The 53,539-nt window shown below is 37.2% G+C and overlaps 4 protein-coding genes and 1 pseudogene across 8 annotated transcripts; 1 reads left to right on the plus strand and 4 right to left on the minus strand.

Annotated features, from left to right (window-relative positions):
- Positions 1 to 6,498: 6,498 nt before the first annotated feature.
- On the minus strand, positions 6,499 to 10,016 carry LOC103323970 (putative calcium-transporting ATPase 13, plasma membrane-type pseudogene; annotated as a pseudogene). The gene has a single exon (XR_016124218.1). The product of XR_016124218.1 is annotated as a putative calcium-transporting ATPase 13, plasma membrane-type pseudogene (transcript).
- Positions 10,017 to 25,226: 15,210 nt separating this feature from the next.
- Positions 25,227 to 28,614, plus strand: LOC103323969 (uncharacterized). Its single transcript, XM_008225998.2, has 5 exons — positions 25,227 to 25,374; positions 25,462 to 25,521; positions 25,608 to 25,805; positions 25,912 to 26,121; positions 26,343 to 28,614. Exons 2-5 carry the CDS (start codon positions 25,479 to 25,481, stop codon positions 28,247 to 28,249), a joined length of 2,358 nt encoding a protein of 785 aa, XP_008224220.2. The 5' UTR covers positions 25,227 to 25,374; positions 25,462 to 25,478; the 3' UTR covers positions 28,250 to 28,614.
- Positions 28,615 to 29,692: 1,078 nt separating this feature from the next.
- LOC103323968 (calmodulin-like protein 11) lies at positions 29,693 to 32,415 on the minus strand. 2 transcript variants are annotated; one of them, XM_089047307.1, is made up of 4 exons: positions 31,766 to 32,415; positions 31,398 to 31,555; positions 31,206 to 31,286; positions 29,693 to 30,111 (listed from the first exon to the last, which is right to left on the minus strand). In XM_089047307.1, the coding sequence occupies exons 1-4, from the start codon at positions 31,872 to 31,874 to the stop codon at positions 29,974 to 29,976; spliced, it is 486 nt and encodes a 161-aa protein (XP_088903433.1). In that variant the 5' UTR covers positions 31,875 to 32,415; the 3' UTR covers positions 29,693 to 29,973. The 2 variants fall into 2 exon arrangements, with proteins under 2 accessions (XP_088903433.1, XP_008224219.1); XM_008225997.3 differs by having other exon boundaries at positions 31,799 to 32,361.
- A 1,466-nt stretch (positions 32,416 to 33,881) lies between these two features.
- LOC103323966 (2-methyl-6-phytyl-1,4-hydroquinone methyltransferase, chloroplastic-like) lies at positions 33,882 to 37,253 on the minus strand. 3 transcript variants are annotated; one of them, XM_008225993.2, is made up of 4 exons: positions 37,113 to 37,253; positions 36,348 to 37,023; positions 35,565 to 35,871; positions 33,882 to 34,293 (listed from the first exon to the last, which is right to left on the minus strand). In XM_008225993.2, exons 2-4 carry the CDS (start codon positions 36,908 to 36,910, stop codon positions 34,138 to 34,140), a joined length of 1,026 nt encoding a protein of 341 aa, XP_008224215.2. In that variant the 5' UTR covers positions 36,911 to 37,023; positions 37,113 to 37,253; the 3' UTR covers positions 33,882 to 34,137. The 3 variants fall into 3 exon arrangements, with proteins under 3 accessions (XP_008224215.2, XP_008224216.2, XP_088902984.1); XM_008225994.3 differs by having other exon boundaries at positions 37,121 to 37,248; XM_089046858.1 differs by having other exon boundaries at positions 37,117 to 37,226.
- A 304-nt stretch (positions 37,254 to 37,557) lies between these two features.
- Positions 37,558 to 41,015, minus strand: LOC103323965 (protein LIKE EARLY STARVATION, chloroplastic). The gene is made up of 4 exons (XM_008225992.3): positions 40,319 to 41,015; positions 39,158 to 39,816; positions 38,478 to 38,668; positions 37,558 to 38,209 (listed from the first exon to the last, which is right to left on the minus strand). The coding sequence occupies exons 1-4, from the start codon at positions 40,815 to 40,817 to the stop codon at positions 37,834 to 37,836; spliced, it is 1,725 nt and encodes a 574-aa protein (XP_008224214.1). The 5' UTR covers positions 40,818 to 41,015; the 3' UTR covers positions 37,558 to 37,833.
- Positions 41,016 to 53,539: the final 12,524 nt, after the last annotated feature.

Raw genomic sequence — 53,539 nt, forward strand, 5'->3', positions numbered from 1 at the left:
CTCGCAGGACTGAGTTAGTGGTCGAGTCATTTTTGGTAATTGACACCTGTCGCATTAAAATCGTGCTTCTATTGATTTTTTTCTTCTTCGGATTGTTTAAGACCTCGAACGAACCTTGATCAAATGCTCTTAGCTTTACTCCTCATCTTCGAGCTCTACTCCTTTTCGCCACGTCGTCGCTGTCGTCATCGTTGTTTGGTTTAGACTTGAGATTTTTTATCTTTTGCTTCAATTTTGTGTTTTTCTTCGGATTTTAGTTGATTTTCGAAATGTATTTTAAGATTTGATGATCGATTTATATTTTATTATTATTTCAGTTATATATCTTATTTTTGTTTAATAATGTACTTCTATGACAGAGTATTAACAATATACTTCTATTACAAAGTATTAACAACGTACTTCTATGACATAATAGTATTAACAATTTGGGCTCAACTTGTTTTGAGTTGGTCTGGTTTGTTATTTCTTCATCTTTTCCTTGTTGGACATGTATTAGAAATAGCAACATGACAAACATTAATCAACATGAAGTGAACTAGAAGTGTTATTACCCTAGACTGAAACATTACAGGAGTAGACATACATTAGAAATATGATGTCATATGAAAGTAGCAGTGTTATTACCCTAGACTGGAACTTTACAGGGTTAGACATACATTAGAAATAGGATGTCATAGGAAACTAGCAGTGTTATTACCCTAGACTAGAACATTACAGGGGGTGGACATGCATTAGAAATAGGATTTCATAGAAAACTAAAAATGTTATTACCATAGATTGGATCATTACAACCATTAATCAACATGATAGTAAACTAACAATGTTATTACCCTAGACTGAAAAATTACAAAAGTATACATGCATTAGAAATAGGATGTAACGACCCGGTCCTAAATAAATTGGTAATTATTAATTTATTTAGATAAAAGACCATTTTGGCGCCTATAATATTTTATACAAATTTATAAATAAACCAAATCCTAGACATGTATTTATAAAAAAACCCTAACACTATTTAAACATAGAAACACACCCAAACTCAACCCAAAATCAACAATTGTATATTTTTTGGGTGTGCTTATAAATAGGTTTTGAGTGTGTGTAATGATGGATTTTGGGTGTGTTTATAAAGTGTTTTGGGTGTTGGGGTTTTTTTTAATAATTTCAGCCCCCATTTTGGGTGTTTTAGTGAAACCCCCAATATTTTATTAGGTTTAAAGTTAACTTTTTGACCGGGAAGGAATTTGGGAATTCCGATTGTACCGTTACGTAAAGCACGACGAGATGAGTCTGTAGACACGTAGTGGGCCCGAATCGGAGTTGTAACGAAAAAGATATGATCAAAATACCCTCAATGGTACAATCGTAAATATTGCGAAAAGGGTTTCATAAAATTTGATTTTATCTCTCTCTCCCTTTCTCTCTCTCCCCGCTGTCTCGCTCTCTCCTCCCTCACGATGGCGAACAGCCACGTTTTAGCCGGCCGTTCTCTCGTCCGACCACCAAAGTTAACGGGCCGGTACCAAAATGACAGGGCCACCATCCTCTTCCAACCCTTGCCAAGCCTCGCCACCTGTTGCCATGATTTCGCCGGAAATCGAAGAGACACGGCCGATTTTTCGCTCGAATTTCTCCGTCTTCGTTCTCCGTCATTCGGCTGCCGATTCTGGCAAGTGAGATATGCTTTCTCACTTATTTTTCATGATCTAGCTAATGATTGGGTATGATTGCATCAATTTTGAGCCTAGGTAGTTTATTTTTCGAATTGGATTTCGGTCGATTTTGGGATCATTATTCCAGCCACTTCCGATCAGTTTTTGGGGTAGATCCAAGAACAAAAGTGGTTCCAAATAGGGTGTTATACCTAGAGTAGGAGTCTTGAGCTGTGAACTTGAGTCTTTCCGGTGATGGGTTATCGCTTTGGACACCCAAGCGCTGCCGGCGCCTATGGCGGCGCGTGGGCACTATAGAAAAAGGGCATTATGTCCTGACGTAATCTCCTGGTCCTCATAAGCGCGTAGGTGTGCTCGGATGTCAATTTGGATACCGTTTGAGTATCGAATAGATTTCGCCTATTATGCGTTATCCGGGTTCAATAGGTTTGAACCTTTGGATCATCTTGAAGTTAAAATATGATAAGCTAGACATCCTTAGGATCATGTAGGATTCGACGGATCGTAAAACGAAGTCCCGGATACTCCGTAAATGCCAACCCTAGGGCTAGGTTTACAGTAATCGTCCAATAATGAGTGATCCAACCGTCCGATTCGGACCAAACTTGCAAGACGTGTATCCTAAACCTTGTGGAACCCATAGGAACTTTCGGTTAGTAAAACGGAGGTCGTGGGCCCTGTGGGCCAATTTGACAAAGTTTGGGTATTTTGACTCTTAGTTGACCGTGAGTCTTCCGAGGTAGTTTTACCTTCCTGGGAGGATTATAGTGACCCTAGTGATAGGTCTTGAGCGTTGTTGAGTTATGTTTTAAATTGGGGGATTATCGGATGCTATATTGTGGTTGAGGTTTATGCTATATTGGAAATTAATATATATATATATATATATATTATAAAGATTATAAAGATGTTTGATTACACTGTGTAAGTAACATCATGTGATTGCTAGGTCCTACGTGGCGTAGGATTTTTCGGCATGAGGACAGACCTCATACATGGCGTTGGATGTTCTGGCGTATGAGGAGATTTTGTAATATGAGATGATAGGACACACGTGGCGTAGGATTTTCCGGCGTGTTGACAGGCCCCATACGTGGCATGGGATGTTCCGGCGTATGAGGAGATTATGTGATTGTTAGGTCCCACGTGGTATAAGATTTTTCGGCGTTAGGACATACCCCATACGTGATGTTGGATGTTCCGGCGTATGGGGAGATTGTAATATGAGATGATAGGTCACACGTGGCGTAGGATTTTCCAACGTGTTGACAGACCCAATACGTGGCATTGGATGTTCCGGCGTATAGGGAGATTATGTGATTGTTAGCTCCTAGGTAGCTTTGGATTTTCCGGCTTGAGGAAAGACCCCATATGTGGCATTGGATTTTCAAGCGTATGAGGAGATTATGTAATATGAGATGATAGGTCACACGTGGCGTAGGATTTTCCGATGTGTTGACAGACCCCATGCGTGGCGTTGGATGTTCCGGCGTATGGAGAGATTATGTGATTACTAGAAAGATGTTTGAAAAAGATTGGGTTTGGGTGAGTTGTGATTTAAATTAAAAAGGGAATTGAATAAATTCTAGAATGTATTATTCTTGTATTATTGTAATGATTTGTATGTTATTGAGTTTTGGATCGTGTGGAAAGAAGCTTGATCCCTTAGTAAGGGTACGTACGCAGCCTAAGGTAGTGCCTAGGTGCAGCCACGGGTTAAACTAGAATACTCCCGTTTGGCTAAAGGAGGGTTGTGTGGATGTGTTCCGTTGAATAATGTATGTTGTCCAGACCTGTCTGAGGTCCATTTCGGAATAAATGTTGTTTTACGTTTGATCATGTGATCTAGTAGGCTGAGGCCCTGGAACTATTGGTGATAATTTATAGATGATAGTTTTATAGATGATAGTTGATGCATGTTAAATTTTGGGAAGCAAATTTATGTTATTTGCAGCGAGCATTCATAAGTAAGTTTGAGTTTATTATCTGCATTGTTTAGTGCATTATTGTGATCTAAGAACATTGCGAGTGGTTTTGTTTCCAATTGTGTGAGGGCCGGAGGCCGATCATGTGAATTGTCTGCATTGTTTAGTGCATTATTGTGATTTAAGAACATTGCGGGCGGTTTTATTTCCAATTGTGTGAGGGCTGGAGGCCCATCATGTGAATTGTATGAAATTATATTGTGCGTGCTGCCTGTTAGGATATTAAATTGTGTGTTATGCAGGTTGATATTTTTGGGAAATGTTCAATTTATAGGGGAGACTCTGCCGAAATTTCCATAGAAAGTCTCGTGCCCTTATTCCTTTTTGGGAAAAGAGGATATAGTTTCAGATGTGGGCCCGACATATGGGTGATGTCTGAATTTCCACAGAATTCGTCTCAGTTCCGAGGAATTCGGGGCCGGTCCTGTCATAGGATGTCATAGGAAACTAGAAGTGTTATTACCCTATATTGGAACATTACAGGGGTAGACATGCATTAGAAATAGGATGTCATAGGAAAATAGCAGTGTTATTACCCTATACTAGAACATTACAGTCATTTATCAACATGACAGCAAACTAGCAGTGTTATTACCCTAGACCGAAACATTATAACCATTAATCAACATGACAGTAAAGGTGTGGAATATTACAGTCATTAATCAATATGACACATTAATGAAGCTATGGTTTTCAAGACGTTTTGTTTGTAATGAATTGTTTGGGTTTTTTTTATAAAATTGGGTTGGGTTTGTTTTGGGTTCTATTTAAATTTTTTGTGTTGGACTTCTTTTTTAAGTTGATTAATGGCAAGCACGTAATTTATAGAAACTTGAACACCAATTTCTTATGTAGTAAATGAGTTTAGGGTGCATTTCTAAAGTGAATTCTATGTGGGGTTTTTTTAATATAATTTCAGCCCCCATTTTGGGTATATTAGTGAAGCTCCCTAAAAAATTGGGGCTCACATTTGTCACATCAGCATTTAACAGATTAACACGTCATAAAAAATTGAGGCTCACATTTGTCACATCAACATTTAACAAATTAACTAACGGTTTTGTGTAATGGAGGGGACAAATTGTAGGGTTTCCGAGAGTTTGAATATGTACTCGTAAATGTCTCTAAAATTGGGTGTGAACTTGAAAATGACCTCATAATTTAGGGGATTTTATGTAGTTTGTCCAAATAATTTTCAACTAGTTAAAAAGAATTTTCGGTGCTAGGATTTGGACCAAGAAACTTATTGGAATTTAGGTGGTGTGTGATGAGTGTTTGTGACGCTCTCATACCACTTGTTAGATTGTAAGTTGATTGTGAGTGGTGTTGCTATGATACTATTGTTGGTTTATGTGTGAAGGGGTTTAGAACAATAGGACAATAGTTGAACAAAGTGATTTTATTATAATTGAAGGAGAATCATACATAACTTGGTGTAGGCTAATTGGCCTCCTTCCTAACTTATATAGGCTTATTGGCCCTCCTTCTCTCTTAGCTTTGTGAGCTTATTGGCTCCTCAACATAGCTTTGTTTGGGTAGCTCTTGGCCCTCCTTCTCTCTTAGCTTTGGGAGTTGGCTTGTTTACTTCCCCACATGCTTGACTCAGTTTGGTCGGGTAGCTTGTAGCTCCCACATAGGTTGGAATTTATTAGTTCACTCCACATCTGGTTTGGGAGTTCTTTTTTTTTGACTCCACTTTGCTAGATTACATTGCATGTCTATTTATAGTTGAGTCTTGTCGCCATGCTTTAGTCCCACCGACTTGTTCTCTTTTCTCCAGCCACAAGTATGTGGCTTCATCTTGCATATTTATTTGTGTGTTGCCGACATTCCATCATCTAGTTTGTAGGTTCTTGAGTTTTCTAGAATTGTGTAGTTGCAACTACACAAATATGCATTACTTTTTCAACAAGAAACTCAAAGCCAAGTTTTTTATGAGCTACACCGGATGAACTTGTTAAGGTTTCCTACAAAAATATATTTGAACTCAAATTTGGTGCTAAAAGGAAAACAAAAAGAAAAGCAAAAGTCTAGCCTCCACTTATCTCCCTTTCAAACCCTAGCCGCCCTCTATCCTAGGGGGAGGGAAGGCAGTGGAGGGAAGCCCACTGCCTTTCCTTTCCTCTCCTTCTTTCTCCTTCCTTATCTTCTCTCATCCGCTTCCACACTCTTTTCTCTTCTTGCCTTCCTTTGAGGGTTTGGTTGTGCTCTCTGCTCTATTTTTTGTTGCCCCAGATCTCCTTAAATCCCTTTCACCATGTGATGTCCCTTTGTTTTGCAGCTTTATCTTGGTGTTATTTGGATTCTTTTTGCAGATTTGTGGGTTTTGTGCGGTTGCAGTTTTTCTCTAAACCTGGGCTTCAACAGTAGTGTTCCTGTTTTCATGGTGGCGATGACGGCAACTCTAATTTCTGTCATCTCGGTTGGTTTTGCCGCTTTTTTTGGGTTGCAATAATTATATCAAATCTCTTGTGAGTTGGGTGTTTTGTTTGTAGTTAAGTCTCTACTTGTATTTTTACTTGTGAGAGTTAAAAAGTTGTAGTTATATTGGTAGTTTTGGGCGCTGTTGTCCACGTCTGATTTGTTTAGGCTTGTGGCTTTCATGCGGAAATTTGTTTGACTTTATGCCACTATTAGTGGAGATATACTTGTGGTGTATTTCTCTGTATCTAGAATAACCATGCGTGGTTATTGTGCTTCCATATTTGTATCAACCCTTTTTGGGTAGTTTATACCCTTATGGCTGATGGTCTTGGTGCTTAAGTTATGAATACGATTATTGCTTACTCTCAAAAAAGAAAAGCAAAGTAGTAAAAATAATTTATTAAAGTCGAGCATTAAAATAGGGAAATCTGAAGATTAACTTACATTAACTATATGCTGAATCTACTTACATACAAAAACAATGTTGAAATACTTACATTATCAACTGTATGCTGTGCAACAAAGTTTTAATTACAATATTTTAGAATAATAAAAGAATCTAATAAATTATAAAATAAAAGGATGCAACCATGCCTGATGCATCAAACCTGGGGGGATTCCTTCAAGAAACTTCAAATGGAGTTCTTCTTATGTTTTTTCATCTTCAGATAGCTGAAAATGGGTTTCTCTGGTACAGGTATAGACTTGACAACCCAACCAATTGGCCAAGAAACAGCTGCAATTCCAATACATGCACCCCATTGCCCCCAGTTCAACCTCTCTGTATCTGCAAACTTCTTCAGAAATTCCACCATCACCACCTGAAGCAGAATTGTCACTGCAATGATCCCTAGAAACAATTTGTTGGTGTGAATTCCCTTGAACACATTCTTCTTCTCAAGCTTCCTTGCATTGAACTCATTGAACACCTGGCACAGCACAAAAGTGTTGAAGATCAAGGTGTCCTTTACCTTGTCATCCACACCAAAGATTGATTTGCCTCTGAATTGCAGGGTCAGGAGGATTGCAATCTGGTACAGTGCTTGAGGCAAGAGGTTCCTCCACATGATGTTGGTGATGAGAGGCTCAGTCCTTCCCACTGGTTTCTTCTCCATGAGTTCTTTTGTGGGCTTCTCAGTGGCAAGAGCCAGAGCACCTAGTGTGTCCATGATCAAATTCACCCACAACAATTGAACTGCTGTTAATGGGACTTCACCTGCTGAAACTGCTGCTACAAAGTTGATCACAAGAGCAGCAACATTGACAGTGAGCTGGAATTGGATGAACTTCTGGATGTTATTGTAAACACATCTTCCCCATTTCAAAACTGTGGCCACTGATGCAAAGTTGTCATCCATGATCACAATATCTGAGCTCTCTTTGGCGACTTCTGTGCCTTGAATTCCCATAGAAAGTCCTATATCAGCTTCTTTCAACGCTGGTGCATCATTCGTGCCGTCACCTGTCACTGCAACCACATGGCCTTTCTGTTTCAAGCATTGCACCATTAGAAGCTTGTCAAATGGAGACGACCTTGCCATTACACAGATTTGGTCCACCTTCAACATTCTCTCTTCCGGCGTGTAGTTGCGAAATTGCACACCTTCTACCACTGCCCCACTGAACGTGTCCTGATTAGGCTTGAGTATCCCACATTCTGTGGCTATGGCTTTTGCAGTGAAAACATTGTCACCTGTGATCATTTTGACATTTACCCCTGCATATTGACAGTCTCCAACTGCTTCCTTCACCCCGGGACGGCATGGATCTTTAAGACCAACAAGTCCTAATAGAGTCATTCCATCTTCTTTTAGCAAAGCTTTGTGGTCTCGTTCATCCACTTGCTCCTCTGCTGGAATTTCTTTATGTGCAAATGCAATGCATCTGAGGCTGCTAGCTGCCATACCTTGAATAATCTGCTCAAATCTCATTTTTGCATTGTCATCCATATTTATAACAAGTCCAGAGGCATTGTAGTAACTTGTGCACATTGCTAGTATCATCTCAGCAGCTCCTTTCCAATGTGCTTGAATTGTATTGTTGTCACCCTTCCTCTTCATCAAAACCCCGCTTCGTTTCTTCTGTGAATTGAAGGCCTCAACATAGAGAATGCTACAACTCTTCACCACTTTCCGCATATCCATCTTCGATCCATGTACCGCCCATGAAAGAATAGCCTTCTCAGTAGGACTGCCTGAGATTTCAATTTCTGAATCGGAACTAGGCCTGTATACACTACCAGTTGTATTCAGAGCAACCCCTTCTTGGATCAAATTAAGAACATATGGAGATATAGATGAAAAAGCTTCCTCTGCCACAGGTTCTTCACCCAACCAAAACTTAGTCACCTTCATTTCATTCATGGTGAGAGTGCCTGTTTTGTCAGTACAAATGACGGTAGCAGAGCCCATGGTCTCACAAGCAGAGAGCTTCCTCACCATTGCTTTATCAACCATCATTCTCTTCATGGAATAAGCAAGCGTCAGAGTCACAGCTAGAGGCAAGCCTTCGGGAATTGCCACCACAACAATTGTAACTGCAGCTGCTACAATCTCAACGACCGCGTTTAATATGTCATCAACTTTGGTCTTGCTGCCATTATACTCCTGATTTCCATTCTCATCCTGTGTATTTCCTGTGAAGTATCTAACTAACAAGACAATGAGCACTAGAAAAGCAACAACCAAACCAACTTTACCAATTGATGAAGTTAGCTTGTTGAGGCGAGCTTGTAAAGGCGTCTGTTCATTTGTGTCACTGCTGATTTGGCTCATCATTTCACCCCAAGTTGTGTTCATGCCCACAGAAGTTACAAGCATCCGAGCGTAGCCATCAGCCACTTTGGTGCCAGCGAACAAGAATGGATTTTGGGTTTGATTTATTTCCACATGGTCACTTTCCCCCGTCATGCTTGATTCATCTACTTGTAATGAATGGCCATCAAGAAACAACCCGTCAGCTGGAACTTGATCTCCAATCTTCAAGCAAATGACCTCGCCAACAACAATATCGAATATCGAAATCTGTTGGCGCCTGCCGCCTCTCACAGCTTCAATTTGGACATTGTCACTGACTTTTGATAACTTATCAAACTGCCTGTTCTGCCTGTAATTACTTACAGCCGACACAGAAATCACCAGAATGATTGCGATAAATATGCTTCCACCATCGATCCAGCCTTCTTTAAGGCCATGCACTTTGATCCCGAGACCAAGAGAGAGTGCAGCACAGCCTAAGAGGATGATAATTGTGAGGTCTTTAAAAGCTTCCCACACAAAATGGAAGAACCCTTTTGCTGGTGGCTTCATGTATGTGTTTGAGCCAAACGCTTCAACTCTTTTGGCAATGTCTTGAGCATCACCATAGCCATGGATTCCATGCTCTGCATCAGTTTTGAGAGCTGATGCTATTTCTTCAACCCCTCCCAGCTCCCGGAGCTGGTTGAGTCTTTTCTCCTTGACAAGGTCAGTGAGGGTGGTTTGATCAATTTCGAACTCGTTATCTGGCTCGACAGTAAGAGTGGCATAAGAGGGAGAGCGAGGTATTTTGGTGTTTGTGAATTTGGGTTTGGATAGAGAAGAAAGGTTGAAGGCTCTAGAGCAGTAGATGGTTGCAAAAGCAGAAAGCCATTTTCTTTGGTGTTTGCTAAGTGTGCTTTTTTTAACACGAAAAAGCAACCCAATTTCAATGCACCCCAGTTTCGCATGCAGGGTGGTCGACATGCTGCTGCTCAGCTCAATTGAAACCCGCAAAACTAAAGAATGTGATGAAAACTAAGGCAGAGAGATGGAAAGACTATTCTGACCAACTGACTCGCAGGGAGTTATGGACACAAGATTGACAATTCTCAAGGAGAACTGAAAAGTAGAGAAAATGTTTTGGGGAATTTTTAAATTGTTTATAGAATGCAATTGTAGTACGAGGATCACCACCTTGCATGAAGAGGCCTACTTATAATCTTATTTTGGAAGAGGAAGGGCGTGTTTCTCATTGGAAGTCGTAGAGAAGACCAAAAGAACTTACACGCGCTCGCAGCAGGCTCCGGGAAACCACCCAGAAAAAAAGAAGAAAACAGGACCGCATATGTCAGCTCTTATTTTTTATCCGTGTTGACAGCTAGATTTTTATTTTTGAAGCAGACATGAGTTTAATCAAGTTGACTATAACAGATATGTTCCCTACTTCCGCACCCATGTTCGGATTCCCCTTCCCGTAGCTTAGATTAGTTTAAAGTAGATTATCGCTTGAATGAACAATTTTTTTTAATAGTTTAATATATGTTATGTATTATTATTATTATTATTATTATTTTTAAAAAGGCTTGTCCAATATAGGTCCCTGACAATTTCTATTTCCTAGACATATACCCATCATTCTGTAAATCAATTTCAAACTTAAATGACCAGTAGGATATAAGAGGTCGTAGTATTCCTATGTTTTTACATCCTTGCCATTAGACTTCATATTTTATTTGTAATTTATTCCAAGCATTTCATTAATTGCCATAATTGTAATTAAAACTCCCTATTAATAGCATATCATTCACCCTATTTCTTTTGGTTGCCATTCCCTCTAACATATGGCCCCTTAAAATTACAAAAAAAAAAAAAAAAAGTGAATTACATATCCAATAATGTACATATGAAAAATATAAATATAAATATATACCTATAAAAATATAGGTATATTATTTACCAAAAAAAATAACAAAAATAGGTCAATTACTTTGTAATTGAAATTTCAGTACATTTTTCATAAATTAAAAATAGGTACACAATAATTTATAGAAAATAGGTACATTGTATAATTGAAATTTATGCACATTTTTTATAAATTAAAAACAAGTACATTATTTAGAAGAAAAAAATAAGTTCATTATACTAGGTAAATTGTTTTACTAGGTATACATTATTAGAGAAAAAAAATAGGTTCATTATACTAGGTAAATTGTTTTACTAGGAACATTATTAGAGAAAAAAAATAGGTACATTATTTTGAGAGAAAAAATAGTTACATTATTTTGAGAGAAAAAATAGGTGCAATATTGTGAGAGAAAAAATAGGCACATTATTACAGAAAAAAAATAGGTTCATTATACTAGGTAAATTGTTTTACTAGGTACATTATTAAAGAAAAAAAAATAGGAACATTATTTTGAGAGAAAAATAGGCTCATTTAATAAAAAAAATATTTTCATAAAACAAACAATGAAAAGATGATCAAATTATTTTTCATAAAACAAGTAATAAAGAAAAAAAAAGGCAAATATTTGGAGAAAAAATAGGTCCATTAAAGAAAATGTTTTAAAAACAAAACAATAAATAGATTATCAAATTATTTTTCAACATAATTAGAATGTACACTATTATTCATAAAACTATATATATAAAAATACTGGTTGTACAATTCATTAAAAGAAAACAACATTAATTCCTAAATTTAATATTGAATTTAAATTATTAATACTTTAAATAGATTACTAGTAGTAATTCATAGAAGGAAAACACAATTAATTCAAAAATAGATTACTAGTCGTAAAATAGATTACTAATACTTTCATGTGGAATTTAATATTTAATTTCAAATAAGTTTCTAAATTAGTTCCTACATCCATTGCAACTATTTGGAGATATTTCCAAATTCAAAGGGTCATTAGTTACACCCCTCATAACACATTAACTCATAAATATGGGTAGTTTTGGAATCCGAAAAATACAATAAATTAGATTTTAAGATATATTAGGTAATTTGCTTAGTTGGATCCTAATCAACGGGTATTATTTGAAAAAATTGGGTATTTTAAATAAAAAACTAAAGGAAAGAGTTGTGAGTGATTTTAGTGGCGGAGCCACATGGGGTCATCAGGGTCACACGACCTCTTGGAAGCCATGGAAATAGGCTTGGAGGTCCCTTGGAGTTGCTGGAGCGACCTCTTGGAGCTGCACACCAGGTGCTCGACGAAATCACTGAAAGAGAAGGCGCTGTGCTAAGCACAGTGCAGCTGTCTTTTTTATTTTTTTTAAACAACTCGGGCAAAATGACACTGTTTTGGGCCAGATAATTAAAGTACCCAGCGTATTCCCCCGAACCCCAACAAACATTGTGTATGCGAAGAGTCTACAAAGTTGGCAACCACAAAATGAAACAGCAGCATAACTGCTACTAGTTTCGAGAGCATGCCAATCGGTACGTTCCTCATAATGTTTTGATATGTTTTGTGTGCACTCTTAGCTAAAGAATCATCTATGGAAGTTAAAGCTGGAGAGCTATCTATTTATGAATAATGATCAAATCAAATCAAATGGTTGAGCGATAAACATATATGTGTTTGACTTCAAGTCAAGGAGCAATTCATTTTCATCAATAAAAAAGTGATGGGAAAAAAGTCAAGTAGCATGATCAAATGGGTATTGGACGTTTTCAGCTCGTTTTTGGGACTTCCTCAATTCTTCGATGTCTTGCTCTAACTTTTGAGTTCCTGTTATGTAGAAATTAAAGTTTATCTTTGTATTGAATGTGCAATTTAACAGTGATTGATTACATCTTGTTGATTGTTATATGTGGAAGTACTATCTTTTTAGTGTTATTTTTTTCTCAAGATTTTTTGACATTTTTACATACTGACCCTATGAGGTCACAATCCTGCATCCGTCACTGGGTGATTTAAAATAAATTTTATGGGCCTAAGCTCAATTTACTATAAAATAAAAAACACCAAAAAATTATTAATTTATCTATAAATTATATAAATATATATTTTTATAATATCTTTATAAAACCTAATAAACTAAGTAATCTTTCTCGATAAAGTCGGTTAACTGTGATGAAGTTATAGAATATTAAGGTCGGTATGAGAAACAAATTAAATACATAAAAGGTATCTTCAGGCTCAATGTATTATATATCTTTTAAATGAAACAGTACGTGTTGAAGATGATAACAACCGCTGCTGTGCTGGTGCGCTTGTCGGCGAAAATGAAAGCTTCCAATATTGAACGCGTATCAATCGGTGGGCTTGATATTCACAAACTAATCATTTTCTTAGCCGCATCAACTAAGAATAGTTGTCTATTTTCATTTGAACTCGTGGACGACGCACCGTCGCAATACTTATATTAAAAAAATAAAAAAGAATAATATTTTGGAAAATTCTTCTCTTATCTCAATATTTGAATATAGGTTCTGTTACAAAAAATTTTGGGGGCTTAATAATTTTCTTTTGGGAATTCTTCCTTTGTAATGAAGTTAACATTTTCTCTCTAGACCTCCCATAACTTCCTAAAATATCCTCACTTATGTAAACCCAGTCAAATAATATGGGTAAAATATTTTTCAGATGTATTTCATTTTCCGAAAGGAGGTATTTATAATACAATGTTACAAACCCTAGTAGGTTATAATAGGAAATAAGAAAAGTCATAATTACATAATATCTATACAAAAAGGAAATAAATAAAATCCTTATAGAATAAGAAAGAAATATTCTAATAAGACTTAGGATATCTCGCCAACACTCCCCCTCAAGTTGGAGCAAAGATGTCACTCATACCCAACTTGTCAAGCGAGAGTTGTGGAAGATACTTGTAGAAACAGCCTTCGTAAGGACATTTACTAACTGATACTCAGAACTGATGAATGAGAAGGAAACAATCTCCGCATCCAACTTTTCTTTAATGAAATTTCGATCAACCTCCACATGCTTTGTACGATCATATTATACATGGTTATGAGCAATTGCAATCGCAACCTTATTATCGCAATATAAATCCATAGGTTTCTTAGGCCTAAAGCCAAGATCTCTCAATAATCTCCTCAACCACAGTAACTCACATACACCATGGGCCTTTCCACGATACTCGGTCTCAACACTAGATCGAGGCACCACCTTTTGTTTCTTGCTTCTCCAAGTAACAAGATTACCACCAACAAACGTAAAATACCCAGACGTAGAACGTCTATCAGTAGTTGAACCTGCCCAATAAGCATCTGTGTATCCTTCCACATTTGTATGACCATACTTGGAAAACATTAACCCTTTGCCAAAAGTTACTTTGAGATATCTCAAAATACGCGTCACAGCTGCCATATGATCTTCACTACGTGAGTGCATAAACTGACTCACTACACTAACTGCATACACAATGTCAGGACGTGTATAAGCTAAATAAATTAATTTTCCTACAAGCCGTTAATAGCGCTCCTTATCAGTAGGAACTTGATCAGGATATAACCCCAACTTGTGATTCTATTCACTAGGAGTATCAATTGGTTTACAATCCAACATTCCAGTTTCTGCAAGTAAATCCAAAACATACTTCCTTTGAGATAAGAAAATACCATGCTTAGATCTGGCCACTTCAATTCCGAGAAAGTATTTCAAGTCACCTAATGATTTCATCTCAAATTCAGATGCCAGATATTTCTGGAGACTTTGTATTTCTACTTGATCATCTTTAGTTACAATCATATCATCAACATAAATTATTAAAGCTATCAATTTACCCTTGCGACACTTCAGAAACAAAATATGATCCGAATTACTTTGTACATACCCAGACTTCCTCATAGATGTAGCAAACCTCCCAAACCAAGCTCTTGGAGACTGCTTTAATCCATATAAGGATTTCCGTAGTTTGCACACCATACCCTCCTTAGAGGTTACAGGGATACCTAATGGAGGACCCACGTATATTTATTCCTAGAGGTCACTATGGAGGAATGCATTTCTGACATCAAATTATAATAGAGGCCAATCATAATTAGCAGCCAAGGACAAGAGTACGCGTACAGTATTGAGCTTTGCTATTGGAGCAAAGGTCTCCGTGTAATCCACTTCATAGGTCTGAGTATAACCTTTCGCTACCAACCTTGCTTTGTAACAGTTAATGGAACCATCAGCCTTATGCTTTAGAGTAAACACTCATCTGCACCCAACTGCCTTTTTTCCTTTTAGTAAAGGGACTAGCTCCTAAGTGGCATTCTTGTTTAAGACTTCCATCTCAACATGCATTGCATCTACCCATTTTGGATTTGATAGAGCATCCTGCAACTTAGTTAGCACACATACACTAAATAATTGACACAAATATGATGCATATGACTTAGACAGACGATGAGTTGACATATAATGGTTAATGAGATATTTAGATTTGGCATGTATATCAAGGGAATATTGCACTTTTGGTTTACAACAAGTAGTGCATGGGGTAATGGATAAGTAGACACATCATTATAGAGTATCTCATCATCATCACGAGTTGATTGGGACATTAGTAGGGCAGAGGAGGGGTCTTATATCGATCTCATCTTCACAGGAGTCACCAATATCACTATTACATTCTTCTAGCGAAGGGCAAATCTCATCAAGGAATTCAACCGGCGACCGGTCGTCACCTTCAGGCGACCGGTCAGTTTTGCATTGTTAGGCAACCGTCGTTTCCACACAATCGCACGCATTGTCTGTCGACCCGTCACCCTACACGACGGTCGGTTTTGCACATTACTTAGCGACCGATTGCATCCTCTAGGCGACCGGTCGTTGGCACTCCGTCAAAGATTCCTTTAGATGCATCTGTACATCCAAGATCTTTCATTTTGAAATTCTTCAATTCACTCCCCCTCTCCCGTGAATTGGAGAGGAGGAAGAGACATAATACAATACTTCTTCATGAAAGGTGACATCCAAAGTAACATGTACCTTCTGTGAAGCAATGTGGTAACACTTGTAACCTTTATGAGTGGTAGAATAGTCAATGAAGACACAACGGAGAGCACATGGGTCAAGTTTACTCCGTTGATGGGATTAGACATGAACATAAGCAACACACCCAAACACCTTATGAGGTAGTTTAGAGACCGAAACTGGAGGAGTATGGGCACATAATACATCAAGCGGAGTCTTGAAATCCATAACCTGACTAGGAGTACGGTTAATCAAACAGGCAGAGGCCAAAACACCATGTCCCCAAAGATGGTGGGGAACAAACATATCCAACATAAGGGAGCGAGCAACTTCAATTAACTGACGATTCTTACGTTCAAACACACCATTCTGTTGAGGAATAAATGGAGTGGTAGTTTGATGAATGATACTTTGATCACGGAAGAACTGGGTCAATATATGATTCACATATTCACCTCCGTTATCACTTCGAAATACTTTAACACTTGCATGAAACTGAGTAGACACCATAGCACAAAAAACAGGAAGAATAGAGGCAACATTATGTTGATGCTTCATCAAATATACCCATGTTAAGCGAGTGCAATCATCAATGAACGTGATAAACCAACAGAAATCATGAGAAGTCACACGGGCAAGGCCCCATACATCAAAATGTATCAACTCAAAAAGCAATGTAGCTTTATTATTACTCAAAGGAAAAACAGTACGGTGGCTCTTGGCCATTACACAAGTCTCACATTTAAAGCTAGACTCATCACACGAACTAAATAATGAAGGAAACAAATGCTTAAGATAACCAAATGATGGATGTCCTAAGCGACGATGCCACAGCCAAAGTTGTTGCTTGTCTTTGACACTACCACCCTGGACTTTATTAGCGACACACCCACGAACTGTTGTAGAATCGTAAGTAATACAACCCCCTATCTGTTTACCATGCCCAATCTTTGCATAAGTCTTGAGATACTAGAAAAAACAAATAATATAAAGTAGCAGAAGCTTTAAGTGTATCAAGTAAATTCCCAACAGACAACAAATTGCAACGAATATATGGAACCAAAAAGGCATGGGACAGAGGTAAAGAATGAGTGAGGTGGATGGTACCTTCACTGGTAACTGGGGAAGGTAAACCATTAGTGTAACAACCCGGTCCTTAATTAATATTTAATTATTAATTTATTCCAATAAAAGACCACTATATCTATAGAATATTTTATTAGTTTAAAAGTTGACTTTTTGATCAGGAAGGAATTTGGGAATTCCAGTTATACCATTGCGTAGAGCGCGACGAAACGAGTTCATAGACACGTAGTGGACTCAAATCGGAGTTGTAACGAAGGAGTTACGATCAAAAGAAGTTCAGTGGCATAACCGTAAATATCTCAAACTTCAGTTTTTATAAACCCAGATTTTTCTGCAGGGTGGGGACCACAGCCAGTCCTAGAATGATCTCCTAGTCCTCACGAGCGCGTAGGATTTCCCGGATCTTAATTTTGGATATCGCTTGAACCCAACTGATCTCGCCATCGTGCGATTTCCGGGTTCAATACGTTTGAACCGTTGGATCATAGTTAATTCCAAGTATGTTAATCTAGACTTTCCCAGGATCGTATAGTATTTGACGGATCTTAAAACGGAGTCCCTGATACTCCGAATGATCCGCTCTAGAGCGCTTTTATCAAACAGCCTGGTGTCGTGAACAGAGGAAAGAACTACGTGTGGCTTGATCCTCGAAAGGTACATAGGCAGCCTACGCTTATCGAGCGCAGCCACGAGTTAGGGCCTGGGTTTATGTTACTATTTTCGTGGCATTTTGGTCATTTACGACCCACTTACTAGGTGTCAGTTTTAAATGTGTTTCACCCGGATTCCAAAGTGAAAATTGGGTCAGGTCATTTCAATTAGCACTAGTAACATATAGGTCACGAGGGTTACGAGACAACTCATCAAACATATTGTCATCATAAGTCATATGATCAGAAGCACCAGTGTCAATTATCCAAGTATTAAAACTCATACCTGGCATGGTATCGGAAGCACACAGATTTGCAGACGGGGCCGAAGGACGGGTCTCATCTTGAGTCATAATACAAGCGGCCTTGGGATAGTGCATACGAGCTTTGTAATCAGCAAACCAATCGGGATAACCATGCTCCTTAAAGCACTTCTCAGAGTAGTGATTCCCATTACAATGACGACATTTAGGAGGACAATCAAGAGAGCTAAGGGTATAGCCAACAGGACGCGACCCAGCAGAAGGAGAAATTTTTTGGATGAGGGCGACCGGTCGCGTCGTCTTGGCGACCGGTCGCTGACGTGCTGGGTCGACTTTGAGGGCCATGGAACCTCATCCAAGCATAGCGGACTGACGGGTGTCTTCCTCCATGACCATGGAATAGGCTTCAAGAGGGGGCGGGACATGACTAAGAGCAAGGATACAGCTACGGACACCATCATATGGTGGATCAAGTCTTCTAAGAAAATCATAAACTCGATCGGCTTCAAGTTCTTTCAGACGACAAGCCCTATCATCGGCACAACTATATTCATGTGGATGCAGACAATCAATCTCCTGCCATATAGCATGGAGTTTTTCATAGAACACTTTGACATATTCATCATTATGACACGTAAGGATGGACTGCCGTTGGAGTTGAAACAGACGAGAACTATTCTGAGTCACAGTATAGGTCTTCTGGGCAGCCTCTCATATATCAAAAACAGTAGCACCATGTTCAAACAAGGCACGAACTGGCTTAGTCATGGAATTGAGAAGCCATGGATGCACCATACAATTATCTTCTTCCCATTCGGCATAGGCAGCGGAATCTTTAGATGGAGCAGGCTTTTTCCATTGATCCAACTTGCCATACGACGACTAGTAATTGTAATACGCGCACAACGAGACCAAGAGGCATAATTGGAGCCATCCAATTTGTCAGAAGTAATCGGGGTAGAGTAATCACGCGAGGGACATTCCTCCTTTGTTGTAGACGCACTAGCACCCACCACGACTTTGGAATCATCACCCATGATAGCAGTGGAAAAAACACAACACGAAGCGAGATACGACAAACACAAAGACAGTCACAGGCACAAGAACACTAAAAAATTAGGGCACACAGTAGAACATGAGTGGGCGCAACACACACATGTCACCAGAAAGTCGGCTCTGATACCAAGTCAAACAATATGGGTAGAATATTTTTAAGATGTATTTCATTCTCCGAAATGAGGTATTTATAATACAAGGTTACAAACCCTAATAGGGTTATACTAGGAAATAAGAAAAGTCCTAATTACATAATATCTATACAAAAAGGAAATAAATAAAATCCTAATAGAATAAGAAAGAAATATCCTAATAAGACTAGGATATCTCGCCAACAAACCCCACAACCGAACCAAATCCACGTGAGTTCAAATTACATCTCATTGTAGTGGGTTTATAATGCTGTAGAGGTTTTTTTGTTTCAAAAGGAGGTTGAGTTTTGTTTTCAGACCTAATTCACCGAAAAATAAACGGTAGAGAGACTAACTGTTAAAGGAAACACATACACGTCACTCTGAGCCAAAGAAATCATATGTCACTAAAAAGAAGTAAGTATGACGCCCTCAAAACTCCAATGGGAGTGGTTAAATGGATATTTTACGGCAATGATTCAAATTGTGGACTTGACTTGAGTTAAAGTCATGCACAAATTAATCGGTAAATTCTAATACATTTGAGCAGCAATGCAGTGGCATAAAATAAAACGCAAAGAAAAGAGCTCTTTAACTCGGACGGACGAAATAGAAAAATGTTAGGGAGATCACACTTAAAGACCATCTTGTGTATAACATTTCTAATAGATGTGGAACCAGTGGTAGTTCTAAGATTCAAAGCCAACTCGACAAAACTTACATACTAAACTTGACGTTATGAGTGAATTTCATTAATAAACATTAAAAGACACACCTCGTCAAGGAGGACGTAATGAGCCTTACCCTTAAATGCATATTTATCCATAAATAAAAGTTCAACAAATACAAAAACTAAAACTAAAACTAAAACCAAAAGTAAATAAAAGAACACTATTTTAAATCTAAAATTTAACCCTGCGAGGCTTAGAACTCTTAAATTCCTCAATTATCGATGCATTATCGATATTATTAGCAAACTCTCTTTCATCCCTAATTAAACCCTACAATACTCAATTTTAAATTAAAAATATAATTAAAGATATATAGAAAATAGATGGAGAAAGAAGATGTTGACGTTGAGTAGCTAAGAGAGAGAGAAACAAGTTGATGTTGCATAGCCAAAAGAGAAGGAAAGAGAAGATATGGAAATGGAACCACCTAGATAGGCAACTGTGTGTAGAGTTTGCTCTTTATTATATTTTTATTTTTATTTTGAGTTGGGCTTATAACATATGTGGGTATTTTTTATATTTTAATTTTGGTTGGGCAGGCACCCAACCTGCCTTATGCACAGAACCACCCATGTGTGGAACTCATTGTATTGGTGAACTCCATCTCTATTAGAGAGATGATACATAATGTGGTATAAATGTATTCTACCTAGCATGATCTGGCCAAATAACACAGTAATTACATGCCACTTGTCTTCAATCCGCGTGAGGGGCGACAAACATGCAACGCGTACCAAGCGCCAAATCCAAGAATTTCTCCATAATTAAGGTTTTGCGGATGGTTCAACTAAATTTTAACTCTACAAGAATCTTGGGGTCAACTTAAGTTTTAGTTCAATTTTTCGTACCAAATTCTTAACAACCTTCACCTGAAAGTGTGATAGAAAACACAAAGAATATATGGTGAGAAAGAATGGTATAAGTAAACTACTCTTATTATGCCATAAAGCAAGGTAATGAATTTCTTTGTCAACCAGACAATTATTTTGTTTTCTGACCTGGTGCTTTGCTTCAGCATTCAACAACCTTTGGTAGGAACTGGGCATTTGCATGGTTGCTTAAGAATAAATTAAGTCTAGAATTTTTAGATCAAGTTGTTTGACTCCAAATATGAAAGGCTCGACAAAGTAAACAATGGGAAGAATAACCTACGTCTAACGCAACAATGATGCCATGTGTGAATCTGAACCACAAAAGGGAGAAACCCCTAAGGCCCTGTTTGGTGGCCAAGACTGGACACGATAGGACTAGATTAAAATTCTAGGATTGGATTGGTTAGGACCAGTCAAGAATCCTGTCCATGATTTGACGCAACACCAGTCTGGACCGAACTAAAAAAAAAAGGAAAATTCGAAAATTTTCAAAAAAATCTTCAGAACTGAATTTCATCACACAAAAATTATCAGGGAAAGAGAGGAAGATTCTCATAAACCCAGTCTATCATAACATTGAATTTCACGCAAAAATCATCAGATTAATATGAAGATTTTCCCAGACAAGGAGGGAAAAAATAAAAAAATAGGAGAATAGAGAAGAAGCAAATCACGCACGAACGAGAGGTTGAGGAACCCGAACAGATAACGAGCCAGAGGTTGAGAAACCCGCTGTTATTATAGGCTAACGTCCAAGATCTATATCCAATCTCTGGTGTGGATCAATATCAAATATGTGCGTCTTGGTGACGACGTTGTGAAGAAGTTATTTGGTGGATCTATGTCAAATATGTGCGAATTTATTCGTCATCCTCCCTTGGTTTGATGGGGGCTGATTCGAGCGGCGGTGGTGATAGGACATTATGTTTTGTTTGTCTTTTTAGTTATGTTTTGTTTGTCTCCGTGAGATTGTTGAATTGTCTCTTTTGTTGGGAGAGTTTTTATTTCGTTATTCATGTTGGTGTGTCTTCAGTTTATCCAAGCGGCGTCTTCCGGCGTTTTTCGACTTTTCACATATACGTATAGGCGGCGGATACATGGCACTCTATTTTTGACACAAATTTTGATACAAGTTTTAAACTCTTGGATTAGCCCACTATCAATGAATGTGATTAAACAAATTAATTATTTTATTCTTTAAATAATCAATTATAGAAAATAAATTTTAATTCACTTTTGTATTTCCTCTCTCTTCATTTAATTAAGTTTTGATGGCTTATTGACACAAGACACTTCTTCTTCTCTTCTTCGTGCCTTCTCATTAACACCACCTCCCTTCTTCTTCTTCTTGCTTTTTCAGTAACCCTAAAATCACACATAAGCTTTTCACCCTATAACTTACCAGTAAGATATAGGTGTTGTTTAGGATTGCTTTTTTTTTTGTTGCCAAAACTCTGTTTCACTTTAAAGTTAAGCAATTCAAGGTGTTTGATAAAAATAAAATATCTCGATTTTTATAAAAGCAGATTTTGACAAAGAACTTTTAAAAGTAAGCTCTAGGTTGCTTTCAAAAGAAGTAGAGACAAGCCTTTAATGAATTTTTTAAATTCCCAAAATACCATCATTCATTTTTAAAATTAACAGCACCTCTACCTCCACCTCCACATCCAACTCTACCACCTCCACCTCCACCTCCACCTCCATAACCGCCATCCCCACTACCACCACCTCCACCTTCATCACCACCACTTCATCACCACCACATCCTCCTCTGCCACCACCACCACAACTACCACCTCCTCCTCCTCCATCTCCACCACCTCCACCTCCACCTCCACCTCCACAACCTCCATCACCACCACCTCCACCACCACCTCTTTCACTACCATCTTCACCTCCATCTCTTTCACATAATTAGAGCATAACATTTTCAACATCATATCTATTTGAGTTATTATTCACAATTATAACAGTTTTATATTAAAATTTACCAAACGATTTTGACACTGCTTTTTGTACTAACAACTCTTTAAAAGAATTATTTACCAAACATGGAAATGCTTTACTTTATAGTTAATTACTTTCAAAGCCCAGCAAAAGCAACTTTATTTTAAAAGTGACAGCAATCCCAAACTAGCTCATAGTCTTTTCACTCTATAACTTACCAATAGTGTTCTCCATTTAACAGGCTTTCCATTTTCCAAAAGCCCTCTGTAACCTTCTTTGATTCTTTTTTACTAGCCTCTCCGCACACGCTTTCGAGCCTGCGAGAGTTTTTTTTTTAATAATGAATTTTAATTTATTTTAGAATTAAAAAAGATAATGGGTAGTTGTGTTCCATCAAAATATGACATATTATCTGATTTTGTTTTAGTTTTTAATTTTTTTAATATAAAAAAATGTGAATTTACCATATTTTCATTTAATTAATAATTTCAATTCTTAGTATTTGGATTAACCAAGGGCATTTTCTGGTATTTTGAATGTTTCACCATTCTCTGCATTTTGATTTATATATATAGATATATATTGTTTTTTTTTAAAGAGAAAAACTGTCCCCTAATTTTAAAAGAAAGTGGGTGCTGAATTTTTTTCTCAAATCTTTTTCATTTTAAATTTTTTTGAATTAATTATATCATCCTTGTTTTTAAATTTTTTTTAATATGTTTCTCGTTGAATGAATTGTTTTTTGTAATTGAAATTTTCATTAACTAAAATCATAGTATTTGAAACTTTCACCTTAACGTCTTCTTCTTTTATATACATCGAAGATTCCTAGTGCATAGAGTTTTTCTAACATTAGAATATTTATTTATTTTAATTATACATTTTTTATTGTTTATAATAATTTTAGCCTTTATTTAAAGTACTTTTTGAACAAAAATTAGCAAAAATATACTTGAAAAATAACTCACATATTATTATTCTCAAATTGTCATACCAGACACGTTTTCACTGTTTTTATTTTCTGAAAATATAAATTCGTTTTCTCGTTTTCATTCTCAGAAAATATTCTCAAAACACATTTTCCGAAAATAGTACCAAATAGTCCATAAATATCTAACATTATTTTTTTGTTTTCTATATCAGAATCAGTCCTCATTTTTAAGTCTACCTAGCCTGAAGACCTAGTGAACTAAAGGGCTTATAAGTTTGAGGTAAGCCTTATGGGCGAGAAACACATGACCCATTTGCAAGAGATAACGCAAGGGCACACCATTTGGTCATGGCGGAAATTCTAAAATGGAAAAAAATTAATTAATTTTTTTTATACAAGCGATATTTAGAGAGAGGGTTTCTTACATACACACTACCAAGGTGTCATCAGAGTTCGAACTTGAGATCACTAGTCTGTAAGTTAAAGCCCTTTTCCACTCTGCTAGGCCTCATTGGCAACCAAAAAAAAACATATATATAGGTTGAGGAAAACTCCCCTTTTAACATAACTAAGAATATATCTTCCGTGAAGTAAACTTTGTAACAATGTTGTGGCGGATCAAAGACATCGATTCCCATGTCGCTAATCTATCCTACTAAACAATATTTATCACAAACAATGGGATTTGGCAGAAAAATAAATAGGGAAAAGGAAGGTGACACAGATGGCTGCAATATGGTATAATCATTCCAATGGCTAATATTTTGGTGAAAAGTGAGTAGGGTGGATTTCCACCAATTCTTCATTCCATTCCTCCAAATGAGAAAAATAGTGGAGGGTCCAATGTCTTCGATGTTGCTTGCTTTTTAGCATGTAGAAAGGTAAGAGAGTTCCCAAAAACAATGCAATAGCTATCATGAGTTGATGACCACATCCTAAAAAATATGTGCTCTTACCCACCTTGGACTTTGCATATGGAAAGAAAGCTTTAAGATCAAGAAATCTTGAAAGTACGGCCCCACATAAAAAAGCCTTATCAAAACCCATTAAATATTTCATTCATTCCTTCCTATGGTAGAAGAAAGAATATTTCCATCAGCACCCAATGCAAACCTAAATTTGGCCAATCAGCACTATACACGTGGCTCATGCCAGTCAGTCAGAAATAAGTGTCCTTCACTTGTAATCATTTTCCCTATCTGGATGTTCACATCCAATAATGGACACTATAATGGACGCTACTTGTAGTTGTAGCTGATAAATTTTTTTACAAAATTACATGTCCAAAACTTCACTTGGAAAGATACGGAGCTAGGATGAACATAAGACGAGCTGTAAACTTAAAACAAATTTAGATGCACATTGTTGATTGTAATATAGTAATAGTGTTGTGTTTCTAGAAAACACAACAATAAGCCGCATGATGTACCCCATCCCGGATTTGAGCAACACTACATGCCATTTAAACGCCTGTTGTTTGTCTGCGCGGCGCATGTAGAAAAATGGCTGCTTAAAAAGGCTAGAGTGACCTTATATATAGTCCTTTTAATATACAATTAGCATATGGAAATTAAAAAACTGGCACAACATAATCATATGGGCAGGTCACTAAAAGGCTGGTTTACAAGGCATATTGAATAGCCGACCATTAACTTTGTTTCGTTAGCAATGTCTGGATGCTTTCTAAGTTTAAAATTCATGGCTAAAGAATGTCAATGTCGGCTAAAAAGGAAAAGAGGATGAGACGCTAGATGTTGCACATCTTTTATAGTACTGATAGATCAGTTTAGCTGACAGATGACCCAAGTGAGGCTTTTGCTTCAAGAAAAATAACTGAAGCAGTGCCCATTTTAATCAAGTGCAACACCCTGGCAGCTTAAGAGAAAGAAAGCTCTTCTTAAATGTTTATAGCTGTTTACATCTGAATGCATCATCCCATGGTATCAGAATTTAGACTCAGATTTTGAATATACTGCTCGCTATCCGAAAGACTCAGATTTTGAATCTCTGCATTGCTTAAACTGCAGGATTTGGTTAGTTGATCATGGGAAATGAGATGGGGAACTACAACACACCAGGTTTGAGAGGTATGGAATTTTTTACCAGCTGTGTATTTTTCTTTTAGTATATGTGCAAATATCATAAAGCTGTTTGCATTTGCAATCTCCTGCAGATGAAGAGAACCCTGCAGTTGAAGTTGGCGAAAAATCTTTGGTAGGAAATGCTAATGGAAATGACATAAAAGAAGAAAATGAAATAGTACCTGCAGCTGAAGGAAAATATTTTCATGAAAAAGTTACTAACTTGGCTTCTGATGATCCAGAGAGAATAGAAGATCCTTGTGTTGATTACCAGACATCAAACAGAACTGGTTAGCCGTTTTCTTAATTGGGCAACTTATACCTGAATTGATGAAAGCACTTATATCTTGATTACTAGAAGTTATTGTCCCTTAACATTTGGCCTTCTGTCCATAGAGCAAGAAGTTACTGAAGTTCATCCTCTTTCTGAATCTTCAAAAGTTACACCAGAAACGAATGAAACGGGTGAAGGAGACAGTAAAATGGAACTGGCTACATCATTGAATGATTCAGGACATGATAACCCAATAGAGAAGAAAATGGAGGAGACTGATCTGCAAGGAACAATCAAACAACAATTTGAGAAGCGGGCTTCTTTCAAGAAAGGTATGCTACCTTCAAGCCGTTCCATGTTGCCATTACTAGTTGTATATAGTCTTAAATACTTCTATCATTATTGTCTTGGCTTAGTACATTAAGTTTTGAATTATTTCTTCACTTCTTCTTTAACTTTTGTTCTGTTTAGTATGAGTTATATATTACCGTTTACACAAATGAAAGAAAAATCCCACCATAATAAAACCTTTATATGCTATAAACTGCAACAGAGGAAGAGGGAGCAATATCTACATCACATGATCCAGAACCCACAGAATCTATACATTTAGAGTTGAATCAACATGAATTGGCTACAATTCATCCTGATGACCAATCTGTAGATGACAGTGGATCTTTACAAGGGAATGAAGACTGTCTAGGATCAAGTTTGATTTCCGCTTTTGAGGTGAAAGGTCATCTCTCAGACACTGAGGCATTGAAAAATATGGATGAAAATGTTGATTCTAACACAGATCCAGTTATGGAGAAGGAAAGGGATGACTTATTACTGGAGCAAAAGGCATCCCAAGAACAATTAGAGTCATCTGAAGAGAAGATTGAAACTGAAGATGGAGATAAGTTTGAAAATGGATTGACCACCATAACAACAATAGCATCCAATGGTCTGAGTGGCTTAGGAAATGAAAGTGTTGGGGAGCTTCCAACTGAGATGAATTTTTTTAAAAATGATTGCTCAGAATCAGAACCAGAAGTCATTCCATTGACTAACTCACCAAATTCTCATCTAGAAGTTCCTGAACCAGAAGACAAATGCATAATTCTTAAAGAGGAAATTAGACCAATCGAAAAAGAGTCAGACAATGGAGAACATAACCATGATGATAACCCAATCCAAACTTGTGGAGAGTCAGTGATAGAATCAGAATCCTTCAAGTCAAGTGAGCCTCAGTTTGAAGCTGCCAAGATCGGGTCTACACATGAGAACAGCAAAAAGATGAGTGTATTTAATCCTTTAAGCGACATGGATTGTCAAACTGAGGAGACAAGGGTTGTTGAGAATGGTCACCTAGTTGTCATGTGTGTTAACAACCAGAATGAGGCTTCTGAGGACCACTTCCTGGACTCAGATGCAAAAGTTGAGGTGGTTCCGGAACTTGGAACGGTTCCACCTGAGTTAACTATCCCACATTGCAACCACAAGGAAGAGGAATCAACAGAGAAGAGAGCTGTTCAACAAAATGGGGATAACACAGAGCCATTGTATGCAATTGAAGTAGGAGGAACAGAAACAACAGAACAGTTTCTGTCTCTACAACTTCCAGTTGATCAAGCAAAAGTTCTGCCCAGTAAAAGTGTATGTGGATATGGAACTGTTCAAAGCACCAATGACTCAATCCTAAATTTGAAGCAAGAGAGTCACAGTGAGTTCCTTGCTACTGAAGCTTCCACTGGTGATTGCACAAACTGGATAGCTGAAGCATTAGCCTCCATGAACAAGTTGGCACTTGATATTCCTGGTCAACATGTTACACAACATACTGAAGCAGTTCAAGCAGCGGCAGAAACTAAAATTTCAGCCAACCATTCAAGTGAACCATGTGCAAAATTTGAAGCATCTGAATCTGCAAGCTGTGGTTCTGAAACACAAGAATGTATGGGAAGGTACAGCACTGAATCAGATGCTGATAACTTGAATGTTCGTGGTCGGATACAAAAATCTCCAAGCTTCAGCCTTGATCTCAAAAATGAAGCAAGGACTGAAGAATCAGATTGTACCCCTTTGCTGTATCATGATAAGGCTGCGATGGAAGGCTCACCATGCCACGGTGATGATGTTAGTCTCGGAAACCTTATGAAGCACACCAGCTATGAGCCAGACCTGCCACAGTACCAAGCAATGCCAGTGGAAGAGAAAATCATTACACTGGAAAGAGGTGACTCAGACAAGTCAAAGACTCCATTCATAGGATTCTTGAAGGAAGAGGAAGAAGCCCGAATTGTTGTTACACCACATATACATGATAAGCATTCAGCTACTCAAAATTCAACCAAGAATCTGTTGGCCTCACATGCTAAAGAAGCTAATCCAACTACTTCATCAAAAGGTAAAGAGAAGCGCAGGCACCGGTCTTCTCTCTTTACCAACTGCATGTGTTGTGCAACTGTGATTAACTGAATGCCTCTTAATTCATCTGTTTTGAATATATTGTTTTGTTTGATTTCTTTATAATTGGAGTTTTCTGGGAAATGGAGTTTTGATGATGAGGAGAGAAAGACTGTTGTTTTGCTTGGTTATAGTATATTTGATTTTGAGAAGCCAAGAAAGAGTGAGTATGACTTTCTGCAACCATGGCAGCCACCCCATTGTTTGTGTTGTTTCCATTTGTTCCATCTGTTTCTCTCCTTTACTTCTTTGTCTTAAACTTACAATTTGTGACGTAAGTTACCCTTGATGTAATTCCATCTATTTATTTGATTGATACAATTATTTTGTAAGGTGTGTTGGGGGTGAATTGTATTAAATGCTACTTCTGATTGTAATATCTGTTTATTTATATCCATATAATACAATGATATTGAAGGTGCTATGGCTTAAATATGAAGTATTCATTTTTATCAACTTTTGAGATTAAGTGATCGTCTAACTAATGGAGAAGTATGTGGAAGGCGCTTTCATAAGTGATTATTGATCTATCCAGAATCACTCTCAAATGAGCCAAACTGTTAGACAAAGAGATGTTATGAGTCAAACTATCTTTTTAGCATTATTATCACTGTTTTACTGATACAAAGAGATGGTATGAGTCAAACTGTTATCTCAACCATCAAAACTCTCTACCATGAGGAACACGCTGCATGAACAAAACAATTATTCAGGAACTTTTACTCATGCTCATTTTAAATTCTGAAGTTTAATAGGGTTATGATTGGCCTAAGTAAATTCAGGCCTGGTCATTGAGGCAGACTAGGCCAGACAGATGTATGATGTCCATTACATACCAGCTAGCCCAACCTTATGCATCACAAGAGACCAGGCTAGCCCATTGGGCCCACCAGACCTAAATTGAATTCGCAATAAAAGGCCTTATCTGTATTCATTGTGGTGTGAAAACCAAAGGAGATCATGGAGGAGTAGAGGCTAAGAAAAAGAAATAGTCAAGGACATAATCTTCACACGCTGAAAATCAACGAAGATGATGACAGGAGGAGAGCTTGCATATTCCACGCGGTTTGAGAATGGTCTAAAGGTTGAACCTCTAAAGCCATAGATTGGAAACAAAGAAGAGGTCATTCCAGAGAAATTAATGTGAAAGGATAGAATTCATGTCCAGCCTTTGATCCTGGTCAAAGTCAGACTTCAGAACCAAAAGTTGGAGAAACTTCATATCAAGAAACCCTTTCTGAGTTGGAAGATAATCTAAACAATTACCCACAAATAGAAAATAAAAAGTGGAAAAAGAAAATAAAGCAGTAGTGGATATATTGGTAGCCTGCAGATGCAGTTTCAAACTTGACTTGATGTAAATGGTTTTTTTTTTTAGAACAAGCGTTGGTATAAATTGTAGCGAAAATGGTTTTTCATCCACATAACTGATGTAAATGGTTAAGGTAAGCAAAATACTCGTTGAACAAAAGATTTGATATATATCACATTGGGGAGTTTTACTTTTGAAATGAAACACACCATGATATTGACTAGATAGAAATGGAAAAAGGGAAAAAATTACAATGTGGAATTGAATGAATTGAACAAATCAAAGGGTACTAGTTAAGTCTACTACATTTGGTCGTTGGTTACCGACAACAACACAATTTTATTCCTTGTGGACTAATGAGGATGAATTTGAATGTGAATGAGAACCAGAATTCTTCTTCAATACATGGAGAAATCTGTCATCATCATCCAATGGTCATCATCATCTTAACAAATTCATCATAGTTAACTTGGCCATCACCATCCAAATCAGCCTCCTTGATCATCTGCTCGACCTCTTCGTCGGTCAATTTTTCGCCTAGATTGATCATTACATGCCTCAACTGAAACAAGATTAAGAACAAGAAGAAACATAGATTTGCATAGTGTTAGATTCTGTTGGCACTAAAAAGGTCAATATGGGAAACAAGATATGCATTTGTCAAATGAAGCATGGTTAATGTTCATTGCATGGGAAAGGTACAGGGAATCAAGATACGGATCCTCATAAAACTTGGGTTAAAAGATATGATTTAACTTAATTAAATATTGAAATTTATTTCACGAATACCCAAATAAAACATTTTTTAAACTAAGCATTAGTATCACTTAAGCTATATGATTCTCCTATTATTTTTCTAAGCATATCCTTAGACACTCCATGCTGTCATACCTGCAATCAATGCCTAGAAATTTAATGTCAGTGCAATGAAGCTATCCATCACTAATTCTGAGTTTGGTGAGCTATCATCTCTGTTCAGTATTCAACAGCTCAAGCTTGTTTAGCTGGTCAATTAATAAATATTGGATTTTTGTGGTCCAAATAAATACAGAACACTTTCTTTCAACGGTCAGTGTTCATATTATAAAGTCAATATATCCCTTAGAAGTAGGAGACAGAGTTTCCCCCTCAAAGATAAAACTTCCCTGGATATTGTTCAAAGAGTTAGCTTTGACACACTATTAGCATACAAACACAAGCTTTTTTCTTTTTTTCTTTTTTTAAAAATACAAACGATATTATGGAGGGAATTGAATATATGACCTCGGGTGTAGAGGTAAATGTTCTTTACCAATTGAGCTACAAGCCTCTTGCAACACAAGCTTTAAAATAACTTTTTGTCAATAATAACAGTTCCACCAATGCTATTTATATGTTTTTGGTGCTAATATGAACACTAAGAACAACTATACAATAATTTCACACACATGAAATGAAAAAAAAAAAAAAAAAGGTTCTGTGAACAAGCTTGTCACATAAATAGCTAAACAAGTGTGTTTATACTATTTTTAAGACACAACTGTCTTGGCAAGTGCATTCTATTTAATAAGTGCAAATTGAGATGATGATGATAAAAGTTAGCCTTTCATCTATTCAGTCTCTTTTTTTGTGTAGAGGAAATGTTGCTTGTGGATGTAAGGGTGGAAATTATTGTACCTCAGTAGCTGATATATATCCATTCTGATCCTTGTCAAACACTTTGAAGGCCTCTTTGAGCTCCTCCTCTGCATCAGTTTCCTGATCATTATGCATTCATACAAACACAATTAAGAACATGTATATGACATTAAGCCTTAATTCTTATATACATAAAAAAAAGCTATGCAGTGCCATGCATATAATATTTACCTTAATTTTGTTTGCCATTAAGCTCAAGAACTCTGCAAATTCTATGGTCCCATTTCCGTCAACGTCTACTTCACTTATCATGTCCTGAAGCTCCTCCTCCGTCGGATTCTGATCCAGAGAACGAATCACCGTCGCCAATTCATCAACGGTAATGCAACCTGCGCACATATTTAAACATATTAAACCATTTCATGAAAAAAGAAAAATGCATTTGAACAGAGAAAATTCAAGCATTTCACGAAAAAGAAAAATGCATTTGAACAGAGAAATAATATATAGAAACTGGTTCTAAATCTGAGAACCTACCTGAACTATAGCTAGCTATGCAAGAATATATATATATTATATGCATCACAAAGAATACTAACCAAGAATTGAGGACATGATAGTAGGAAACTCACCATCTCCATCCTTGTCAAATAGACAGAAGGCTTCTTTAAACTCAACAATCTGTTCTTCGCTCAGAACATCTGCCATGCTGTTTTAATTATAAAATTTCCCCTGAAACCTCCACAACACTCAAACACCTCTACCTTTCAAAAATACAAAGTCTATGAGAGAGAGAGAGAGAGAGAGAGAGAGAGAGAGAGAGAGAGTTGAGTATAGCTCAATCTTAGCTGGGTTTAAGTAGTACTTTCAATATGGTAATTGGCAAGTGTAGCACATTTTTGTTTTGTTTTTGTTTAACATTATATTAAAGTAAATTAAAAAAGAGTGGTCAAATCAAGGCTTGCATATGCATGACCGGAATTTGTTGTTACAGTCATGGCTTCAGTGAAGGGGGGGGCAAAAGAAAACAAATATTTTTCAAAATTTTATCTGCTTGCTTCACTGTAAATACTAAATGCATGAATAATATAATGAAACAAAGATTGGACAGCTGTAAGGGTTTGATGTTTAGGAGACAAAGGGCATTCAAAGAGTAAGACTCTAAAGGGTATGGGGAGGTGTGTAAATTGCTCCCACATATTCAACCCCAAAAAGCACGCTGCGTTGCTTGCACGAGGGGGAGAGAGAGAGACTCAGAGAGAGAGAGAGAGAGAGGACCAAAAGCTGTATTATAAGGAAAAATGTATCAATTTTCTTTTCTTTCTTTACAGAATACAAAATACAATACTACTATTACTTGGTATTTTCAACGCGTTTATATGTTATCTGCGGGATGTTTTGCCTTTAGAAAAGGACCAAGAAAGAGGCTTTGCAAACTCTGCCCGGACGTGACTGGTCCAGCTGAGTGAAAAATGCATTGAGTTATAGATTAGCAATTTTATGTTTGAACTCGCATGATGATACTTTGATAATGTGTGTGTGAGAAAACTCCCCTCAATTTCGCTTGTATTAAAAAAAAAATTATATGCATAGGACAAAAACTATTGAGTTGAGCATGTTTCATTAAAAAAAGAGTTTTAATGAATGAATAATTTAAGGAAAAAAACATAGCATGCTTATAGTTCTCAACCAGCGCAGAACGATGCAGTTATCATCAGACCCAAAAAAATAATAATAATAAAAACGATGCTGTAATCAATCTTATCATATTGATCAGATGCACTTCTTAATTATAGGTATCATATAAACTTAAATTTTGAGGTTGAATGTTTCTTTGTTGGTTTTCAAACATATTGTTAGAACCCCATTTTGATTTGTTCTTTTCCCGGTCGCAAATCATACCTGAGACCCAACTTCCATTGACCCTTCTAGTATTGGAACCCACTAACTATTTTTCATCATATTCAGAAGTTTGCCTCCAACAGTGTTGTATACATCATTGTGTCTACATCGCTCCTCACGTGAAAAAGAACCCGTCAATCTCATAAAACTTGGGAAAAAGAGAGAGAGAGAGAGAGAGAGAGAGAGAGAGAGGAAAACTAGCGGAATAACATGCAAATATTGTTAGACCATCCAAGAAGTAATAATGAATAAACAGCAGTGGTAAACGTAAATCCTGGCAAATGACTCGAAATAACTATAGAGTAATGGACCCGATTCTACAAGGTCCAAGTCTTTGAACCGAAACCAACTCGTCAAAAACGACCATGACTATGCCTCCCATTGATTCTGTTTATTGGCATTCCATGACAATTGACAAACCCCGCTCATTCTTTCTATGGCACAACATCTCCATTACAAAAGAACCATTGCTGAAATGCTAATCAGGTCATGGCACATGTAAAGTACAAGCGCGGCAAAGAAATTTGTTCCTGAAATTTATCCCATTTTTACTGCGCGAATGGATCAATGGACGGCTTGCAAAACCAGTGAAATGAACTTAATCATATCATCACTTTCCTGTTTCTTAGGCACTCATCCTTCCATCAGCACGCAGACGGCAAAGAAATTTGTTCGTGAAATTTATCCCATTTTTACTGCACGAATGGATCAATGGACGGCTTGCAAAACCAGTGAAATGAACTTAATCATATCATCACTTTCCTGTTTCTTAGGCACTCATCCTTCCATCAGCACGCAGAGAACATTCCATCATTTGAAAGTGAAATGTTATGTAATGTAAAAGGAAAAGGACATTACGGATCAAGTTAGTCACTTGTACAACATAGTTCCAACAAACTTAAGCTGTAAAAAGGTGCATCGCCACAGCACAAATGCCTTGAGGTGTTTTTGTCAAATGGAGTAGATTATCTTGTCTGGCTAACTTCACTGGACAAAGGGTAATCTTGAAAGAAAGAATGCAAACTGTAGGAGAATGCTGACAATCATTTCCCATCTTCTAACTCCCATTTCAGATAGGCCTGCTCTTTGGAACAATTTGATCTTTAATCCACATGTAAATCGGAACCAGCACATAGTAAGCTCCTGCCATTGCACCAAGAATGAGCCGGAAAAGAAACACCAATGGATTCACAGGCTTCCTTACATCCTCCACCTTTGGACCAAGCTGCACCAAAGCAAACATCTCATAAATATGACAAGTGAATGTATTAAAGGGAAAATAAGCCTCCTACTTAAAGTCTAGTGCATCTTCCATTGAATGCTGAATGATAATCCTCTAGGGACAATGACTACTTCACAGAAAAGGTGTAGTCAAACCTACTTTTGAACTAGAACTAGTAAAATGCCACATCTTCATGTAGACCCTCATATATTCAAATTGTTTGAAATCCTAAAATCTTAGATTGTATTAAGTAGTATTTATTTTTCCTGTTCTCTGCTTTAGTTATGAACCACGACCACCATCATCTCCAACAGTGCCACTACAATTTGTCAGTTGTCAACACTAATACCATTACCACAACCACTAGAACACCACCACCAACATCACCCATTCCAATAATTAAAACACTGTAAAGTGTAATCACTGAACCCAGAGCCACAACTCACACCTGTCATTATCATTTCCATCAGTATCACCATTTTGTAACAATCACCACTGCCACTGCGCCACTGCCAATGTGAAAATCACTTCACCGCCAGGCTGCCAGTCATAGCTAGTACCAGAACCAACCACCATAACCTCCACCACCACACAACCACTATAATCGTGTTTGATTTCCAGCATATTTTACAATTCCCAGATAAATTTAGAAACAACAATGACGAAATGAGAGAAAAAGAAAACTCCAATGCCATTCTTGCAGCCACCTCCACCTCCACCTCCATGGCCACTCACTGCTTTTACAACAACCAACCACTTTAGTTGGGTTTGATTTCCAAAAATATGTTCTAGTTTCCAAAAGAAATTGGAAACAAAATGAAGAGAAAAAAACACATGTTGCAGTTTTTAGAAAACAAAAACATGGAGAAAGAAATATATCCAAGTATGCCGTTGGAATGAGAGAGTTCCTTGTAAAACTAGGGACTAAGTATAACATGTATCAGAGAGTTGGTTAATATGCATTAACCATTTCATATCACCTTCTCTGAAACAACAGATGAAATATTGCTGCCTCAAGGAAAAAATATTTCAAGAGAACTATTTTAATTAGAAAAACTATTTATCATTTATTGGACTGCATGCCATTTCGATGTTATGAAAAACTTTCAAGAGGACTTTCTGTCATCAGTTAGTTGTTTAGCTATTCTGTAATTACCAGTGATTTCTTAGACAAAAGAAAAATTATTCAGTCAACAAGAGTTACACCGTAAAAAGAGCCCCCCAGAAAACTTGCTTTAACTTACAAATCTTCTGAGGATAAAGAAGAATATTACCTGGAGAGGGGAGTCCCCAGATAAGGGCTTCACACCTGTCACAGAGCAACCCATAATCAAGCCATGGCGGCGGACACCACGGTACCATTTTGGACCAATCCTTTTGAGTTTAACATCTTTGAAACCAGCATTTTTGAACCACTCAATGTACTCTTCCTCCTTGGGGAAAAGCATCCACACGTCTGCAAAAAAACGAGACAGCCAAAAGGTTGGGTATACAGGGCCTATAAGGCAAGCTTTTCCTCCTATTTTTAGCACCCTGTATGCTTCCTTGATTCCACGTTGTGGGTCTGGCCAGTACTCAATACTGAGGAACAAATCATGAAATTGCATAAGACAAACAGAACCAACAGTGGTGTATAGACTACCCATTTTGTATAGTCTTACAGTCCCATCATTGTGAAAGCTGAAATATGAAAAATCAAGCAAAGCATATGCTTTGTAGTGTGGATACCCTAAAATTTCAACAATGCTGAAAAGTAATACTCGCTTAACTTTTTTTTAAAGATAAGTAACAATGCTCCCTCCCTTCAGATTATAATTAACCGCACAATTAGTATTTAACTTCTTCTCATTCACCACAATGAAAAATCTGAAATAAGGAATAATAAGCTCGGCATAACAGTGAATCTCAGGATAAGATCAAAATTCCAATCGGAGAACACATATCTAATATATTTCTACTTATTAACTTGACACTAATAATCCCACGACTCAAAACCCCACTTGCAATTCCTTTAAATGAAATCACATTACAGAAAGCAGCAGAAGCAGAAATGTTACCTTCCAGCAGAGACATATCGATCTGCATAATCAGTTGGGAATGGCAGATCTTCGGCATCACCTTCAACTATCTTGCATTCTTTCAAGGGCTCCTTCTCCCTAGCCTTGGCCAGCTGGTGAGGTGACTGGTCAAGAATTGTGACATTTTTGGCATCCACATGCTTAACAATACCAAGAGTTGTGAACCCAGTTCCACCACCAACATCTACCACTACCATATTCCGATCATAAAGATCAGCAGGCTCGAGAGCATCGTCCCTCATATCCTCAGTCCAATGCCCAGGGTTTATAACATGATCATACACTATAGATAAGAACCTATAGAACCAAAATGCCTCTTGCTTGTGCTGTATGAACCTAGGCTGAGAGGCCGGCCTTGAGGATGAGACACTGCATATGGGTGCTAAAGTTCTGGTCTTGTAACTCCTCCCATAACTCACTAAACCCTTCTTGGAGAAACCCCCAAAGTGAAATTTTGTCCCATCAGAACCTAACCCTGTTGCTGGTGCTATGCCACCAATGAGTTTGAGATTTTGAGCTCCATAGAGCATTGAAATAGCCATTGTATGATAAAAGGAAGCAAAACCCACAAAACAAAACTGCTAATTTATATTTTTTGCTCACTGATTACTGGAAACTATGAAGCCGGGCAAGCAAGCAGCAACCATGCGGTTTCCTGGTAATTGGTACAATGGAAATTCATATTGAAACTACCATGCGAAAATTGAAAAGGAATGAATGGATTGCAAAATGGAAATGGCTTACCCACGTACAGAGACAAAGGATTATAGGCGGAGAGTGTGCTTGTGTGACTCTGGGTTCAACAAGCACCACATGTCTGCAGCAGCAACAATTGTGAGTCACAGTTTTGCCTATCGTTATCAGGTGAAACGGAACATATCACCCGCGTTTTGTTTTGTTTTTTTTTCGCCGTCCACCAAAACGCACCGTTTCAGGGCCTTAATGAAAAATCAAGGCTTCTATTTCATATTGTATTAATTCAAATGGTTTCTGAAAAATTAGATATCTTTTTTTATTGTGTTCAAATCTTTGGTTATCGATAAAGAACTTCGAACTTGTCTTTTTGAATATATATATATATATATATATATATATATATGCAATGAATAGTCTAAATTACTCTAAATTAATCTAATCTAAGGATTGATAAAAATAAAAATATTCTAATCTAAGGAAGGAGGATTTGAAGTTGAGTAAAGGAGCGAGCTCATTGCCCTAACCAACTCGCTTAACCCATTCATCACTGAACTTGTCTTCTTTTCACAAAAGCATGTCAAACTTATGTCTATTTAAGTGGCAGTTAATAAGGAAAAGAATAAGTAATTCTGTTCAGTTTTGCAAACAAACTAAAGCTTAGAAGAAATATTACATGATAGAATAACTACATTCATTATTTAGGTATGGGGAATCTATAATTACGTATATAGAGAGAGCCTTTTTCAGTTCGCTTCAGACAGATGGTGATTTATGGCCTATCGGATGGCTTTGGAACTTCCCGGAGCTGGACTGAGTTTTCGAAGCAGTGATAGAAACCGAAGTGAGGGAACCTCTCATACCATGTGTCTTGTGGCTCGTGTGTATCCCAGTGCTCACCGCTGCTGCTCTTCCCATACTTGTGAACCCATCCAGAACCATTGTGGCCCTCACCCCATGTCCGATTCCAACGCTCTCCATACTTACCTTCCCACCATGTTTCACCCTGCTTCACACCATGACCGTTTGGATTGAAATGTTCATCCCATTTGTCACCCCATTTCGCCCAACCGTCGCCCTCACAGCGCTCCGCCCATTTGTCAGTGTATTTGTCGCTGCCACCATGTCCATCATACTTTTCACCCCACCTGCAATGGATGCAAAAACATGTCAAGTCTTTAGAAGGAAATCAGATTCCAAATTTTACTGATCGTGCAGTTTTATCAGAGGGAAAAGCAGGTTGATTGACACATCAGAAGTTTTACAATTTCTTGAATCTACTATTATCATGTTTGTAAAATTGTTTGTAAGAGAAATCCTGTAAGTGGCGATTTGATGTGATGGCAGGAATAAATGAGACATCACTACAGGCATGGCATCAAAAATTTACTCCAATTTAATTGACAAGTTTGGTACCTTTCATGCCAGATATGAGCATGACCAGCCTCAAGGGGTGTATTTGGGTCAATGCTACACCACTTATGAGCCCATTTTTCAGCTTGGCCTGAGGCATCATAATGCTCCCACCATTTCTCTTGCCACTCATCGCCTTTACCGTTCTTTCCCCACTTGTCTGCAGTTTTCTCCATATGCACAAGTCCACGGTTCTGCAACCAAACCAAAGCTTGCTGTTCAGTTTGTTCTTAGATATTTGTAACATCATATATTCATCGGATAGAATTGAACATGCCTTAAAATCAAGTGGACAGATGAATTAATTAACTCTAGGAGCGATCTTTAAAAAAATTAATAAGTTAACGGCTATGTATCTCTTCCTATGACAATTCTGTAGGTGAAACATAGCAGTCCCTTTTATAGGGGTTTTTCCTCACTTTTATGGAAGAGGAGCCTGCATTTACATCAGATGAGTATAACTTTATAGTTCATTAACCATAAATTTTGGAAAATATAAATCTAAGTAATCATTTAAGCTTTTGAGGAAGCAATTTAGACTTGAATCACTGCATAAACCAGGTAGGGCTTGTTCCTGGCCACAAAAGAAAGGCTAAAACCCATCAATATTATGAAACTGAAAAGAAAGTCAGAAAACATAAATTTCAGTTAAATTTCAGTTTCAAGTAGCGGTGCGGAATAACCTGCCACATAGATTCTGTCCAATATTCACGCCAGACATTTCCAGTTGCATTGCGTCCCAATTTTTCTGAACCAAGCTCCTTGTGGCCAAACTCATCCGCAGCCTCCCAGTACTTATCTTGCCACTCCGTAACTTGGTCGGCACTAACACCTCTGGTCATTGTCCACCTGCAAACTACACCATCGGGCCTTTGCTCTATTCCAGATTCCCTCCACCACCTAGATCCATCTGTATTCACTCCAGATAATGACGCCTCATCCACTGTATCAAGAGCATGAGCTGCTTCTGCTGCATGTGCTGAAAACTCAGCACCAAGTTCATGGTCATCTTTTAAGGAAGTTGCCTCTACACTGGACTCAGAGACGTCGACTTTCCCAACCTCCATCAGGGACTGGAAAGGAGGAAGAGGAGGGTTCCGATTGGTTTCTTCAAGTTTACTCTCTAAGGGAATTGAGAGAAAACCTACAGATGGCTCTTTCTCCAACACTGGATTGCTCGACTGTGCTGAAGGTTTTGGTGCTGGCAGCAATTCACTGACATCATCTGAAATTTTATCACCACCCTGAGGGGGTGCCCAGGACCAAAAATCAGGGCCAGGAGTCCCGGTTCCTGAAATTTCTGATTGAGGAACAATTACACTTCTAACCTGTGTCCCACTTCCTGAAGAACAGTTAACCAACAGTGTAGTATTAGAAACCCCAAAAAGAAAATCATCAATTCCATTAGCGCAAAATTCAGATGTTCATCCACTAATTAGTCAAATGGGAGATCAGCATGTCAATACTCCCCTTTAGTAACTAAAATACTACTCATCATTTGCAGTTTATATCAACCTATGATCAAATGTCGGCCTATCTCACAAATCCATCCAATCTCCACAACCACAAACAAAAATGGACACTAAATTTATGTAGTTTGTTTCAGATTCAAAAAGCCCTAAACCCATCACCATCCAAAACATATGCATATATGCCCGATCAAACTCATTCTTTTTTTTTTTTTCTCCTTTTTTAAAAATGTGGACTTTATTAAATAAAACACGCATCAACATTACACATTAGCATCAAATTCTACCTACCGTATCCTCACTGTCCCAAATAAAAATCCAATCAGAAATTGAAATTCCCAAACTCAAAACCAAACACAAAGTCTAAATCCTTACCCTCTTGACGAGGCTCCACTGCTCCCCCGCTACCACCACCTGAACCGGGATCAGTCCTCAAACTCTTATTTTTGTCCGCCAAAATGGCGCGAGCCGCGGCGATCGCCGCCGCAGCCCTATCGACAACCTGCATTCGCTGAACCCGATCCCTCTCTTCCTTGGAAACCCCCAGAATCTTCTCGAACTCCTCACTCTTCTTCTCCAAATCCTCAACAGGCTCAACACTCTGATCATCATTAGCATCGATCTTACTCGATTTCTCGACGATCCTTTCGAACTCGACGGTCTTCTTGTCGTTCTCCACGGCCTTCTTCCACATGCTGAGGTACGAGTCCCCGCCATCAGAAACCCTAATCCGCAGACTTCCCCTGCCCGCGATCTTCGTTCTCCCAAACGGTGCCGTTCGCTTCTGCTCTAGCAGTAGAATGAGTGGGTGTTTGTGTTTGAGTAAATGGAAGTGGGACCCGCGAGGGGTACAGGCGCCGAGCCGAGACGCCATGTTGATGGAGAAGTGAGGAAGGAGACTGAGTAACACTGAGTGGAGAAGAGAGAAGTGGAAAATGGAAATGGATATTTCAATTTGTATTTTATTTATTTTTTGCTTATCGGAAAGGAGGGAACAGAGTTTCCGTGGAGTTGGAGTAAGGTATGGGATGCGGTTGTAACGGCTTTACCTGTTTTTTATAATTTTGTTATTGATGGGTATGTGGACACCTGGCGGGAATGAGAGAGAGATGGACGGTGCGAGACGGAAAAGGATCCGCCAGGCGTTGGATTCAAAACCCGGAGGTCTCGGAGCGTCTACCGACATGGACAATGAGACGGAGGAGATCACGTGCTGCCTGTCAAATCTTAGCCAAATCCAAAACAAGGGAAAGCCAAGCGAAAATTTTTCCAACGGATGAAAATAAAAGGATGGCTTTTTTTTTTTTTGGTAAATAGTCTATAAAGTTTGCGAAATTGTGATGAATTGCCGATGTGAAATGTAAGTGGAACCCATACGTTCGATGGCATTGTGCCATGTGGATTATAAAAATTGAAAATCCATAGAAAAAAAACATTTACATATATTTTAAAGTAACTCCACCTCCTTTCATTACAAGAAAACATTTTTATGTGAAGACGAATAATCGTCATTGAAACATGTAAATTTGTCACAGTTGACCATATGTGATGCATTTTCGGCGTCACAAGGGTCGTCACCTATACCCCATCACAGATTGTTTGACGTAACGACTTTGCGACTCGTCACATATTGTTTCTATATGTGATGAATGTTCCGTCACATATAGAGCCTTTGCGCGAGGCATCTCTCGTCACTTATTGTATCGATCGATGATAAGCCGCATTGGTCACATTTCATAAGCATTCGTGAAGAGTTGTTCCTCACATATTTATGAAAATTGTGACATTGTATGTCTCACGTATAATCCGATCAGCATTCAATTCAATTCAATTAATTACCACCTGTATGTCTCATATATATATATATATATATATATTATTTTCTTGTATAATATAGCAAAATAACATATTCAAGATCCCAAAGTTTCACAAGTAAATTGAACTCAAATTTCATTCCATTACATCAAAATAATTACATTGTTTGATATACAATCTGTATACTCATTTCTATACATTGTTTGAACTCAAATTTCTACACTAAGAAATTTCTATACATTGTTTGAACTCAAATCTCACTTCAGAGATGCCAAATTAGGGGTGGGCATTTTAAACGAAATATACTCATTTGTAACAGCAAAAATATCCACGCAATACACTGCTGCGATCTCTCGGCTTTTGTCATTTATGTTTGGATTGTGTTTGTATTTTTGTAAGCCATGGCATAAGTTTAACTCTTTTGGTTTGTAAGCTAATGCATGAGTTTTAACCATTTTGATTTGATGAATATGTTGATGGATAAATATTGATTTGGATATTGAATATGTTGATTAGGATTTGAATATTAAATATGTTAATGGATATTGAATATTGAAAATGTTGATGGATATTGAATATGTTGAATCTTTGAATTTGTAGCTCACTTACATTTTTTAGGTATTTTTGTAGTACCGATACCTAAACAAACAATTTGACCTTAAATGTCATCTAAATCCCTAGATTTGGAACCACAAACAATTTGACCTTATGTCCTAAATGATTTGAACCACACCATCCAAATTAGTTTTGGTGACACATGTATTCACGAGATTAAGCTTCAAATTCTATATCCTAAAGCATAACCCTAACTAAACCCACTCATAAACCATTAGGAGAAATTTCTCATCTGACACAACAAATAAAATAGTTGGACACAAGAAACCGAACGCTGAATCTCATTGTCATCAACAATGGCACAACCTAATGACATGACGAGAAATCCTTCAGCTCTACACATTATCATCTTATTTCTTCTAAAGTACTACCGATTGTAATATAAAAAACAGACCAACATAAAAGACAGTTATGCCAACTTATCACTTTCTCAGGGCAACATTATTTGAAAGGTTATATACATAATTTAACTCATTTAAATAGAAGAAAGAGCATACCAATTTGGCATTGAATAATACCTGTTCAAAGCTAAAACTTTCAGTTCCACAATTGTGTAAAAAATTAGGCCCTAATCACAGTACAAGGGGTTCCTAAGGCCCACCAATGTAAATTCAAAGACGACATTAAGATTGATTACACCAGATAAAGCATTGAATATACTTAGCATACATACATACCAAAATCGATTACACCACTGTCATTGATTATGCAAACCCAAGGCCACAAGATAAGTATATAAAAAAATTCTCAGATTCCTAAAATAGCAAAATTTTAAAAATACTAATGCCAGAACTTCTAATGTGCCTAGATTTGTTACTATGAAGTCCTCTCAACAACCAAAGATACAAGTATTGTCTATGACAATTTTTTATTTAAATTTTACTAAGAATGAGTATTTGTACTAGAGCAGAATTGGTCTTGCTAGCAATTCCTATGGATTATAATCTTTCTTGGTTCTTAGATTCTTTTATACTTGGGAAAAAATGCAAGAAATTGAAAAACCCAATTTGCATGTTCTGGTAAACAAGTAAACAGGAGCATATAAGAAACTTTCTTCACCAATAAAGTTGGATTTTAATCACAAGCAGCAATTCCTATCAATAATCAACATATCATTCTCGTCATAGTAAAGACTTGCAGATACACATATAGGAGGGAAAGCAGAACCTCAATAACTTTGACCATTCACCGGATCTGTTTTGACAGACTTTGCTGGATCCTAGCAAGAACTTGTTGCCATTGTAAATTTCAAACACTGTGTTGCGGTTACCGCTACTGTCACCGTTTCCTTACTTAGTTAGGATTTTGGTTCCTTACTATGTTAGGATTTTAGTTACTTACCATTTATCTAGTCATATTATAATTGAGATTTATTTCCTATTATAATTTATATTTATTTTCTATTGTAATTTAAATATATTTCCTATTTTATTTAGGGTTAACATATCTTTGTACTTGTATAAATACCTCCACATTGGAGAAGAATAATAAATATGAGAATATCTGAATTTTTTCCCCTATTTTGTTTGACTGATTTAGCTTTATTTCCCTTCCATTTCCTCAATTTTCATAACAACTAAATACATAAAAAGAAAACCTCAAAGCATTAATATATCACCAATACACATCACAAATTAAAAGAAACTTACCTCAAGCACAAGATGGAAACAGAAAAATCAATCAAATTGAGCTAGAGCAAAACACCCAGAAGAAATTATCAGCTTTCCAATTCAATTTTATTTGAAATATTCAAGAAAACCCCAATGAACATATCAAATTAACAACCAGGAATAGCACTACAACAATGTTTACCTGTGGTTGTTTACCAGTCGAACGTGAACTTAATTAACACTGGTTATCGTTGGGCTAATAGGATTGATAGAGAATTTGTTGGTATTTAAATGAGGGAGAACGGGTCACGTGAAGGGTGAGAGAGAGAGGGATGGCAACGGGTCGGGTAAGGGCCAGGTATGACAATACCATCCCCATCCCCGCTCTCCATCCCCGCCCTGTCCTCAAACTCATCCTCGTTTAATAGGTTTTGGGAAATCCTCATCCCGTCCCGTCGGGGACTATCCCCATACCCGCCTCTAATCCCCGATTGTTTTTACATAAAAAAAAAATATTATCATATATTTTAACATTAAGTTTCATATTAATTTATCATTCAACACATCCAAATTAACTATAAAGTTCAACTCAACTATTCAAAATCACTTCAATATGAAATTCCAAATAAGATTAGGAAGAATTAGGAGATGAAGGTTAACTTAGGGTTAAACATAAATATTATAATTATTTATTTATTTATTTAAATATAAACATATAAATTTTCGGGTCGGGTTCGGGGATGGGGACGCCAATACCATCCCCTCCCCATACCCATCGAGGATTTTTCAAGTTTGGGGATCCTCGTACCCGATACCCATTTGGCCCGAAATCTCCCCATTAGGGTCAGGGACCCGATAGGGATCCTGGCGGGAATTTTTGCCATCCCTAAGAGAGGGAGAGAGGAGGACGAGGACGAAGAAGTAGTCATCGTCGTCGGAGTAGAGGAGGTGGAGGAGCAGTGGTCATCGTCGTCGATGCTTGGTGGTTGGAGGTAGATGGGAGCGCCGATGTTGTCGAGGAAGATGAAGTGTGAAGCAATGAACTATGTTTTAGATGTCTTGGGGATATTTTTTTTGTTTGTTTTGTTTTTGTTTTTGGCATAAGTGACGCTGCACATCGTCTCATTTGGGCTTGCCATTCATGCTATATGACGCATTCCGCATGTTCGTCACATTTAACCTTTTCATTTTGTCTCCAACATTTTGCGTAAATCAATATGTGACGATTCAAAAAAATTATGTGACGAAAAAGCTACAAAAATATTTTTGTGTCCTTGGAAGAACCCTTATGTGACGATTTGTAAAATTTCCTCACTTATCTTTGGTAAATGTGACAAAATTTTGAGTGTCACATATAATTTCGTCCAGAAGGCCTGTTTTCTTGTAGTGTTTCCCATCCATCTCCCTCTGTTATGTCTTTTCTCTCTCTAGTTTGGACCCCACAAGTCCAACCAATTGTACATCTCCAAAAACGCATCGTCGTCTAATCGCATCAACAAAAAGCTCATCCTAATTATCTTCATCTCTATCATTGTTGTTGACGCATAGTAAAAAAACGAATCCAATCTGCTCAATAAGGACGCAATGCATGGACCTCCACGACTGCCTAGAACTGATCATAGCCTATTAGCATCAACACCCATTCACTAAAAATAGAGCACAAATATGCATACGATCGGGACAGACCAAACAAAACCACCCCTGCCCAAAAGCACAGATGGGCATCAGCTTGGGGACTTACATGAGTAGTCACCCCTGTCACCAATCATCTCCTTAAAAACAAGTAGGCTAACCATCATGTTCCTCGGAGCCATCCATCGAGGCAGGGGCTCATGCAACAATTCCTATGATGTTTTTCATCCCCGTACTCTCGATTTGAATCCATATCTTACTAACTGGCTACTTTTCTAGTTATGTTACATAAGGGCCTTATCTTGCTGCTGGACCTGAGCCATATGCCTAGCCTATCAATCACAGATCAGCTCAAAAGTACCCCTTTTTATTATGATGATAAGGGTGGATGGTAAGATCCTTGGTGTGGAGAAATCTCTGCCAAAAAAACAAAGAGCTCAAACCAATTCCTTATTTCAGGGACATCCCCTTGTTAGGTAGGGCCAGGGATCACTAATTAGTCGAATGAGCCCATCCCTCTGGCCTATCATTTATTGGAGCTCGGGGACCGAGCCATACAGGGAGAATAAGCGATCACAAAGGGTCCACATCGATGATAAGACCTCTCCTGACATAAGAGTAGTACGCCACCCCCAAATCCATCGCTCATGTCACCTCTGATCCCACATGTGGATTTGTCATTTGCCCCTAGACAAGATGTGATGTAGAATATGTTACTTTACAACCCACATCCCCCACTAAAATCGTGTGAAATCATCATTACTGAAACGTAGCAATCTCTAATTGGCCCACCCACATGATGAGACCGGCGCTCAAGCATGACATGGTCAACTCAATGCCTAGCCATATAACAACTTAGAAATAACTTGTAAATTATACCCTATAAATAGGAAGTATCTCTATATTCTATTTATAGAGTATAGCTGCGTGACTATACTACTTTAAATAAATTTATTTGAGGGACACCCTCGTAAGCAATGACAGAGCTAGAAAATCAAGAAGGGTCAACCTTAAATAGCGAGAGTGAGAATTTTGCCTAATTGATTGGCTCATTCGTTTAAAAAAATCACGAAAAATCTTAGAAATTATAAGGTGTGTTTATGTGATGTTGTGTTAGAAAAAAGATACTACTAGAGCCAAGAGGGATTTTATAGTGCACTTGGTTGAGTAAACTCAAAAGATGAGAAGGGTCAGCCATGTAATATAGAAAGTAATTGAGTCAAATGCAACACAAACAAAACACAAATTATCAAAGGGTGAGAAGGGTCAAGTGACCTTTGTGGACCTTAATTGGCTCCACTTACTTGAATCCGATATCATTTGACCACTCAATTGAATTATTTAAATTTTAGTACTTTCTTGAAGCACCGTGTTCATTGATTTTATAGGACACAATTGGATATCGAAACGGTTTCCAATTTGTCTAATTTTTTGCAAAGATGATCTATGAATTTAGACTTAAAAATAAATGGTTTCGATCATTGAAAAAATATTTGTAGGGACCCTAAATGGTGTCCTTCAAATAAAATTATTTAAGGGATCCCTCAATAGAATGGAACTATATATAGATAGTCGAACGGCTACCCTTTTTAAATATACAAATTTAGTTATATACCCAATTTTAGACATACTTTTATAAAGAAACCCTATATCATTTAAAAACTATAAACACACCCAAAAAATACCCAAAAATCGACAGCTGTCAATTTTTTCAATTTAATAGTTATTTTTTAGTTTATTTGTGTGTGTAAAATACCTATATTGCCTCTGTACTATGGATTTGAGAGAGAAAAATCAGATCTGCCAAAAAATCAAATTAGATTCATTTTCTCCTTTCTCGCTAGTGCTTTCTCAGTGTTGGAGCAAGTCGAGCTTCCATTGAAGCTCAATCTCAAATCCAACTATATTCTTCATCTCTGATCTACAATTTTCAATATTTCACATTTGATTTCTTGTTCTAAAATCGTGCTTCTATTTTATTTTATTTTTGGATTGCTCGAAACCTCAAAAGAAACTAGATAATATGCTCTTAGCTCAACTCCTCTTTAGGCCATGTCGTCGTCGTCATCGTTTTGTTCGGACTTGCGATTTTTGATCTTTTACTTCAATTATGTGTTTCTCTTCTGATTTTAGTTGATTTTGGGAATTTATTTTAAGCTTTGATGATCGATTTATCTTTTGTTTCTTTTTTCAGTTATGGATCTTATTTTTATTTAACAATGTACTTCTATGACAAAGTATTAACAATGTACTTCGATCACATAATAGTATTAACAATTTGGGCTCGGCTTGTTTTGAGTTGGTCTGGTTTGTTCTTTCTTCATCTTTTCTTTGATGGACATATATTAGAAATCGCAACATGACAAGCATTAATCAACATGACAATAAACTAGCAGTGTTATTACTCTAAACTGGAACATTACATAGGTAGATATGCATTAGAAATAGGATGTCATAGGAAACTAGTAGTGTTATTACCATAGACTTGGAACATTACAGGGGGTAGATACGCATTAGAAATAGGATGTCATAGGAAACTAGCAGTATTATTATCCTAGATTGGAACATTACAGCCATTAATCAACATGACAGTAAACTAGCAGTGTTATTACCATAGACTGGAACATTACAGGGGTAGACATGTATTAGAAATAGGATATCATAGGAAACTAGCAGTGTTGTTATCCTAAACTGAAACATTACAGGGGTAGACATGCATTAGAAATAGGATGTCACAGTAAACTAGCAGTGTTATTACTCTAGACTAGAATATTACAGCCATTAACCAACATGATAGTAAAGGTGTGGAACATTACAGTCATTAATCAACATGACGCGTTAATGAAGCTACAATTTTCAAGACGTTTTGTTTGTAATGAATTGTTCGGGTTTTTTTTTATAAAATTGGGTTAGGCTTGTTTTAGGTGCTTTTTAAGTTTTTTTTGTGTTGGGCTTCTTTTAAGTTGATCAATGGCAGTCACGTAATTTATAAGAACTTCAACACCAATTTCTTATGTACTAATGAGTTTTTGGTGTATTTCTAAAGCGCATTCCATGTGAGTGTTTTTTTTATAATTCCAGCCCCTATTTTGGGTATATTAGTGAAACTCCCTTTTAAATATTCTACTCTTTAAATATTCTATTTAAAATATAGATACGCAGTATACTTTATAAATAAAATAGCCACAGTTAAACTTTTAATATATATATATATAAATAGTATAATCATCCGGCTATATCCTTTACATATATACAAATATTTATAGCCACGCGATTATATTTTTTAAGCGGTCATACTCTTTAAATATTTCCACATTATTGAATTTCTTAGTAACATAAACCCAAATAATTATACTCTTATAATTAACTCCCATCATTAATTGTCGCTTCATCATATAATCACATTTTTTTTTTCAAGGAATAAAATAACCTTGTATGTGAAACACATGCTTTGAAATTGCAAAACGGTGCTAGAAGCCACACTCATTTATTTTTGAAATATTTAGTCATATACCCATTATTAGCACTAAAACTATAAATAAACCATGCACCATTTAATTTTTATAAACAAACATACACAAAATAACAGTTGGCCTTATTGAATTTAATTTTAATTATTAAATTACTTTGATGCCTTATTGAGTGTTTTGGTTTTTTTTATGAGGTTTTGGAGTTATGTTTGTTTTAATAAATCAATGGCAATTTTGTAATTTAAAAGAAGTTAAAAGCCTTTTCGTTATGTTGTAAATGGATTTTAAGTGTGTTTCTAAATTCCATTTCATATAGATTTTTTTTTTAATAATTCGGGCTCCTATATTAAGTATAATAGTGAATCTCCCTCTCCACCTACACCAAAAATTTGCCAAAGGTTAACTTGGATTATCCAAACATTTGTGTGGTTGCCAAAGATTTTCCTTAGGAACAATTTCAATGGCAGGATTCCAACCCTAAAACTCAATTCTGTCCATAATTAGTATTCGAATATTATGGCATGGTTAATTAGGATTAGGATAAGGTTGTCTGATCTTCTCTAATAATTTAATTTATACAAATTTAGTTATATACCCAATTTTAGATATAGTCTTATAAAGAAACCCTATACTATTTAAAAACTATAAACACGCCCAAAAAAACCCCCAAAAATCGACAACTGTCATAAGAAATTAGCAGTGTTATTACCCTAGACTGGAACATTACAGAGGTAGACATACATTAGAAATAGGATGTCATAGGAAATTAGTAGTGTTATTACCCTAGAAATAGGATGTCATAGGAAAATAGTAGTGTTATTACCCTAGATTGGAACATTACACGAGGTAGACATACATTAGAAATAGGATGTCATATAAAACAAGTAGTGTTATTACGATAGACTGAAACATTATAGTCATTAATCAACATGATAGTAAACTAGCAATGTTATTACCCTAGACTGGAACATTACAAAATAGCAGTGTTATTACCCTATACTGGAATATTACATGGGTAAACATGCATTAAAAATAGGATGTCATAGAAACTAGCAGTGTTATTACCTTAAATTGAAACATTACATGGGTAAACATGAATTAGAAATAGGATATCATAGGAAACTAATAGTGTTATTACCCTGGGGTAAACATGAATTAGCAATATGATATCATAAGAAACTAGTATTGTTATTACTGTAGACTGGAACATTACAGCCATTAATCAACATGATAATAAATGTGGAGAACATTATAATCATTAATCAACATGACACGTTAATGAAGCTACGGTTTTCAAGACATTTTGTTTGTAATGAATTGTTTGAGTTTTTTTATAAAGAGTAATGCTACACTTACCACATTTTTATCCCACATTTTTATACCACATGATGTGGCATGTTCATATTATATGCCACATCAATTAAATCAATGAAGTGTATTTTAATTAAGACAATTAGAAAAACAAATATTGGAATAAATCATATAAGAAAAGAAAATATTACATAATTTTAATTGTTGTGGTTGTCCACCTCAGCTGCCACATAAGATGCCACATAAGATGGTATAAGAATGTAGTATACAAATGTGGTAAGAGTAGCATTATTCTTTTATAAAATTAGGTTGGACTTGTTTTGGATGCTATTTAAATTTTTGTATTGGGCTTCTTTTAAGTTGATCAATGGCAATTACGTAATTTATAGAAACTTCAACACCAATTTCTTATGTATTAAATGAATTTTGAGTGTGTTTCTAAAATGCATTCCATATGGGCTTTTTTTTTTGTATAATTTCAGCCCATATTTTGAGTATATTAGTGAAGCTCTCTTTAATTTAATACACTCAACACAAATATATATTAAAAATTAGAAAAGTTGTTGTAACATAAAAACAAGTAAAATTGGTTCTCTATACATCCATTCTACTAGTCTATTCTATGATCGACCACTGATTTTTCTTTTCTTTTTTTTTTTTTTTTTTTTTGCTTTTTTTTTTCCTTGATCAATAATAAATAAGATCAGAAACTTCATCTAAACAATGTGTCAAAAACAGATATCTACACAACAATTGGCCCACCCGGGCCAGTTGGGGGTGGCAGGGGAGCTGGTGGCGGAATAATCTCGGGCCCCGGCGGGGGAGGAGGCACAATATCAGGTGGTTGCGGCGGCACTACGTCGGGTTTTGGAAGCGGGTTATCAGGAAACGGTGGTGGGATATCGGGCACAGGAGGCGGTTTCAAGGGAGGTACTGGAAAATCCGGGCCCGGGTTCGGATCCGGGTCAACCGGTGGAGGGTATGGATTCACTTCAGGAGGCGGAACAGGAGTGGGGTCCACATCCGGAGAGGTGGAAATCCCAGGCACCTCAGGAGGAGCAGAAGGCTGGTCATAGCGGCCTGGAACTGGGGGAGAAAACTCTGGTGGGCTCTTGGTCGGGTACTGGTCGGGCGGGTCGGGTAGGGCACGGGCTAGAATATGATATGCAAGGGGGCATATGGGCTTTCTTTTGGGTGACAGAAATTGACTGCTTGTTGCAGAAGTAGTAGAGGTGGTGGATGAACAAAATGGGATTGTTCTCAGATGAGAGTTGATGAGAATGAAGAGATGGATGAGGACGACATTATTATTATGTTTTGTTCGAAAACAAGATTGAGAAATTTTGTTTAGGCTCTGTCCGAGTCTGAGAGATGAATGAAGGAAGAGAAAGTTTATGTATTGACGTAGATTGAGGTTTCGGTATTGCATGTGGGTGACACATGTCTGCAGGTGGCAGAGGGAGTTGACACCTGTGCGTGTGGATGAGAAATGGTTTTGAATAGTCGGGTTTATTTTGGATTGACACGTACGTAGTGGTGGTATAGGGCGAGCTGGTCTTGCTCGATTTCATTAGCCGTTTGTACACATCACAACGTAGCAAAGAGGGAGACTGAACCAGAAATAGGTAACTTGTCCAAAACTTGCCTACTTATTCAAAGTGGAACTTAGAATTTTCAAAAATACAACGAATAAGTATAAAATTCCAAATTTATGAACATTGTACCATTTTCAATCAATACATTTATAATTATTGCAAATGCGTTTTCGTGACCTAATTCACTGAAAATCTTGCAAAACCTAGGCAATCGACTCTTACCATTAACAAAGGGAGAAAAAATGGAAGCCTTTGTCTTTTGATTTGCTAAGAAACTTTGCTTGGAAACAAAGAGTTTGAATTTAGCATTAGCTTTCCATGTTCTGAATTCTTACTTATTTGAATTTTGTTAGTCGTAAGCCTATAGCTTTTCATGTTCTTTCATTCAAGTATTACATTTGATTTGAAATTTAACCTAAGAGCCAAATTTAGCGAGACTGGTTTATTCAAGTCCAAGGGCCCATATCACCCCAAGCTCTCCATTGGGGCACAAAATCAAGATCAACTATTGGGGGTGTGGAATAGGGATTCCAAGCCTTTGCATTTAGAGTCTTCGTATTTACTTGCATTTTGCTTGATCTGAGCCATTATAATAATCCAACAACTCAAAACAAGACACCTAAACTAATAAAGAGAGATGTTTTACTGTTAAGTGAATTTAGGAATTGAAGTATCTGGCGAAGCCGATAAACCGCGTCAAGCGGCTATTACACTACTAGTCGACGCTCTTGAGGATGAACCAATTTCTTGCAACGCTCATTTTTGTAAATTTCCGTTCTATAGTTTATCATTTCATCCCTGAATTCAAATATAGAGTGCAGCTTCTTTTCATGAATTTTGACTGAATTCCAAATGGCAATCAATTGATGGGTAGTGGCTGTAATCATTGGGTATTTTCATGAAAATTGAAAGTTATGAATTGGAGAAATATTGATAAGTTGCTAAAGAAAATGATGGGTTTTGGCTGAAACAGTCGCTGAATAGCTTTGTGCCAAAGACAAATGATATAGATTAGATAGGAGCTTACGGAAACGGAAACGTTACCGTTAAATTTGTAAATACAACAAAAAAGTTATACTCGCTGACGCGGCCCATTCAAGGTCATTGAATTATTTGAGCGCAATGCATGTAAATGCAGAGGCTCTAAATGCAGAGACTCTGGATTTGGATTTGTAGAATAGTTCTTCTCCCGACCAGGAGAGACGCGAGTGACAGACAGTGAAAGAGATGTTTTACTGTTACGTGGCAGTTACGAGGATTTGGCCCAATGTGAACACGTGGCCGTCGCAAAAAAGAAAGGAATCACAACTGGGTAAAATCATGAAATGACAGTACACCCGCGCTGCTCTTAAGAAACAGTAAACGCGCTTGTCGCTTACAAAGACAACGACGTGCCACAAACTCACAGGTCAAGTTGATATATCTTTTGATTTCTCTACGCATGTTAAATGATACTAGAAATCTAATCATTTTGCCAAGAATAAAAATGTTCTCTATGCTTGACATGCCAAAACTAGCATCTAATCTCTCTCACAATAACTTTCGGTG

The sequence above is a fragment of the Prunus mume genome, linkage group LG2 (genome assembly GCF_029339155.1).
Source record: "Prunus mume cultivar Tortuosa linkage group LG2, ASM2933915v1, whole genome shotgun sequence".
NCBI classification, from domain to species: Eukaryota; Viridiplantae; Streptophyta; class Magnoliopsida; order Rosales; family Rosaceae; genus Prunus; species Prunus mume.

Excerpts from the sequence above, each read along its gene's own strand:
- LOC103323968 (XM_089047307.1), bottom strand. The coding sequence starts at position 31,874 with ATGGCAGATGTTCTGAGCGAAGAACAGATTGTTGAGTTTAAAGAAGCC. Across the intron at positions 31,287-31,397 it reads TAATGGCAAACAAAATTAAG|GAAACTGATGCAGAGGAGGA; the intron begins GTAAATATTATA and ends CATAATGATCAG. Across the intron at positions 30,112-31,205 it reads GATATATATCAGCTACTGAG|TTGAGGCATGTAATGATCAA; the intron begins GTACAATAATTT and ends ATCTTGTTTCAG.
- LOC103323965 (XM_008225992.3), bottom strand. The coding sequence starts at position 40,817 with ATGGCGTCTCGGCTCGGCGCCTGTACCCCTCGCGGGTCCCACTTCCAT. Across the intron at positions 39,817-40,318 it reads AGTGGAGCCTCGTCAAGAGG|GAAGTGGGACACAGGTTAGA; the intron begins GTAAGGATTTAG and ends ACTGTTCTTCAG. Across the intron at positions 38,210-38,477 it reads GCTCATATCTGGCATGAAAG|GTGGGGTGAAAAGTATGATG; the intron begins GTACCAAACTTG and ends CATCCATTGCAG.
- LOC103323966 (XM_008225993.2), bottom strand. The coding sequence starts at position 36,910 with ATGGCTATTTCAATGCTCTATGGAGCTCAAAATCTCAAACTCATTGGT. Across the intron at positions 35,872-36,347 it reads CGATATGTCTCTGCTGGAAG|TATTGAGTACTGGCCAGACC; the intron begins GTAACATTTCTG and ends TTTGTTCCTCAG. Across the intron at positions 34,294-35,564 it reads CTGGGGACTCCCCTCTCCAG|CTTGGTCCAAAGGTGGAGGA; the intron begins GTAATATTCTTC and ends GCTTTGGTGCAG.
- LOC103323969 (XM_008225998.2), top strand. The coding sequence starts at position 25,479 with ATGGGAAATGAGATGGGGAACTACAACACACCAGGTTTGAGAG. Across the intron at positions 25,522-25,607 it reads CAACACACCAGGTTTGAGAG|ATGAAGAGAACCCTGCAGTT; the intron begins GTATGGAATTTT and ends AATCTCCTGCAG. Across the intron at positions 25,806-25,911 it reads CCAGACATCAAACAGAACTG|AGCAAGAAGTTACTGAAGTT; the intron begins GTTAGCCGTTTT and ends TTCTGTCCATAG.